Raw genomic sequence first — 66,407 nt, 5'->3', positions numbered from 1 at the left:
GTGAGTTCCAGGACAGCCAGAATTGTTATACAGAGAAATCCTGTCTCAAATCAACCCAGTTCCTTTGTTATTTCTGGACTGAGTCAGGACTGAGGTCTACAAAGCAACCTCTCTGTGTTCCTGGCAAACACTCTTCTGCCTGCTGAACGGTTCAGCATTCAGCCCTTTTTAAATCGGTGACTCTGGTGACTGTGCACCCGCCCCAGCAGTTCTGCTGCCCCACAGTGGCTTCCCGGGAGTGCAGTTTCTTGGTAAAGAGTGCACATGTGGGGCAGTAGGGTGGCTCAGTACATAAAGGTGCTTGCTGCTAAGTCTGCTGACCTAAGTCCAGTCCATGGGCCAACTCCTACAAGTTTCCTCTGACCCACACATGCATCCCTTGGCACACACACCTTGTGTGCACCCAAATGCATGCCCACACACCACCAAAGTAAATATATTTAAGAACATGTGCTGCTTTTTATGTATTTCTTTTCTTTTTTCTAAATAATTTGTTTATTTTCACTTCATGTGCATTGGTGTTTTGCCACAGGTGTCGGGTCCCTTGGAACTGGAACTACGGACAGTTATGAGCTGCCATGTAGTTACTGGGAATTGAACTCAGGACCTTTGGAAGAACAGCCAGTGCTCTTAACCGCTGAGCCATCTCTGCAGCCCTTGTATTTCTTTTCTTTGTTGTTGTTTTATTGTTGAGACTAGGTGTTACCATCTATCCCTGGATGGTGTGAAACTCCTAGTGATCCTCCTGCTTCAACCTCCTGAGTGTGGGATCATGGTTGTGAACCACCCTGTCCAATGTGGTTTTGGGCCAAGAGGGTCAGAAAGCTTCCCAGATAGGTCTCTATCAGTCTCCACCCCTGCTGTCTCCCCAACCTGCCGATGCCAGTTATGTCCCTGGCCAAGTGCACACGGGCTCCTCTCTGTGCCAAGCATGACCCCAGACTGCCTGCGGGCACAGAAAGGAACAGCCCAAGAAGGGATCTAAGCTAGACTATGGGGCTGATCCCCAAAGGGGTCCACCTCCTGCCTAGTTCAGCACATATCCCCGAGCCCTGGCGAGGGTCTGTGTTCTGCAAGATCAGCTTTTTTGGGACACCAGTGTCCTTCAGTATGTTAATAGGCTCCATTGAAAAAAATCCAGGTCAAATAAATTTAGAGAGCTACATGTTAAGCCTTCTTGGAGACTCAGCACTCTTGGGTATATTAAAGGCCCAGTGGGCCTTTTACAAAAGGAAAAAAAACCAAAAACTTTTCCTATCACTTCAACAAACAGGATGGCTTTCACTTTCCATTTCTCAGGTATGCCAGATTTCAAACTGCTCGACCATGGGGAGGTGGAGGGGGGCTCCCCCCTTTTCTGGGAGCCCCTCCAAACTACTGAGTTAGTTGAGGGATGAGACTACTCCCTCTCCAAAGCAAGAATAATAAAGCTATGAAGCCCAGTCACCAGAGGCTGAAGAAAGAAAAAGAAGCTTCAGGCAGAGGGCACAGTGTGGGCCAGTCAGATGGCCTTGGGCCGTATCCCATCTGTTGAGAAAGATCTGAGAGGGACTAGAATCCTGTTAAGACATGGCCTTTGAAGGTCAGAGAGACGGCTTGGTGATTAAGGCAATTCTTGCTCTGGCAAAGCACCTGGGTTCAGTTCTTAAGACCCACACGTATGGTGGCTTATAACCATGTATAACTCCAGTTTCAGGGGATTCTAAACCCTCTTCTGGCCTCTGTGGGCACCAGGCACATCCATAGTACATGAGCATACATACATACAAAACATTCATGCATATAAAAAATAAAAATAGGGGTTGGAGTCAGGCATAGTGGCACAGGCCTTTCAACATTCGGCAAGCAGAGCCAGGTGGATTTCTGAAAGTTTCAGGCCAGCTAGGGCCACAGAGTGAGATCCTGTTTCAAAAAATGGGGTAGTAGCATGGAGAGATGGCTCACTGGTTTAGGACGCTCTTTCAGAGGACTAGAGTTTGATTCCCAGCACAACCACCTATATATAACTCCAGTTCCAGGAGACCCAATGCCCTGACCTAACCACTGAGGGCATGATATGTAAGTGGTACACAGACAAAACACCCATACAAATAAATGCATATGTGCATCACCACCACCCAGCTAAAAATAAATATTTTTAAAGGAAGGAAAATACAATTGCTTAAAAATAAATAAGTTGGGGCCGGGTGGTGGTGGCGGTGCACGCCTGTAATCCCAGCACTCGGGAGGCAGAGGCAGGTGGATCTCTGTGAGTTCGAGGCCAGCCTGGTCTACAGAGCTAGTCCAGGACAGGCTCCAAAGCTACGGAGAAACCCTGTCTCAAAAAAACAAAAACAAACATAAATAAATAAATCAGTTGGGTCTGGAGAGATGGCTCAGTGGTTTAGCTGGCTGCTCTTCCAGAGAGCAGGGTTGGATTCCCACCACTCACACTTCAGCCCACAACCATCTGTAACTCGTTCTGGGGGGATCTGCTGCCCTCTTTTGGCCTCTGTGGGTACCACACACACATAGTGCATATACGTACAGGTAGGCAAAGCACCCATATATGTCAAAATAAAATATTTTAATTAAAAAGAAATAGAATGGCTGGGCAATGGTGGCTCATACCTTTAATCCCAGAACTCACTTGAGAGGTAGAGGCAGGTGGATCTCTGTGAGATCAAGGCCAGCCTGTTCTACAGAGCTAGTTCCATGACATCCAGGGCTACACAGAGAAACCTTGTCTTGAAAAAATAATAAATAAAATAAATAAATAAATAAATAAATAAATAAATAAATAGAATGTAATTTTTGTTGTTGTTTTGAGACAAGGTTTCTCTGTGTAGCTCTGGCTGTCCTGGAACTCACTTTGTACACCAGGCTGGCTTTGAACTCAAGAATTCCATCTGCTTCTGCTTCCCGAGTTCTGGGATTAAAGGTGTGCTCCACCACTGCCAAGCAATAATGTAAAAAAAAAAAAAAAATTTAACCAGGCAGTGGTGACCCACACCTTTAATCCCAGCACTCAGGAGGCAGAGGCAGGTGGATCTCTGTGAGTTCGAGGCCAGTCTGGTCTACAGAGCGAGATCCAGGACAGGAACCAAAACTACATGGAGAAACACGGTCTTGAGAAAAAAAAAGAAATTGAGGGCTCCCTCTGATTGGGTATCTTATGTCATGTGCCAACTCTGAACCACTCAGTGCAACCAGGACCAAGCCTAATGAGTTATATGAGGAACATTCTCCAGGAGGAAAAAGAAACACTCTATTTCAAGCAGTTATCACCAAAAGGATGGAGGATACAAGTGTCTCAAGTGACCAGCTGGCACTCACTGTTGCTATGGGAGCAGCTTTGATGGGGAGCCTCTGGGCATGCATGCTCCAAGCTGGGTCCCTTGCTTATGCTAAGAACATCATGGAATCCACAACAGACATCAGCTGGCAGCATTTTCTCCAAGAAATGCACTTATAGACTCTCCACCCAGCACGCGAGCACAGTGGGCCAGATGGCCTTAAACCCTTTCAGCTGTTTCCCGTTAGGCAGCCGTAACTCCTACGAGTTCAAAGCTAAGGTATCCAAGCGGAAGGTCTCAGGTGACAGCCTTCCACCCTTCCCTGGGTGGCCCTATCCTTATGAACAAGCTGGCCATGGTGCAGAATTAGAGTACACTGTATCGGGGCTTGGCTGCTGGCTGCATTTGTTGCAGACAGGCCTGTGAGACCAGACCACACTAAGAGAAGGTCCTAAAGAAAACTGGGCACAGGCCTTCTCTCTCCAAAAACCACTTTCCACCAGGAGGGGACCACAGAGAGGCCAGAAGCCTGAGGCAGGCAGGGATGGCCCTTTTCTAGACACGGACTTTAACGACCCAGAGCTAGGCTGGCCCCAGGAGGCACTGTGCACACAGACCATCTGCAGTGAGCTGACGACAGGGCATGTGACTGCAGTGCTGGTCCCTGAGGGCAGCCCAGGATCTGTAACTCAGGGGAGGTCTAGCACCAGAGGAGCCTTTGGGGCCTCGGCTCTGTCTCCGGAGAGGCCTAGGGTCCTGGGAATGAGACATTAGCCACCCTGGGGGGGGGGGGGGGGGAGAAGGGGGCGGGTAGCATGGGATGTGACACTGACTCCACATTGACTCCACATTGACTAAGGTTCCAGCAAGAGAGAGGGAGGCAAGTGTAACAGAAGGGAAGGTACCTCCCCGGTCCATTGAAGGGGCTCTTGCCTAGACCTTGACAAATCTTGCGACCCTGCAACCCTGTGCCCACCAGAGGGCGCCCGTGGTTCAGCAATCTTCCAGCCCTGTCCTAGGCATTGGCGGCAGCAGATCTTGGTGACCCTGAACCTTTTGGAAAGGTCCCCAAGCAATGGTTGTGTGCTAGGCTCGGGACCAGGGAAAAGTATACTAAGGGTGGCAGTTCCCAGGACTAATCTCCAGAGAAATGAGTGCTTACCTGCTGGAATAGGATGCAGACTCAATGCACATCTGGATGTCTCCGAGAACTGGGAAGTCGGCAAGGAGCGGGCCTTGGTTCAAGCCTCACACTATTGTCCCTGTTTTCCAGAAGACAAGATTGACGCCGCAGCAAGACTCACTCACTGGCTCCCTAGTAACATGGCTGTCAGAGCAGTATTTTCTACATGTTGGCTGCAGCCTCAGGGGCCAAGTTCAGCTGCTCCAGCTTCGTGCACAGCTGTTCCATGTGGAGCACACAGCCCTTCGCCTGCTTTAGAGACCTTCCGCCGGTCTCTGATCTGGGATGTTATCTGAATGCTGAATGGTGCGGGGCATAAGCCTTGTGTGCTCTGAGGTGGAAGACTGCAGTCGTACCTACTACAGGGGCAGGTGCTGGGTGTGTCCTGCTGTCCCACCTCCCCTTCCCTTCATCAGCTCAACCCTAACCATTCCATCTCCCGGCCCTTTCCCCTCCCACTTCCGAATTCCTGGGATGCCCTCCCTCACTCAGTCCTGTCCTTATACTTGGGGTCCAGGATCACTATTTTGGCTTTTTTGAGACAGGGTTTCTGAGACTTGTGACTCTGGAACTTGTGGACCAGGCTGGCCTCCGGAGTCTCGATGTTAGTTGTGAGCGAGCACACCCAGCCATGAGTTTCAAGTTTATGTCCTGGCTGGCTCCTCTGAACCTCTCCAGATCACAGGAGGGCGGGGAGCAACTGCAGGCGAGGGCACTGCACACAATGCTTCCTCCCTTTGGATCCCGGGAGTTGAGGTTAATCTTTGGGCAGTCAGAAGACTCAGGGCTCAGTCTTTCCTCACCTTTTTTGTTTTTGAGCTGAGGACTGAACCCAGGGCCTTGCACTTGCTAGGCAGTCACTCTACCACTGAGTTAAATCCCCAGCCCCTTTCCTCACCTTGAAGAGCTGAGGTGCTCCATATGGCAGAGTTGACCGACTCAACCTGGCAATAGCACCCCCTACAGGCGGCCTTTTCTCACCTGTCTGAAACAGATCCCAACCACCTCTACACTGGGCTCTAAGGGAAAGTTGCCAACTGCTGGCCAGGTGACGCCAGTCCCTGCATGAAACGCTTTGGGACCTAAAGGCTTAGCTGGCAAGTACCGTGAGCCACCACTAGGGGGAAACCACTAGACCGTATGTACTACCAGGACAACAGCCCAGGAAGCACTTGGCACTCCACATCCAGCAGTTTCTCCAGCTCACATCTGGCACCCAGTCACTAAGTCCAATCCCCAGACAGATGTTAGTACCATCAGTAGGAAAGGACAGACCCAATAGAACCTCGATGTCCTGTGGTCAGACACTTTAACTGCACCTCTATCCAGACCTCCCACCAGAAGTAAAAAAATACAAGGTTACATTTAACCTTTTCTATACCAGTCCCTTCATCCTAATACTACCCCATTACCTCTCCAGAAAATAGGTGGTAAACAGCGCAGGGGTATACAATCACTCAGGAGGTTCAGGAGTCCAGAGATACAGGAGACATTCTCGAAGAACTAGACACACACACATGTACGCACACACACACAGAAAAATGAGGCTTGAGACACCAGTTAGAACAACTCAGCAAAATAAAATTCCGGTTTATTGTTGGACATTGTTTCACACATACATCAAACAGGCCAAAAAAATAATAAACAGCAACTTCATAGACAAAAAAAAAGGAAGGAAAAAAAAGAAACCCTTTTATCTTTGGCCTTTTTAACCATCTCATACAAACCAACTACTTATAGTACAGCTAGGTACATACACAAAAAAAGTTACTGGAATGCTCGGAATAAGATTGTTTTTTTGTTGTTGTTTTTGTTTTTTTTACAAGGTTTTTTTTTTCTCCTTTGAGATTATAATGAACATGGTCACACCACAAGTAAGGTCTGAAGTAGGACAGAGAACGCTCTGAAGGCTGGTTTGGTCACCCGTTATCATTAAAAATGGCTGACCCCCTAACAATATGTACAAAAATATAAAATGTAAATAAAAAATACAAACAAATTTTCCTTTTAAAGTATTTTTAAGAAAAAAAGCAGGGCCTTGGAAGTTTTGGTTTTTTTCCTCCCCTGTTGCAAATTCATGTGGTTTGGTGGGGTGGTGGAGAGCGCCATGTCGTGTGTGGGTGGCATTGCCCGCTGCGGGCGGGCGGGGCCTGCTCCTCTACTCGAAGGTGACCACGTTTAAATTCTGAGACGGGAAGTGGAGGGTGGACAGGTCACGGCGGCCTTGAGTCTAGCTCGTGCTTTTGCTGTCTTAGTCGTCCTCCTCAGTCTTCTGCTTCTTGGTGTCAACATCGTCATCCTGCACAGAAGAGTCGTCAGCCCTGCCACTGCAACACCAGCCCCGGGAAGAAAACTACCTCACACCACCCCAACAAGGCCTACCTCGTCATCTTCAGCTACCCGCTTGCCCGTAGGGGCCTCAGCTTCCTCATCTTCGTCTCCATCCTCTTCCTCACCTGGAGAGAGAACCAAGGGCCACATAAACCACCGCCCTCCGGGTTACAGCCGTGTGCAACACGCCCAAGTGGGCAGAAAGCGCCCAGGCCTCCTTCCCGGGGGCGTCCCGCAGCAGAGGCTCCTGACTCCTGCAGCCAAGGACAAGACTACTCACCGTCGCCTTCTTCCTCCTCCTCATCTTCCTCCCCACCTTCCTCCTCTTCTTCATCTACCTCATTGTCAGCCTCCTGCTCCCCGTTCTCCTCATTCTGCACAGAAAGCACACCCGACGTCAGCCAGCTAAACTTTGGGCGCGGACCACCACCCGCCGGCCCCCCCTAGGAAAGGAAGCCGAAGCCCCGGCTGGCACTCACAGCATTCCCATTGGCGGGCGCGTCTCTTCCGTTCTCTGCCTCCTCCACAACTTCCTTCTTCTCCTTCAAGTCCTTGACAAGAGGAGACCCGTTAGACCAGCAGTCCGCACAGCCAGGCGCTCAGAGCTAGGTAAAGCTGGGCCGGCCCCGCCGGGAGTCAAGTCGGGGCCGGGCAGCAGGCCTGCGGTCATCTCAACGGCCCCTCTGGACCCCGAGCTGCACCATAGGGCACCTCAGCCAAACCCGCCGGGCCGGGCCGACGGGCCTGGGGACGGTGGCCCTCACCTCACGCCCTTCGCCGCGGGTCCCAGCTAGAGGGAGCTCCTCCCCCAGAGAAGCGCTTCTTGAAGGCGGGGGCCGGGGGCCGCGCCATAAATAAACACGGCGGAGGGAGGGGCCTGCGCGCGGCGGCGGGCGCCGGCTAGCTGGTGGGGAGGATGGGACGGGCCTGCAGGGGAGGTCCACCTGCGGGCTGCACGGCCCCGGAGACTCGGCTTCGGGGCACACCGCCGAGTCCATCTTCCCGCCCGCCCGCCCACCCCGGCCACCTGTCGGCCCCGGCGGGTTCGCGCCCAGCGCCCGCCTGCCGAGGCCCCGCAGCGCCCACTCCCGCCCCCTGGCGGCCGAGGCCCGGGGAGTGGGGGCGGGGTGGCGGCGGCGCGCAGGCGCACAACTCACCCAGCCAACTACGCGCGCGAGCCTCGGCGGCACGCACCGCGCAGAGCACGTGGCCCTGGGCGCCCAGTGCGCCCGGCTCCGACCCGCGGTCCGCGCTGCTCCGGGCCGGGAGCCTCGACGGCGTGGCCCTGCGGCCGCCAGGCTCTGCCGCCCCGGAGTCGGCGCGCGGTCCCGCGGGAGGCGGCCGGGGCGCACTGCCCGAGGGGCCCTCACACACGGCCGCCGGGCTCGGCTGCGGGCAGCGCTGCGGAGTGCGCCCCGGCCGCGCGGCACGGGGACGGCCCAGAGCCAAGGTGACCGGCGCCGAGGTGCAGGGCCGGCGGCTGGGGCGCGCACGGCGAGCGGCTGGCCCCGAGGGCGGGGACGCTCCGCGCCCGGCGGCCGCCTCGGGTCTCGGAGCCCAGGCTCGCCGCGTCTGCGCGGGCTGCTGGCCGCCGCGTCCCGGGCGCCGCAGGCTGTCCGCGGGGGGCGCCCCGGGCCGCTCCGCCGTGCGGCCGCCGCACTTTCCGTTTCCTGCCCCTCGGGCGCGTGGGCTCGCCGCCCGGCCCGGCCTCCCTCCGCCGCCGCACGGCCCGCCTCCACGGCCCGCCCGCGCCCGCCCGGGGCCGGCAGCCCCTCTGCGCCCCCGCCGACACTCCCGCGGCGCGCCGCCCCACCCGCGCCCTCCCGGGTCGGCCCGGAGAGCCCGCGGCCCGGCGGCGAACAAAGAGCGAGCGCGGCCCCCGGAGCCCGCCGGCGCCGCACACGCGCCCCCCGCACTTCCGACCGCCCGAGTTTCAAAGTTATTTCCGTGCTCCGCGGCCCCGCGACCCCCCGCCCGGCCCCGCGACTCCCGGCGGCCGCGCAGACGCGCCGCCGCCAAGTTTGGGGGGGTTCCGCCGCCCGGGCCTCCGCGCTCCGCCGCCCCCGAGCCCCGCGTCCACCCCGGGCCAGCCGGGGCCCGCCGCCGACGGCCGCGCCAATGCCCGCGCCGCGCCCCCTCCCCCGCACACAAAGAGTGGGTGTCCGGGGCCACCGCGCCGCGGGAGGCGGGCGAGCTCCCCCCGGGAAGCCGCCACGCGCCTGCCCGAGCCCGCGCGGGGCGACGGCGCGGACCCCGAGGGGGCGGGCGGCGTCCAGCCTCACCTTGGTGGTGATCTCGGAGCTGGTGTCCACGGCCGCGTCTGACATGGTGGGGCACGCCGGTGATGCGCTGCAGCGAGGGAGAGAGAGGGACCGAGTTCGAGGACTCTGGCGAGAAGGCTGCCGGAGTCCGCCGCGGAGGAGGAGGCGGCGGCGGCGGCGGAGGAGGAGGAGGCGGGCGGCGAAGGCGGCTGCAGCGGGCGCGGAGCAGGACCCGGGAACAATGCAAAGATGGCTTTTCGGAGCAGCCAGTGGGGGACTCACGCGGCGCCAGGACCTTTAATATAGACTAGTGGGCGGTGCTAAGCGCCCCTGGAGCGGAGGCTATTGGCTGAGTCCGGGGAGCGGGCGTTCGCTCATTGGCCCGATTCCGAACAATGGGCAAGTGAGCTTAAAGCGGCAGTGCCTCGGCCCGGGCGCGCGGCGCAGCCCCCCCCGCCCCCTCGCCGCCCCCTCCGCCGCACTGTGTCATTCAGCCTGGGATGTGTCGGCGGGGCCGGGGGAGGGGGAAGGTGGCGCGTGCGCGCGCGCTCCCGTCCCGCGCGCCCCCGCGGCTGTTTTGCTCAAAGCTCCTGACGCAGAGAAGCAAAGCGCGGCAAAGCTGCCCGCGCAGCTCCCGCCCCCTCCCCCCCTCCCCCTCCCCGGGACTGCTCGGAAGGAGGGGGAGGGGAGCGGAGCGCCAGGCCTGGGCGGGGCGGCGCTTCCGCCCCGGGCGGCGCCCCGCGTGTTTCCCGCGCCTTCCACCGAGGCTCGTCTCAGCGCGGGCGGGCCGTGGGGTCCACGGCGGGCCCCCCCCCCCCCGGACTCGCGTGCCTCCCGCCACCCCGACGGCACGGGCCGCCGCCGCCGCCCGCCCGTCCCCCAGTCGCGCCGTCCAGGGCCGCGCTGACGAGCGGGCCTCGAGCCCAGCACACACTCGGGGGCCAGTGTGAGGAGGGGTTCGACGCCCCGCGCCGGTGTCTGCCCTCGAGCGGCGCCGCCCGCGGGCCTCAGGGCTCGGGGCCGCGCCTGCTGGAAGGTCGCGGCCGTCGCGACGGCCTCTGGCCGGCCTCCAGCGCCCCGCCCGGCCATCGAGTTTTCCACCCCCGGCCCTGACACCTCAGGGCCTCGCCTAGGCCGTTAGGGGCTAGTCCTTGCGGGGCTCCTTCAAGCTTGAGCCACTGAAGGGGCCACGCGGGGCTGTGAGAAAGGAAACCCCTAGCGGCGCCACACTCAAGATGGCGGCGGGCCCGGCCGGCGTGGCGTGACGTGGCGGCCCAGCTCGCACGGACCGCGTCCAAACGCCAGGCTGCTCCCTATTCACCGCCATCGCGGTGGGCTGTCGAGCTGAGAAGCCCGTTCTGTGGGCAGGCAGGCTGGAGTGGCCCTACACGCACTCCCGAGGCGCGACCTCGGCCACACTCAAGATGGCGGCAGATGGCGTCCGGCCGCGGGTAGCCAGCAGGGGGCGCCCGACACGGAAGGCGGGACTTGGGGAGAGCCCGCGCGCACTGGCTGAGAGTGGCGGGCGAACACAAAGTTGACGCTTTGCGCCCTGCCATTGGCCGGCCCTGCCGTCCGTCTCCTGGGAGGGGGGGGTGGCCGTGTTCCCGGGCGCGGGGAAAACCCGGAGTTGGGAGCGGGGAGGACGGGTGGACGCCAAGTTCCCTGGGGCTTGGAGGTCGAGGCGAGGGACCGCGCCGCCCTCACCGGGTGCTTCGGCCCACCCCCACCGGGAGGCCCCTTTCCTGAGCTCGAGCGGAGCGGAGGAACTGCTGCAGCCCGACCCGGCATCCCCCCGCGGGCCGCACGTGGCCGGCCCGTCTCCCGCGCGCACGTGCCGGTGGCGCTAACCTCGTGGGCCTCGGCGAGCGGCTTCGCCTTTAAGGAGAAGGCCTTGCCGCCGCCCTGGCCCGCGCCCGCTGCCCGAGCGAGCCACCGATGGCTGCAGACGGGCATGTCCCCAGGCTGGTTGCCTGCGCGCCCTGGGTTCGACTCCGAGTCGGAACCTTACTGCAGGGGAGCTGGGGCCACTTTGGTAAACCGAGGAACGCCTTTGCCGCAGCCGCCCAGGACCTCTTCTGTAGGACATAGGGAGGGTTGCGCTGCGTGGCGGACAGAAAGCAGAGTGGCCCTCTACCTGGGGCGTATCCATTAGGCTCCTGCTGCTCTGCTCTCCGGGGTTTGGTTCCACCTACAAAACCCAGATGCACAAAGAGCTTGGCCTAGCCTATCTTAGGAGTTACAGCTGGAGAGTACACCAGGTTCCCGATCGGGGAGCAGAGGGAGGTGGGGTGGCCAGCAGGGAGCAGCTGGATGAGTATGAATTTCCCTCGAAGAACTGCTTTGTCCGGTCTTTGTGCCCCTGCCTTTACTAGTAAGGGAGAGAGGGGGACTCAAGCATCCGGTTCCAGAAGCCACCTAAATTCAAGCGCGTACCAGCCGCCCACTGTATTCATGGCAGTGAGTGTCTGACTCATGCAATCCAAAACAAACCCAGAGGTTCTAGAAAGAGACTTAGAGTTCCCAAGTGAACCGTGGTCAGAGCTCTGGCTGGCTGTGGTTGAGAAGACCCAGAACCTCGGGACCAGAGCTGCTGCAGTTGTTGGGGCTGCGAAGGGTCCGTGACAGGTTGGTCTACATCTTCAGCTTTCCTTCCTTCCGCCTCTTCACCTCCAAACATCCATGCATCCCGGGCCTTTGGCTGCTCCAGAGGCAATAAGGCATTTCCATAGTGTTGCCCAAATGTCTCAAACAAGCTAGGGAGCTCTAGAAAGCCACGGATCCTCCTCTAGGTCAGTTCAAACAGACCTGGGGTGTTTTGGACCTGCCCTAAGGCTGTTCTGTGTGGCCCAGATTGCCTCAGGGAATTTTCCTGAGCACACCTCTCCTTCATGTACACGTCCCCTGTAAGCCTGACTCATTTATTTCCACCAACCTGGCCCTGTGGGTGCCTATCCTGCAGCCTCGGCTTTCTCCTGAGCCATCTCCAGCATATGTATTCCTTATGGATTGTCTCACAGTTCTGCCTGAAACCCAGAACATGACAAAGTGCACACTTGGGAGCTAGCTCAGATTTGGGGGCAGCCAAAATGGTGCCCAGGATAAAGGTGCTACCAAGCCTGAGGATTTGAGTGCAATCTCGAGGGGCCACATGATAGAGGAGAGAACCAACTCCCACAAGATGTCCACTGACCTCCATGTGTGCCTCCTCCTCACAGATAGATGATATGCCATTTTCTTGTTTGGTTGGTTTGATTTTTTTTTTTTTTTTTTTTTTTAGTTTTTCGAGACAGGGTTTCTCTGTGAAGCTTTGTGCCTTTCCTGGAACTCACTTGGTAGCCCAGGCTGGACTCGAGCTCACAGAGATCCGCCTGGCTCTGCCTCCCAAGTGCTGAGTGCTGGGACTAAAGGCGTGCGCCACCACCGCCTGGCTTGGTTTGGTTCTTTAAGACAAGGTTTCTCTTTGTAGTCCTGTCCCTGTAGACTAGGCTGGCCTTGAATTCAGAGATCCACATGCTTCTGCCTCATCCTATTGAGATTAAAGGGGTGTCCCACCATGCCAGGCCATATACATGTAAATTTTTAAGTTAAAATATATATTTGGATTAAAGCTGCCTGGATTTACCCCCAGCCTTGCTGTTTGCTGGTTGTGAAAAATCAGGTGAGCCATTTCCTCACCTCTAAAACCTAGACATGGCATAACAGTTCCCATTGGGAACTGAATAACTAGATAATCAAACAGAGCTGAGAACAGAGTCCGGCACATCCAGGGAAATATGCTCTCGGGATGCCGCCTTCCGTCTGCCATCTGTAGGTAAGCATGTTGCTTTAAGGGTATCCACAGGACTCTGGCAAAAGGAACAACGTCTTCAGCAGATTTTTCTCATGTTCAGTGGCAAACGAGGACCGTGTCTTCACTGGGTTTCTAAAGCCTGTGGTTCAGTGCCCAGCATGGTTGGCAGTGCCTTCCGCCTCCAAGGAATGACGAGTCTGGGAGGACTCCCAGAGTGGAACAGGCCTCAAAAACTCCCGCCTTCCCGCCCTTCAGAACCCCTGCAGTTTCAGGCTGTGGTTTCCTTGCTCAGGCGTCAGGGCCTGGGGAGCTGCCAGCTGCCTTTCAAGCCTCCCGCCTTGCCAGCGGCAGGATTGTGTAAGAGCAGTCCCGTCCCGGTGTGCCCCCCCACTCCCGCCATGGCTGCAGTCTCTAGCAGGCCTGGACTTGCCCGCCCTCACTGTCCTCCCTGGGGAGCTGGGCTAGAGGCCCCATTCCTGGTACTCACACAGGTCTGGCCACCCTGGGAGGCTCCTACCAGCAGGGAGAGAGGGTGGGGAATGTCTCTTGACACTTGAGGCCAAAGCCTGCAGAGCCTGGATGCTGGCGGGCGCCAAGTGAGGTAAGGACGCTGGAAGAGGTGAGTGTGCAGAGGCAGTAGCCATAACCCCTAGCTAGGTTCAGGAGTGCTGTCCAGCCAGACTTCCTGTACACGTGCCCCCTGCAGAGACTCCAGGAATCTTGTCTGCTGTGCCTTTTCCTGGCCACCTTCCCTGAATCCCAGCGCCTGGTGTACCTATTTGCATAGCCAAGCTTGTGGGTGTTTTTTGCTTAAGCTCTGGTTACACTGGTGTGTGAGTGGGCCCAGCCTCACCTCAGGATGGCACAGGAAGATTCTGTTTGCAGGAGCCCATGAGCTGGCACACACCTAGGTAACCACCTTCGAAAGCCTATGAGCTGCTGCATCTGACAAAGAAGCAGGTCCCTACGAGACCTTAAATTCAGCAGAGACTCTCCACACTTCTGCAGCAGGAGCCCCAAGCCGGGGCTATTGAGGTCACACAGAAGAGCTAGAGCCACGGAGATGAGATGCTTCCACACCAGCAAGGTCCTCTGAGCAGGCCCCCGGCATGGAGATATCCCTCAGGCTGTTCTGCAGAGCAGTCAGACCTTCCAGGCATGGTCTGTGATTTTCACAGGGAGAAAGAGTCAGGTAAATGTCTCTATAGGAAACTCTCAAAACCAGACAGGGCCTCACTCGAGCTTAAACCCGGCCAGGGAGGGCAAGGCCTGGTAGGTGCCTTTTTATAGAAGTGGGTACACCATACATGAGAAGTTCAAGATAAGAGCTGTCCTCACACCTGAACAGGGTTGCCTTTAACCCCAGCACTCAGGAGGCAGAGGCAAGCGGATCTCTGTGAGTTCGAGGCCAGCCTGGTCTACAGAGTGAGTTCCAGGACAGCCAGGGCTGTTACACAAAGAAATTCTGTCTCGAAAAACCAGGGGAAAAAAAGGGGGGGGGGGGGGGGGGAGGGAAAAATGTTAAAAGAAAATGGGGCTGAGGAAATATATCTGGGTAAAATACCTGCTATGCAGACAAGGACAGGTAGATCCCTTGGGGTCACTGGCCAGCCAGCCTGGCCTAATCAGTGAATTCCACATTCAGTGAAAGATCCTATCTCATAAATGAAATGGGGAGCTATCAGAGAAGATGCCGGGGTCAACTTCTGGCCTCCAAGCACACACATTCACATGTCTATAAATACACACAGAACATCAGAGAGAGATGGCTGGGGGTTCATCTCAGAACCCTAGTTTAGGTTACTGAGTGCTTTCAGCTCTTTGGAAAACTCACCTGGCAAAAGTCCTCAGGGCTCCCCCAGCGCAGCCTCAGCCTCCTCCGTGTGCCTCCATTCTGGGCCAGCAGGGGGACTGGAGGACTCATTTCCAGGCCTGACTGACCAAAATTCCAAGCAGCTCTCTGCCACCTGGTTCCCCACTGAATGAAAGGGGATTCCTGGCACCAACGGCCACTTAAGCAGCCCGTAGGCACAGTGCGCCGGGCATAGACACAAGATGGGTCTGTTTGTGTTTCCACCTGGTGTGATACTGTGTCCCATACTCCAGGTAAGTTTCATCAAGAAACAGTCATGGGGGGGGGGGGAGTTGGAGGGCGCTGTAAATGTTGGTTGGGGGTGGCTGCCTGCCTAAAGGCCTAGCTCTACAGAGGTAGAGATGGGATAGCCACCCAAACCAAACTCCTAGCTAGAGACCCTGCCTCATAAAGTGGAGAGTGATTGATGAAGATACCTGATATCAACCTCTGGCCTCCACACATGTGCACACGTGTGCACTTACACACCTGTGGACACATCCAAAAAAAAGGAAATGATTATTCAGACTGAACATGTAACTCAGTGGTAAGAACATCTCTCTAGCATGCATAAAACCCTGAGGTCAATACCTAGGACCGTCCTCAGCACAAAAAGGTCTAGCCTAGTAACATAGCTCATGCCTATATTTCTAGGACTAGGCTAAGGCAGGGGGGGGGGGTGAAGAGGGAGGATTACCAAAGTTTCTATGTCAGCACCAGCTACAAAGTGAATTCCAGAATTCCAGGACAGCCTGGGCTATAGGATGGGACTGTCTCAAAAAAATATGGAGGCGGGGGAGTTAGGGAAGAAAAAATAAACTTTCCATGTGCTCTGAACAAAAGGGAATTAGGTGGGCTTGATGTTCCACCAAGACCCCCTTCCCAGCATGCTGAGACCTCTGTTATGGAGCAGTGTAAAAAAAGAGAAAACCATAAAGAGGGAAGAAATGTGGCCTTTGAGACAGCTTAGCAGGTAAGGCCCATGTCACCAAACCAGACAGGTAAGTCTGGTCCCTGGAACCATGCAGTAGAAGGAGAGAACCAATGTACTCCAAGTGTCCTCTGATGGCACATGCACTGTTTGAATGAGATAAAAGGGGATTCTACAGTCAGGGCGCCGCGTGGGAAAGAGTTTCTGGGTAGAGAATGGGGCCTAATAAGTGTGGTGGCACACCATCTGTAATCAGCACTGTGGAGACAGAAGAAGGAGGGTCATCACAGGTTCAAAGCCAGCCTGAGCTACAGAGCAAGAAGGGGAGGGGAGGAGAGAGGAAGAGCTGGGGGATGGAAGGACAAGCCTGGTGCCCTGATTGCGGCTCACCATGTCCCTCACACTGCTTCTAAATGCCTGGGACTGTGGCTGACACCAGCGCTGAAATCACAGGAGACCAGAGCAGACCTGAGTGCCAGGAGTACTCCCTGGCACACACACACAAAGCTTAACCAGACCTGAAGGAAGGGCAGTGTGAGGGGAGAGAGCAAGAAGGGCCAGCAGCCCCGGAGACGTCCAGGTGTCTTTCCACGGTGCCACAGGGACTAGCTCTGTCCTATGGAAGACATGGAAAGCAGGTCAACAGTAGAGAGGATGGCACTTGCCCCTGATCCTTGGTAGCCATACCTGGGGCAAGTATCCAGCTGAACTCTGGACACATCTCAAACTCTTTGTTTCTTTTTAAATTAAAGGTCCAGGGGGTTGGGGATTTAGCTCAGTGGTAGAGCGCTTGCCTAGCAAGCGCAAGGCCCTAGGTTCAGTCCTCAGCTCTGAATAAATAAATAAATAAATAAATAAATAAATAAATAAATAAATAAATAAATAAAAATTAAAGGTCCAGTCCCCTCTCCAGGGAGCAGGTTCTGAAATCAAGAGGTTACTGGGAGTAGGTGATAGGTTACTCCCAGCTCTCCATTGAGTTATTTGTGAGTGTGAGTGTGTGTATGAGAGAGAGAGAGAGAATAAAAATAGAAGTCAGAGAACATTTTCAGTTCTCCTCCTAATGTGTGGGTCCCAGGTAGCAAACTCAGATGCCCTTATCCACCTGCTGATCCATCTCTTCAGACATAGACACATTTATTCTTTTCAATTTGTGCCTTAGGAGAGAGAAACTAAGGCACAGGTATTGCTCAAAGCCTTCTTTCTAGTCAGTAAATGGCAGAGCTGAGATTTGAATCCTTGGTAGCCTGGCTCCAGAGCTCTAAGTTACCTGGAGATGCAGACACAGCCCTCCACCCTCCTCTGTCATAAGCAATCCTGCCAACATCGAGGAAGTGCGCTCACTCCTGCTCTGTCTGCCCCCTAAAGATGGGATCTCCTGGTTTTGTCCATTCGTAAGAAGTTTTGTTCTCACAAACCGAAGCCTTGCTCCCAGCAGATACTCCTCAGGAGATGAGGGATAGGCTGGCTTCCCAGATAGGTGCTTTCTACCTGAGACAGAAGATTCTTGTAGAGCCGAGTGGCATACAAAGCAAGGGCACTTTGTTGTTGTCACCAAAATTGTACCAGAAAGAGTCTACTATCCAGGAATTCTGGCATTTGCATACAATCTCATCACTCAGGAGATGCAGGTCATAGGATCACAAGTTCAAAGCTAGCCTAGGCTATATAGCCAGTGGTAGGCCAGCCTGGGCTATCACATCCTGTCTCAAAAAGGAAAGAGATGAAAAAAGGAAGCTTACTAAGAAAGAAATGTGCATGGGATGGTCCATGTTGGGATGTTCCATGGCATCAGGAAACAGTGGGTAACATCTACCACAAGTTCTCCAAGCTAGCTAAAGTTGTTCACTGAGCAACACTGGCTCTGTTCAAGGCCAGTCTGATCTATGCAGTGAGCTCCAGGACAGCCAGGGGTATGGAGAGAAGCCATCTCAAAACAAAGAAACCAGCAAAAGCTTGAGCTACACTGAAAGCCCAGCCCCTTCTCTTTTTTCTTCACAGACCCTCTGGGTCTTATGACCAGTTCATTGCATTCAGTGTCCTGTGCCAGAAACAAACCCAGCCTTGAAGCCTTGAGCTAAAGCTCAAGGCCCTGGAACATTCCAAGACTGGTCTTACACACACACACACACACACACACACACACACGTCCTACATGGTCTTCAAAAAAAAAACACCTCTCTGGGGTTTTTTTCTCCATTGTCTTTTAAGCCTTTTTTTTTTTTTTTTTTTAAATAAATTTTAGAGTCTAACCTAAGTTAATGAAAGTGGTCATTAACCAAACTTTATACCTAAGCCGTTTCTCACAGGTTATAACATTCTGGCTTTGCACCAGTCTGGAGAGGTGTCCCCATTTCAGGGAAGAGGAAATGTGACTGTCAGAGGCACTGATGAGGTGAAGACGGGTCACCCCATGCCCTTCAGCCACCCAGCACCCAAAACTGGCTGTCCCATTCTCAGTGCCCTTCCCAACATCCCCCTGCCTGAATGCAGATGGGACTTGAAACCCTTTTTCCTTCTGTCCAGTTCCCTTCCCCCCCACCATCACACACACTTTGGTATGTGTGTGTGCATGTGTGTCCTAAGGCCAGGATTGTTGCCTGCTAAGTAAGCACTCTGCCACTAAGCTGTGTCCTTAGCCCCCACTTCCTGGTTACAGTTCTCTTGCCCTCTGGGGTACTTTCCAAGACACTGTACAGTTCATTATTTAAGAGTGAATGAAAAATCAGGAGCTGGGCATGTTGTTGGCTCACGCCTATAATCCCAGCACTTGGGAGACTAAAAGGCTTGCCTAAATTTTGAGGCCAGACTAGACTACATGGTGTGTTCCAGGTCAATCCAGAGTGAGAACATATCCAAAAAACAACCCACTCCCCAATGGCCCCTTCCCTTTCTCCCACACATGCATTTACACAGACAACGATGTTTGGTTCTTCATCAGACAAAGCAATGCCCCTGGATCCAGCTGTGGTGGCTCAGAAGGCGCAGGCAGAGGAAGGATTTCTGAGAGTTTGAGGCCAGCTAGTCTACCCACATAATGAGCCCTGGACCAGTGAAGGATCCCTGTCTTTAAAAAAAAAATTAAAAAAAAAATAAAATAAAAAATCCTTGAACTGCCACCAAGCCACAGAGCTCTGAAGCACTGGGGCATCCAAGCGTCTCCCAAGCCATTTCCTGGGGCTAGCAATCTGAATATTCCACAGCCAGACCCTTCAGAGGACAACCCTTCAGAGAGGATAAGAAGTTCAAGGCCATCTTCAGCTACATCTCAAGTTCAGTTTCACAGCCAACCTGGGATATATAAAACCTTACTGAGAGAGAGACAGAGACAGAGACAGAGAGAGAGAAGCTGGCCAAATGGCCCAGTGAGTAAAAGGTAAAAGTGCAAACATGATGACCTGGGTTAGATTCCCGGAACCCATGACAGAAGAAGAAAACACACTCCTGAAGGCTGCTTCTGACCTGCACATGCACACCTTGCCATGGTATACTAGAGGCCTCACTCACAGAACTAACAAATGAGGAACCTATTACTTAGCCTAGACCTTGGGCTATAGATGGCTCAGTGCTTAAGAGCACTGACTGGTGTTCCAGAGGACCTAGGTTCAATTCCCAGGCCTGCTGGTGTCTGATCATGCCAGAGTAAAAAAAAAAAAAAAAAAGGAAACTTAGCCTAGTACCCTTTGCTTCTAGCACAGGCTCAGGCTCCCTGGAGTAGGATGTAGACCCTGGTTAGGCTCACACATTCACACATTCCCAGTACAATTCAGAAAAGACACACACACACACACACTCACTCACTCACTCACTCACACACTCACACTTTGAAGCCCAGCTGCCCTTGAAACCTACAGCCTTTCTGTGCAGCTGAGCCCCTGAAACTGGGCACACCAACCTGACCCAGGTGAGCATGAGCACGGACAAGGTGGGAGGGAGCAAAATGCCCTACAGAACCTCCTGGAGAACATCTGACCTCTCTGGGAACTCTGTCACAACTGGGTAACTAAGAACCACAATGAATAGCTCAATGGTAATGACCCCCCCCCCTTGACATTCAAATCTCAGGACCCTTGCTTTTTTCGTTTGTTTGTTTCTGTTTTGTTTGGGGTGTTTGTTTGTCTGCTTTTTGTTTTGTTGAGATAGGGTCTCATGCTGTTAGCCGGGCAGACCTTGAACTCATGGCAATCCTGCCTCTGCCTTCCAAGTACTGGGGTTCCAGGCATGCCCCATAACACCCAGCCTATGACTATGGCTTTTCAAGAAACTGTGGCCCTCTGAATGGTGCTGGTAACTCTTGAGGTCATTTTGCTCGGCCTGGTGCTTCTGGCCTCAGGTCCCCTGCCAGGGCCTTTGGTCATCCCTGGGCCCTGAGCCAGGCTTCATCAGGTGCTGGATATGCTGGCCTCCTGAGCTTTCTCCCCAAATTCCCATCCAAAAGGTACTCTCTAGGAATGCTTCGTGTGTGCACACACAGGTGTTAGCCCCTCTTCTGTTCTCAAGTTGACATCTTCCTGTGTACACAGACGGCTCTGCTGAATGCCCCCCCACCCCAGGAGGGGGGGCAAGGTCTGCTTGCTGGAGATGAACTGTGACAGCAAAGTAGCTGGCCCAAAGGATGGGAGAAGAGCCAAGAGTCACACCCATAACCCTAGGAAACAGAGTTGGGGACCCCAGCCCTGACTGCTCACCTGTGGGCTCCACGTAGCTGAAGCAACTTGCCCAGACAGAAGCCAAGAGCAAGGGTGTCAGCCAGAGAGGAGGGCAGGCCCCAGAAAGCTCACACAGGGTGGGCGCACATCTCATCCCTTCTCTGGAGTAGGCTGCCTTCTGGTTCCCACCATAGTCTGAGCTGTAGATGTACATTGTTAGTACATGCGTATAATCCAGAGCACACACTCTAAATCACACTCCTAGTCCTAACTTTTTTTTTTTTGAGACATATTCTTTTCTGTAGACCAGGCTGGTATCCGGGAACTCACAGAGATTCCCTTGCCTCTGCCTCCTGAGTGCTGGTATTAAAGGTATGCACCAACAAATTTAGCTTTTTTTTGTCTGTTTGTTTTGTTTTGGTTGGTTTTGATTTTTCTATTTTTATTATTCATTTATTTTATATACATAGATGTTTTGCCTGCGTGTGGGGGAATCAGAGCTCCTTGAAGAGGAGTTACAGACAGCTGTGAGCTGCCATGTGGTTGCTGGGAATTGAACTCAGGTCCTCTGGAAGAACAGCCAGTGCTCTTACCTGCTGAGCCATCTCTCCAGCCCTGGTTTTGATTTTTCTTTTCTTTTCTTTCTTTTTTTTTTTTTTTTGTTTGTTTGTTTTGTTTTGTTTTTCAAGACAGGGTTTCTCTGTATCGCCCTGGCTGTTCTGGAGCTCACTCCGTAGACCAGGCTGGGCTCCATCTCAGAGATCCTCCAGCCTCTGCCTCCTGTGCTGGGATTAAAGGCGTGCACCACCATCGCTGTACTTCCTTTTTACTCTTTCTTTTGAGAGCCTTAAAGTTACCCACAATCGGCAACGGGAAGGTGCATGAACTTGTGCAGTTGGTGGGGTGAAGAGAGAGGTGAGCTAAAGAGGTAGTGAGGGACACTAGGAACGGGGAAGCTGCAGAGTTGGGGCAGGACAGGGAGGCCCAGGGCCTGTGGTGCCTAAACATCTGGATCTTCAGAAAAGGCACACAGAGGGATCTTTAAGATCAATTTACCAGAAACCCTGTACCCTTGAGCCCCCAAAGTGAATGGTGCTGCTCAGAGCAGTGCCTCATCTCTGAGATCACTTTCTGAAGGATGATACTTCCTCTTGGAAGCACCCCAATGGCTTAGTCACAACTCAGTCCCTGTGTGACCCTCTGTGGTCCTTCTGCCTAGCTCTCTCACTCTCCTTGAGTCAGTATATATACATTCATGGTTATTTTGAAAAGTTTTAAAAAAATTAGAAGACTCAGGCACAATGGTATATGCCTATAGCCCCTACCAGGAGGTAGGAGGACCACTTGAACACAGGAATTTAAAATAAATAAACAAACAAACAAAAACAAATAAATAAATGTGGGCCTCCTGGTACTGGTTTGTAATCTCAGAATCCAGGTGCTTGGGAGGTAGAGTCAGGAAGATTGGAGGTTGAAGGTCTGCTCCAGTTACACAGTAAGTTCAAGGCTGCAAAGCCTGGGTAACCGAAGAGACTTACAGACTCTCAAAATGAAAAGAAGAGGGAGGGCTGAGGGTGCCCCTTAACAGCAGGATGCTGACTTCTTTTTTATTTATTTGATTTGTGTGTGTGTGTGTGTGTGTTATACGTGTGGGGCAGTACATGAGTGTGCACACATGCACAGGCCAAAAGAGGACACACCCGCTCTTCTCACCCTCCATCTCGCTCCCCTGAGACAGGTCTCTCACTAAGGCTGGAGGCGAGCTGGAGTTACAGGCTTGTGGGAGACCATACCCAGCTTTTTATGTGCATGCCGGGATTCAAGCTCAGGTCCCTCACAACGGTACAGAAAACACTCTTACCCACTGAGCCACCTCCCTGGCCCTCTCCTTCTCTTTCTGTAAAGGTGGACCAAAACAGGAAGGAAGCACTTTGTAAACTAAACAGAGCTGCAGATGCTGTGTATTAGGATAGAGCCATTTGAGACCAATTACAGAACAACACATCAAGGATTATAACAATGCAGGGGAAATTGAACACAGGCGTAGGACCCTCCCCGCCAAAGAACCCTGCTTCCACTGGGGTGGTGTCTCTGTGCCCTCTTCCCTACATCAGAAAGGTACCCCGGAACCAGCTGGGGAAGGGGATTAAGTCCAACAGCTTTTGGACAAAGACCCCTGTTTAGAATTCAGGTCTGCAGACTGAGTTAGTGGATGCTTTCCCCTCCGTGGATGCAGGGGCCAGCTTTCTAGCTGAAGATGCTGAGATGTAAATTGTATGAGCTGATGAAGAGATGCCAACTGCTGTGGTGGGAAGGGCATGTGCTCGCTCATTCATTCATTCATTCTCTTTCATCAGCCCCTGCTACTGAGCACATACATGCCTTCTGCCAAGTAAATAAAAATGAGGGGCTCGCTTCGGCAGCACATACACTAAAACTGGAACCATACAGAGAATATTAGCATGGCCCCTGCGTAAGGATGACACGCAAATTCATGAAGTGTTCCATTCAAAAAAAAAAAATGAGGGCCGGGCAATGACGGCGCATGCCTTTAATCCCAGCAGTCAGGAGGCAGAGGCAGGCAGATCTCTGTGAGTTCAAGGCCAGCCTGGTCTACAGAGTGAGTCCCAGGACAGCCAGAGTTACACAGAGAAACCCTGTCTCAAAAAAACAAAAGAAAAGAAAAAAGGAAGCAAGGAATGGAGTTTGCTGTAGGGAGTATGATGAACCGCTAAGTATTGAGCGTCGGGAATCAAGAGGCTACCTTGCTAGAGGGTGGCAGGGCAGAGGCCAGATCCCAGCAGAAGCCCCAGCAACTCTGCTTTTCATCAAGGTCAGTAAATGGGTCCCAGGGCAGGAAGATCCAGAAGGAAGGAAGGAGCATCAATGGTCTGCCTTGGCCCCTCTAGATGCCAAAAGACTGAAGGAGCCAAGGGATGGAAGCTGGCAGGTAGGGCCAGGCAGAGGTGAGTGTGATGGGCATGTGGGAGGGACTGGCAGATGGCGGCAAGGAGCCTGATTAACAGACTGCTGGGGGGCAGGTGGATGGGCAGCCAGGGCAGTCCTGGGCACCAGTGACCTCCTGCCCAGTGCCAGCCAGGCCAATGGGCTAGGGGTGGGGATGTGGCTGGCCTCTGGCTGAGGCTGTGGTGCCAGGATACTGCAGGCCTTCATCCCACGCTCCCTAAGGACCAGCTAATTCACTTGGAGAGGGGCTGGCGGGCAGCTAATGAAGGCAGCAGCTGGCAGCTGCCCCACCCTGCTGAATCCCACACACAGCTGACCAGTGGGTGAGGGGCTTGGTAGGAAGCAAGCACCTCCCTCCAACAGACTTGGCCATCTTACTGTCCACTCATGGAGAAAAAGAAGGGCCTTGAGAGAGAGAGAGAGAGAGAGAGAGTTCCCTGTGACTGACAGAGCTGGGGGAGAAGAGGAAGAGACATGTCATCCTGGGATGCAAAGGACTTGATTGGGAGAAGATAGTTGGGAGGGGATGTGGGGTGCCCTGGTGGGAGGGACATGGGGTGCCCTGTTGGGAGGGACGTGGGGTGCCCTGGTGAGAGTAATGTGGGGTGCCCTGGTGGGAGGAGGAAGAGGAACTTTGAACACAGGGTGTTTGGAGGACTGGGCCCTACCAAGCCTAGTGAAGCCCCAAAGAAACAAGTCAGCTGGAAAACAACACCAGTGTCTATGCAGGCCCTCTGTCGCTGGCTGTCTGCTGATGTCACAGGTTCTACTTCTAGAACCAGTCTTCACTGGCTGGGGTTTAGTGGCCACATGTTGTGTGAGTTTCTGCTGGGCTCCACACCTGCCCCAAATCCTCCCCCAGAGAGGGCTCAACTCAGGAAGGGCTCTAGAGACAATCCCCAACTTCTACCTACTAGGGACCCAGGCCGGGGTGCTGCATGGCCCTCAAGGTACCTGAAAGACAAGAACAGTTTGCACAACATTTAACAGTCCCTCCCAGGGGAGAGCCGCCCCCAGCCTTCTGGGGCTGGGTGGTCCTGCTGAGAATAAACAGCGGGTGATAGGTAGCTCTTCATTACGTGGTGGCTGCTATCCTGCTTCTGGGTACCTTCCACACAGTCCCCCAGGTTCGTTTCCTGAGCTAAGCTGAGCTCAGTATGACTGAGCAGAGCCTGGAAGACTCTGGCTGGGCGGTCCCCAGGCATGGTTGCCTCCTCCTGGGACCTGGGGAACAAAGGGGAACTGGCTTGGGAGGGCAGGTGGCAACCACGTGCTCTCCCAGCTGTGGCTGGGCCAGGCAGGAAGGTGACTTGAGCGCCCTCTGCCGATCTGGGTGCTCCTGGAGAGAGGAAGTGGCAGTTTAGGGCTAAAGCGGCCATACCTTTTCAGCAAGGAAGGGCTGGCTGGGTGCTCCTCAGTGAGTCCTTGTGTGAGTCTGGGAAGGTGTGCCTGCCAGTGGCTGGGTCTTTGTCCGCAGATAGATGTGGGGATGCCTCTGTGGTGTGTATGATGATAGGCATGTGTGTGCATGAGCGTGCCTGCACCTGTATATGTGTGTATTTGACCAGGTGTACATGCAGTGTGTGCAATGTACTTACTGTTTACATGTGTCTACACCTGTTCTTGTCTGAGTGTGGATGTTATTATATGCATGGCCCATCTGTGTGAGTATATATCTCTTTGAGTACAGATGTCCATACCCACATCTGTTCACTTGGGTTAGCCCTGGGCTGGACATGACTAGAACCACCAGGGCTTCCTGGGGAGGTTGCAGGACAGGCAGCGGAGGGAGACTGTCCATGCCATTCTTAAGTTCATCCAGGGCCTTGTGGGAAAGGGGAAGATGCTGGCTGTGGTGGCACATGCCCTTTAATCCCAGGGCATGGGAGGCAGGGGCAGGCAGATTTCGGTGAGTTTGAGGATAGCCTGGTCTACACAGTGAGTTCCAGGACAGTCAGAGCTACATAGTGAGACCTTGTTTCAAAAAAGGAAAAAAAAAAAAAAAAGCTGGAGAGACATCTCAGTGGTTAAGAGTACTTACTAGGTGCTCTTCCAGAGGACCTGGGTTCAATCCCCAGCACACACATGGCAGCTCACTCCTGTTCCAGGGGATCTGACACCCTCATACAGTCATACATGCGGGCAAAACACCACTGCATATAAAATAAAAATGAAGTCATTTTTAAAAGAAAAAGAAAGAGGGAGAAATCTACTGGCCTGTCACCCATCCCTCGCTCCAGAGCCCCTGCATCACTGTGCATAGCCATCATGCAGCTTCACAAAGGAGGCCATGGGGCTCTAAGGCCACCTGCAAAAACCCACAGTGTCTCCTCAGGGGAAGCCATCCAAGATGAGACTTGAGGGACAGGGAAAGCCTGGAGCAGCAGGCAGTGGAGCAAGGGAGTGGGGACCTCTGGGGTCAGCGCATAGAGAGCAGAAAGTTGGAGAGGAAAGCGGATGACTGTGATCTTGGGGGTCAGGTCCAGTGGTGAGTAGCAAGGCCAGAGGTGGCCAGTATGGGATTTCCATTTTGGGGGTGTAGACAGGGCTCTAGGAAAAAGAGTTTCATTCTCCCTATTATTTGAACTTTGCATTAAGAGACACAGCTACTCTCTAAGAAGCCCAGGTTGACTTCAAACTCTCAATCCTCCTGCCTCGCTCCTGTGCAAGAATGACAGGCATGGGGGGCTGGAGAGAGGACTCAGTGGTTAAGAGCACTGGCTGCTCTTCCAGAGAACTCAGGTTCGATTCCTAGCACCCATATGGCAGGCCACAAATGTCTGTAGCTCTAGGTCCAGGTGATCCGACACCCTCACACAGGCATTCATGTGTGCCTGTGCATATAAAATGTAATTGCACAAAAAATATGAATAAATAATAAATAACAGATAGGCATAAGCCACTAAGACCCATTTTCCTATAGGGTACCCTGCCTGTCCCTGCTATAGACAAATCCCTAAATCCTAAAATGTCAGGAGGTTAGTGCTGACCCCAAACAAATACACCTGAGACCTGGAACCTTCCCGCTGATGGCCTGGGGGTTCATCCAGCACCCAGTGCTGATCATGCCATGCCAGCTGCAACAGCCTCTGGCTGCCTCTTATACCATCAATGCCTCCTCTGTGGACTCGGGAGGTTGGCCTGAGAAAGGCCTTGGGCCTGGGCCAGCCTGGTCCTCTCACCGGGTGGCACCAGACTGGCCTCTTCTTTGGCTCAAGCCTCGAGCTCTTCATGGTAATCTCCAACCTACAGCCCAGTGCCCTTGAAGAACCCTGCTCAAGGAACTGAGCCCAGGGAGGGGGTCTCTGCATACACGTCCATTCTAGCTCAGCAATATGGGCCATGTGTGCGCACACCTGCATAGGGGGAAGGTAGTGTGTTTTTTCTGAGCTAGTAGAACATCAGCTCCTGGCCCCACCCAACTGGGAAGTTCTTAAGGCCTGCTCCGGCTGGGCCCCCTTTGTTCTCGCACCCCCCCCCACTTGCTCAGGCCCTCACCCCACCACCTGGAGGGGGTTGTAAGCAAAGGTAACCACACCAAGGACAGTGTCCTGTTACCCTGTCCGAACCTCCCAACACACTGGGGGAACATGGCTGACTCCTGTCTCTGCACTGTGGCTACCTACCCATCAGCTCTCTATGGTTGGCTCCGCATCTTCAACTGACTCCGGGGTACACTGCCCACTCATGGAGTTGTTCAAGGCCCCTCAGTTGCCTAACCTCATGTTTCCTCCTCTAGGAACCCCTCTTTTTATTTATGTATTTATTTGAGTTTCATGTAGCCCAAGCTGGCCTCAAAACTTACTATGTGGCTTGAATTTCTAACCCTCCTCTTTGCCTCTTGAAGCTGGGGTTACAGGCATGTACCACCAAGGACAGTGTTGTGCTGGAGCCTAGCTCAGGGCTTTATGCATGCTAGGCAAGCATTCTACCAATGAGTTACATCCCCTGCCCTCCAGTTCTCCGGCCTTAATTCCTCCTCCTAATTCCCCACCCCAATCATTGCCCCCAAGCCTTTGCCCAGCTTACCCCTACCCCAGGCTGCCTTCTGCCCTTGTCTATTGGTGAAATTATTAAGGCCACTACAAGAGCAGTGGGCTCTGCTCTGCCAGGATTCCTGTTCCTCCCAGTGACGACGCGTCCTCTCTGCTGCTCCCCACAAAGCTCAGCTCTGAGCCGGGCTGTGGTGGTGCACGCCTGTAATCCCAGCACTCAGGAGACAGAGGCAGGCGGATCTCTGTGAGTTCGAGGCCAGCCTGGGCTACAGAGTGAGTTCCAGGAAAGGCGCAAAGCTACACAGAGAAACCCTGTCTCGAAAAACCAAAAAAAAAAAAAAAAAGAAAAGAAAGAAAGAAAGAAAGAAAAGCTCAGCCTGAAGCCCCTGGAGTCCTGCATGCTGCTGCCTCTCTCCTGGAGCAGGTGCTGGCTCAGAGCTTCAGCAGTCAAGGGAACAGGCAGTGGTGGGGGCTCACAGGGAGCTGCCAGCCCCTCCTGATATCAGCAGCTCCTAGCTCCAAGGGGCTTTGCCAAGCCAGCACATGTGACAGCAGGAATGCACACGCTGTGTCCATGCATTGCCTGCAGGAGCACATGCTCACGGTACACTCAGCCTGTCTGCTGTGTCCTGCAGCCCACATGGCAGTAGTGGCTGTGGGCATGACAGACCTTTACCCACGAGATATGCCATCCAGACAGGCAGACACAGAGCTGGTGAACACTAGCACAGGGTTCAAGACAGTCCCCTCCAGGACTATCCCTGTGCAGGTAGCCGATGGCAGTATGGGTCCTAGCCCTCACTTCCCAGACGCCGCTGGCCTTCCTTCACCCATTTCTCTATGCCCTCACCAACGGTCACCCTGGGGTCTCCTGCCATTACCGTCAGCTTCCCTGTTAGCCGGAGTCTCCTGACCTCCCCAGCTCTGGTTGTCCCTTTGCTCCTAGTCAAGGCCCTCACAGAAGACTTTTCTGGACCTGTCATCTGGGACCCTCTCTCTTCCTCCCTCTGTCCAAGGATGGTCCATTTTTCTCTTGAAAGCTCCTTAAGGACCCTGTGCTCCAGCAGGCAGAGGCCCTTCCTTACTCCTTGCCACTGCTCTCAGGACTCAGCACTTGGGGCAATCACCCAGCCCCAGGCTTCTAGCACTCTGTTCTGGGCAGATTTATGCACAGGGAAGAGTAGAGGCCAGAGCAGGAGGCCAGCCGAGGGGCAGTCATGCTCTGGTCCCTTCCCCCACCGCTCCACTCATTATCAACTTAAGCTTGTGTACAAACAGCAGCTGGCCTCTTTTGTCAACCCCCCCACCCTCCCTGCCCCTCCCTGAAATGCTTCCCAACTGGCTCCTCCAATGCCCCCACCCAAGGTGACTTAGCAGCTAGATCCCTGGGGACTCCTTGGGAGGGAGGAGGGCAGCCCTTGGTGTTCTTGGTTTTAAATTCTCCTCCAATTTGGTGATGTTAATCTACCTGGAACACCATAAGAACCAGAGAGGGCTAGGAACCAAAGCCATGCCTAAGGTGGGCATAGGCAAGAAGCAGGCCTCACCAGCACCAGCAGCAGCACCACCACCCCCTCCCCCAGGCCTGCATGTTTACAGTCTGCTGCCCTGCCTCAGTTGTCCTGACTGTCCCCACTGCCCAACACTGTTGTAAGGGGACAGGCGGAGATCACCTGGCTATCCCCTAGACGCCTGGCAAAGGCTTCAACAAAAGCGATTCTGCCTGCCTGGGGTTAGGGCAGGAAGGCAGGCAGGGCTAGATGCCTGGGACCCAGTTGTCAACACCCAGGTGCTGGAGCTGGTTGAACAGGAGCTGTTCAGCAGAGGACAGGATTCCGAGAGTCAGAAGTAGATAGAGAGGTGCACACCTTTTATCCCAGCACTCGGGAGGCAGAGCCAGGCAGATCTCTAAGTCAGAGGCCAGCTTGGTCTACAGAGTCAGTTCCAGGACAGCCAGGGCTATCCACAGAGAAACCCTGTCTCAAAAAAAAAAAAAAGTGACAACACTATAATTGATCCCATTTTGCAGATGTGAAAACTGTGGCTCCAATTCAGCCAGTGAGAGCACCTCTGCTCAGTGTCAGGATGAACCAAGAAAAGCCTGCTCTGTTGGAGAGGGAGCTGGGGGTTGTTTGGCAACCTAGGAGCCGCCACTGTGGGTGGGCCGTGACTGGGATTCCTAGGTCAGGGCTCACTGGGGGGATATCCCAGACTCCGGGACAAAAGGGGACCATGCACCTCCGACTTCCAGGGTCGTCACGGGATACCCCCCAAAGTCGGCCAGGAGTTCGCTGGCGGGTGGATACGAAAGCTATTGTACCAGGGGAACCCCCGCAGCACGGGCAGCGGCTGAGAGGCCGAGGAAGGAAAGGTGGAGCCAGAGCTGGCCTCTGCCCAGGTCCCGTGCTCCTCCGTGCCCACCACCTCAAGCCAAGGCCCGCCTCCCAAAGCGCTTTGTCCCGGCCCTGCAGAGCCACCCGGGGCAGACGGGGCTGAGTGTGCAAGGCCACGAGCGAGCCGTCTTGGCGGCGAGGCCAGGAGGCCCCCTAGCGGGCCCTGCACACGCGTGCACGTACACGGCCTGGTCGGCGCGGGCGGAAGTCACAGGGCCGGAGACCCGCCGCGGCCCCGGGGCCAGCGGGAACAAAGGACGCGGCGGGCGAGACGGGCTGGCCGAGCGGTGATTGGCGGCTGGTAGGCAGCCCGGGCCGAGGCACGATTGGTTGCGGCCTCGGCCCCGGCCCCGCCCCTCGATGCCAAACTCGGAGCCCCCGGCAACCCACCGCCGCCCCCGCCGGCCCCTGTGCGGACCTGCCGGGCAGGCGGCCATCGGCACCCGCGAGGCCGCCTGCAGCCTGCCGCCGGCCTCGGGCGTTGGCGCTGCCTCCCCGCCAGAGCTGGAGAGCAATGGCCGGACTCCCTCGCCCTCCGCCCGGGGGCACGAGGTGGGCGTCGGGGCTGGCTGGTGCAGCAGGTCCCGGACGCGGCCTCCTGGGGAGGCCCCACGGCCACTCTAGGGCCCGGGTGCACGCGTGGACAGGGGCCGGACCCCAGGGAGCTGTCCGGAGGGCGGTAGCTGCCCTGGGAGAAGGGCCGGACAACAGGGATCTCGAGGGCCAGGAGAGGACGAGGGAGTGAGGGGAGCCGCGGTCTGCAAGCCAAGTCTGGGGAATTGCACCGCAGCGCCTAGGATAGAGATGGGGTTCTGAAGCCCAGCCAGGGTGGAGGCGTAAGGGGGCGCGACCCGGGCTGAGGATTAGCCGTGCCACGGCGTGGTGGTTACAAACGAGCCGAGGGACCTTTCTCAACAGAGTTCCCCTTTCCCAGATGCTGAAGAGGTGAGAGGGTGGGGCTCGGGGCCCGGCTACCAATCACAGCCTCCGCTCCGCTTTGAATCTGGGTTGGCGGGCGCGGGCTGCGGGCCGCCAGGTGTGCTGGGGCCCTCTTTGTCCCCACTTGGCGCTGGCACGACCCACTCCACCCCCACCCTTCAAGCCCAGTCCCGCTGGTTCCCCTGTCTCCCGACACTCCTTCCCGCCCCACCCCACCCCCGGTAGGAAGCTAAAGCCGGATTCGGGTCGGGGTTCCTTGCAGGGCTGGGGACTGAACCAGTCTTCTAAATTCCAGCTTTGCATAGGGGTCATAATCCATTAGAGACAGGTAGTTCCTCCGCCGCTGGCCACCAAGGCTGGTGCAAGGGTGGAGGTCGGTGTGGGAGGTACTTGGTACCAAAAAATCCTTGAAGAAGGCCTTGAGATTTCCAAACTTGTGAGTTAGATTCCCCAGGACTCACTTGTAGTGAGATTAGACAACTGACTCTCAGAAACTGTCCTCTGAAGTCCACACGGTCTCTGTGGGTGTGGGTGTGTAAATACTTGTAAAAAAGAAAAATTTAAACTCCAAGAGAGGGCTACCCTATGCACAAGATATGTGTGTGTGCCTATGTGACCCCACACAAGCCTCTTGAGGATGCGTGGTTCCTCAGCTGAGAGACAGATAAAATGGGCTTGTGTTCCCGGCTGCTGAGAAGATTAAGTGGGATCCTGAAGAGGAAGCTTTATTAAAGGAAAGCCTTCATGTATTCAAGTATGAAGTATGTTATCAGAGCTGGAGCCCAGCAGCCACCCAGTGTGGGCCTCAGAGCCTGACCCATCCTAGAGAGAGAGGGTGCCAGGCCTTATCAGAGTGGCCAGTATCGGCCTGAAGTCCCATGAAGCCCTGAATCCCTCAACCCTAACAGAAGAAAGCCAGGGTTTGAGTTCTCACACCATTTCCAAGCTGTCTGGGTTAGGTAGGGCGGAGGAAATAGAGGTTACTTTAGCTCTGGGAGTGTTTGGCTCCTCTCCCAGGTAATCTGAAGACAGGCCTGGAGGCTACATGCTTCATGCCCCTACCCCACACCAGCCCTCTTCATCCTCCCTGCTCCAAGCTCTGGCAGAAACACGACTTTCGATTTACCTCCCTATGCTTCTCAAATCCTTCTTCCCCCAGGTACCGCTGTGGCTGCTGTTGGACCATGTCAGGAGCTGTCCAGTCCTCCACCACTGCCTGGCCCACCAGGGTCAAGTGAAAACTAGATCTTGTCCCTTGTCTGATAAAATGCTCTTGAGCTGTGTCCTGGTGTGCACTCCTGTGATCCCAGAACTTGGGAGCTAGAAACAGGAGAACCAGAAAGGAGTTCAGGGCTATCCTCGAAGCCAGCATGGACTACAGAAGACTATAGACTAGTTAAAAAAACAAAAATTAAGGCCACAAATCTGCCAATCCCTCCAATCTGTAGGTGTATGCGTCCCTCAGTCTCCTAGCCATCTTGTCCCCTCTTCCACCTTCCTTCTGCGTCCCAGTGCCTGTCACAAAATTGGGATCAGTGCATATTTAGAAATGAAAAATTGGTGGACCAGGAGGCTGGGACGATCGGCTTTTCCAGTGCTCACCCGCCCCCTGGTGGTCATCACGAGCACTCCAGGCCTTAGCAATGAGATAATACAAGATAGCTTCGGGGCTAGGGAAGGAAGGAGGCTACCCACTGCCATCGAACAGGCTGTAACTCAGGAGGACCCCAGAGCTGTGGCCCTACAGGAGCTTGGGACAGCGGGACTTTTCCGTTCCTTCTCACAGAGATCCCTTTACAGTGTGTGTGCGTGCCTGTGCACACACTCATGCCCATATGTACTTGTTAGTGTGAGCTGTGCCCAGAGCTCAGGAGGCCAAGTGTTCAACCGTGTCTGCACTGAACAGATGGCGGCAGCAGATTCTGCCTTCGGAAGATGTTCATGTGGGTGGAGCTGCGTGTGATCAAGCCAGCCCGCCGCATTCATGTGTCTGTCCCCAGCCTGTGAGACTGTTACCAGGAACCTGGGTCTGAGATGAGGCTCAGTCTGCCAGTGCAGGCTGCAAGCCTGTCACTGGAAGAGATCCAACTGTCATTGGTTCCAGGTGTCTGGGGTCTAGAAGGACCGACACCTAAGTCCTAAATCTTGCTGCAGACATCCTGCTGGTGCTGGAGGGTGGCTGGCTTTCTCCTTCCCTCACAGTGCATAGTTACTGTGTTGGTGTGACGGCCTCTCGCTGTTTACACTCTGCTCTCCCTGAGCACCTGCTGGGCATGCTCCCAGGGTAAGGAGTTCAAGTCACATGTCCTCAGTTGCGGGTTTAGACATCTGCCCAGTCTTCTGGTTCTCTCATCTGTTGTCTCCTGGAGTGACTGACCCGAGGCTGCCATGAAAGGAAGGATCAATGAGCCAGGTTCTGGGAGTGGTGTGATGTAGACAAGGTGCTGAACTGCTTTTAGTCTGCTGCCTCACTTGCTGGACAGGGGAAATCCGAGCACATACCTGGTGGTTGAGCCAGGTCTGGAGGCCCATGCTGTAATCCCAGCACTTGGGAGGCTGGGCAAGGAGGATCTTGAGTCCAAAGCCAGCCTGGGCTACAAAGTGAATTCCAGGCCAGGTCAGCCTAGGCTACAGCATGAGACCCTATTTTTAAAACAGAAAAGAGCCCAGCCTAGAGGTACGCACCAGTAATCCTAGCTACTTGGGGGTCTGAAGCAGGAGTATCACAAGTTCAAGGCCTGCCTGGACAACAGACAGAGTCTCAAAGAGAAGGGGCGGTGGTGGCGTATGCCTTTAATCCCAGCACGCAGGAGACAGAGGCAGGCAGATCTCTGTGGGTTCAAGGCCAGCCTGGGCTACAGAGTGAGTTCCAGGACAGCCAGGACTACACAGAGGAACCCTGTCTCAAAAGAAAAAGAAAGAAAACAGGTCTAGAGACAGTGCAGTGGTAGTGAGTAGTAGTGTGCTTGCCTATGTGTGAGACTCTGGATCTGATATATATATATGTATATGACATACATATATGAGAAACGGGAAATTAAAATGAAGGATGGAAACTTTGAATTGAGTGTGGCCGTTCTGGGGTACTTTTAACTTCTCACCAGCTTCTGCCCTGTTCTTCACGTCCCCATGTCTCTTGTCCTGTGACGGTGGCCACAGAGAAGACCAATCCCTGCATCTTTAGGGACTGGCAGCAGCCTCCCTAGTCTAAGAATAATGTACAACTCCTGAGCTGCTGCCTCGTCCGCTTCATGCAGACACCGAAGACACAGACGTGATTTCCTGCTCCCCAAGCTGCAACACCTACTGAGTAAGCTTGTGTACCCAGGGGAGTGAAGGCCAGAAGTTTGAAGCAAGTTCTTTCCAGCTTCCAGCCTGGGCATGTTTGGCCACCTGGGGGAGCCCTCTGTCCCCTTCAGTCAGAGGAGTGGGAGGGGTGTGTGGAGACAGAAATCCATCTGTGTCAGCCCCCACCCTTAAGACACATGATTATGAACAAAAATGCCTAAGGATGGACTAGGGCTGGGGAGGGTGACTTGCTTAGGAGCCAGGGCATCAGAGAGAACATACATCAAGCACCTCAAAATGTGTCCACCTGTTGCTCAGGAAGAATAATTCATTGAGAAGCCTGCTTCTTTGGCCTTGTACTGACACCAAGATGGGTGGGGCCACTAGATCCTGTCTCAAGAAAAGGTAGAGACCTGGGGTACAGCTCAACTGGCAAAGTGTTCACAGAAAGGTCTGGGTTTGATTCTCCAGACCACATCAATCTGGGCATGGAGAACAGGCCTACAATCTCAGCATTCTGGGAGGTGGCAGCAGGAAAATCAAAAGTTCAAGGGCATCCTCAGCTACATAGTGAGTCTAAGGTCAGCTTGGGATACATGAGACCCTGTCTCAAAAAAACAAAACAAGGCCTGGAGAGATGGTTCAGTGGTTAAGAGCACTGGCTGCTCTTCCAGAGGACCTGGGTTCAATTCCCAGTACCCACAGGGCAGCTCACACCTGTCTAACTCCAGTTCCAGGGGACTTGACACCCTCACAGAGACATACATGCAGGCAAAGCACCAAAGCACACTTAAAAAAAAAAAAAGACTCAGGTGTCCCAAGAATGGAGAGCAAGAGGTAGAGATTGTGGCTGGACATCCCCTTCGAGGGGGTAGCTATGAGGGAAGGTGCTAAGACAAGTCGGTGACACCTCATGTTACTCAACAAAAGATGGACCTGGGTGGCTGCAGACAGCCTGGAGGTTAGAGTCGGTTGCCCTTGAGTGGGGACGGTAGAGGGTGAAGCCATGCTCAACAGCTCCAGCCCGCTGGGAGGGGTGTGTTACAAACTGCCTTCTCCACTGGGGCTTCTGAGAACTGTCTGCAGGCACAGACTCAGGAGTGGTAGACTGTGGAGGGGACCTCGTGGTGGTTCAGGGTTGGAGTGTCTTGGGTTCCTTCTAACAGGCAGAGGGAGCTGGGGTCCCCCTTCTTCCCATCTGCCTTGGAACCTGAGTCCCCTTTGCACAGGAGTTCCTAAGCCATCTCTTCCTCCATCAGCTTGGTAAGGAGCTACCTCTCTAAGCACAGAACAAAGTGGTGGTGTTGGCTGGCACTTGGGAGCCCCTCGCCTGGCCCAGTTTGCCCCTGAAGCCAGGGAAGCAGATGGCTTCTCTGGTTGCTCCACAGTAAACCCCAGGGGAGCCCCTTGCTCCACCCCCACCCCCACCCCCATCTTCCTACTAACCCTTTAGGAAGCAGTGAGCTGAAAGAGAAAACATCTGGGGCTCCCCAGGGCCTGCCTGCCCAGCTGCTTGCCAGCACCAGTGCTGGTGCCTTCTAGCATCTTTGACAGAGTCCTAAGCTTGGCTCCCTACTACTCCATGGTATTTGTGTGTGTGTGTGTTGGTGGTGGTGGGGGGTGCCTATGGACCTACCCTGCCTGAATCCATGATGTCCCTTTAGAGAGGGTGCCAGCCAGACTGCTAGCATTTCTCTCAGGGTCTGGGAGACTGCCAAGATGACAGTATAGGATGCCATAGGACCCATGTGAATTTCAGTGACCTGAATGAAAGTCAGCGCCACTGTTCCTCTCCAGGTGCCCAGGCCACTACTGTCTGAGGACACTATGGTATCAGGTCACTGGGCACTTGTTTGGGCATCTGGGTGTGGCTGAACAGTGTCAGAAAAGGAACCCACACTGATTTACATATGAGGCTACATTAGCAATTTCACAGCCAGTCTCTCAGCTTGACAGTCCCTCCCAGGCCAGCTCAGACAGCCTGCTCTTTCAGAATGGGAAAGTTACAGACTAAACTATCAAAGCTGGGACCCATCAGCACAGGTCACCCTTTCAGAATCCAGGCGGCCTCCCTCTTGGGAGTGTAGATGTTGGGGAGTCAGAAAGAATCCAGTAGTCCTCTGAGCTGCATGTGGTTCCCTGAGCAAGCAGAAGCTGGGTGAAGACAGCAGAGGGAACCTATCTCCAGAGCTAGGGACCAGGGGATGGAACAAGCAGAAGCCTATAACGTAGGTGTGGGCTCTGCTTTAGGTAACACGAATGTGGGGGTTGAGTTGGTGTCTTCCAGAACTAGAGTGAACCAGCACCGTCCCCCAGGGCAGACTTTGGCCCAAGGGGGCTCTGAAGGGAGCTTAGGAATCAGGAGAGCTGTCCTCCTGGGGCCTCTCTCCAAAGCCTTCTCCACTGCCCTGCACCGACATGTTTGTTTCTGCTGTCACAACTATCTTACTGTGACAATCAGTGAGCTTCTCCACACCCTGTGACACCCTCCCCCCAGGACCCCGCCTGAGGCTTCCACTTATACCAGACCTGGACTGAGGTTTACCGCTTTTCCAGGGAGGACAGCTTCTCTGGCCAGAGGTTGCAGGTCCCTCCCAGGAAAGCTTTCTCCACTTGTCCTTGGTCTGCAAATTTCAAGTCATCCTGTGGGTCTCTTGAGTCTGTTCAAGAAAGCTTTGGGGTCTGAACTACAAGCTATGAGCAAGAGAGAGACATATGAATTGAACCAACTCCAAACTGCAGAGGAAACAAGAATCCCAGGCCATGTGTGGTCTTTACAGATCACTGGTGGGGGCTGTTCCTCTCCTTCTAGCCTTCAGGAGTCAGTCAACAAACGGTAACCTGGAGCCATGTATTCACAGCTACACCAAACCTGTGCAACTAGGTGGGAGGGGTAACCACTGCTCTGAAAGGCCTGGGACCCTAAGGTGCCTCCAACAACCAATGCCAGGTACCCACTGATTATCCAATTATGGGTCTTAGCTTGGGAAGAGGGAAGAACCCTTAAGCTAGGTCTTGCTTGCTGAGGTTAAGCAAGAGCATTCCCTGGCTTTCTCTGCCCTCAACTAGAATCTTAGCTCCTTTAAAGGGTCTATCCAGAAAAGTCTGGGGCTGCCCACTCCTCATTCCAGGCCTCCTGAGATGGCCCAGACAGCATGAACCCTCCTAAGACACCCCTTGGTTGAGACTGAAAGTTCACAGGGTATGCTATTGAATACCTATAATTCCAGCACCAAAGAGATAGGGGCAGGAGGATCAGGGGTTCAAGGCCATCCTCCACTAGAGAGATAACAAGCAAGTTTGAGGTCAATCTGAGCTATATGAAAGCCTGTTTCATACAGACAAAAAAGGGTGGTGGTGATGTGTAGTGACACACAGCTTAAATCCCAGCAATCAGAAGGCAAGGCAAGCAGATTGCTGAGTTCAAAGCCAGCCTGGTCCACACCGGCCAGCCAGGGCCACATAAATAGACAGGGCTGGAGAGGAGGCTCAGAGGTCAAGAGCACTCACTGCTCTTGCAGAAGACCTAGGTTCAGTTCCTTGTTCCTGGTGACTCAAAACTACCTATAACTCCAGTTCCGGGGTTTCCTAAATCCTCTGACCTTTGAGGACACTTGCATACCTATACACAGGGTACACATAAACTCATAAAAATACACATACATGGGGCTGGAGAGATGAGTTGGCGGTTAAGACCATTGACCGCTCTTCTGGATGAGCCTGGTTCAATTCCCAGCACCCACATGGCAGCTCACAACTAACTACCTCAAGTTCCAGTGGATCTGACTCCCTCATATAGACATACACACAAACCAAACACCAATGCATGTGAAGTAAAAATAAAATTAAAAAATATATATACACATAAAAATACAAATCTTGAAAGAAAAAAAAATTAAATTAACAGGGCCTGTCAGTTAAAATTGCAGCTGTGCCTAGGGCCAAAACAGCCACAATGCAGTACTGAGAAGGAGGCCTCAGGGGCAGGCTGTGGGGAGCACAGCACAGGATTTCCCACTTCACTTCTGTGTCACTCAGGACACAACTGAGAGCCTTGCTTAGACCTACCACAGCCTCTCGTGATGAAGTGGCCCAGAAAAGAGCGGTGGCCAAGAGATTTAAGGACTGGTAGCAAAAAAAGGTCCAAATATATAAAGGCAGAGGAGCTGGGGGAGGGGCTAGCCCAATCTGGGCTGGAGAGTTCAGAGTGGGGGGTATGCCAGCCAGGATGACTCTGACAGGTTCTGAGAGATGCTGGGAGAACCTGGAAGCCAGGTCCACTTTTTTATGTAAAACGGGCACCTCAGTTTGAGATCTAACACAGTGCCCCACAAACGTGAGAATCTCAAACTGCTGGTCTTGCCAATTCTCACGGATTTGGATGCAATTAGCTGGACTCGGCCCAGAGAAAGCTCAGGCTGTAGGTGACTTTTCAGTGTCAAGGAGTAAGAACAGTGTCTAAGGGAAAGCAGAAGGGATGGGAGTCCCTGGGGTGTTGGTGGGGGGCCAGCCAGAGCCTGGCGGCTTGGGGGCCAGCCAGAGCCTGGCGGCTTAGGTACCAGCCTGGCAGGATGGAGGGTAAAAGCTTTCTGGACCCAGATCATGTTTCTGCTGCAGCTTCAAACAGTTCTCCCTGAGATCAGGCCAGGTGGGAATGCCTGGGGGCGAAGCTCCTCCTAAAGGCTTTAGAAGCATCTTAGGGGAGGACTGGGCATACAGTTTAGTGCTCATGGGTTCTGTGCCAAAACAGACTCCCTACCATGCCCTGCCCCTCCTCCACAAAGAAATAAAATACCAGGATGGAAATGTAGCCCAGCCGGTAGAGTGCTTGCTTACCTAGCATGCAACAGTCTATGGGTTTGAAGGCAACATCACATTAGGCATGGTGGCAAATACCTGTAACATCTGTCATCTCAGCACCTGAGAGGTAGACACAGGAAGATGAAAAGTTCAAACTCATCCTCAACTATACAGTGAATAAGAGGCCAGACTGGGCTGGGGTATATGGGATCCAGTCTCAAATAAATAAATGGTTGTTTGTTTATTTGTTTTTAAGACAAGGTTTCTCTGTGTAGCTCTAGCTGTCCTGGAACTCACTCTGTAGAACAGGCTGGCCTCAAACTCAGAGACTGTCCTGCCTCTGCCTCCCGAGTGCTGGGATTAAAGGTGTACCCCACCACCGCCAGATGATAAATAAAAAATTTAAAAGCCAGGTGTAGTTGAGCAAGACTTTAGTCTCAGGGCTGGGGGTAGGTGGGACAGGCGGATCTTTGTAAATTCAAGGTCAACCTGGTCTAAATAGGAATTCCAGACCAGGAAAAACAAAAACAAAAACAAACCCTCAGTAACTTGCGAAACTAAACATTGTGCTGAAATTGCTACATTGGCCAGTGAGACACTGACCTTGGGCAATTGGTGGGGAGGGCACAGTAAATACCAGGACTTGAGACGGAAGGAAGATCAGAGTAGCAGGGTCAGTAGTAGGCTCTGGGCTGCTTAGGGGCCCACTCTCCTATACTCAGGGCAGGCACAGGGAGCCTGCAGTGGGCAGTACCTTCCTGAGCGATGGCAGTCCTGCCAGCCTTGGACTTTGTATGAAGCAGTTGAGGGCTGGAGCTTCAGCAAACCTGGAAGAGAAACAACCACATTTCCATTCACGCAGCCCCCAACTTCCTGTCCCAGGGCTGCCTGCTCAAGAGTCACCTTGTATCCCCGCAGTGGCCAAAAATACCTTCCAAGGCTCTTGAAAAGAAGGGTTCTATACTGTGTCTAGTGCGCTGTAGGGCTGAGAGAGTAAGCAGCCCATTCCTGGTCTTTTCCCTCTGCAAGACCGGTGGTGTCTGGCTGACCTGCAGCCTCAGGAACACTCCCACCGACACAGGGAAAAGTTGGTGCCACAGGCAAGCATTGACCACTTCCTCCTGGGACCACCTGTGAGGGCTCTAAAACAAAAAGAAAGGCTAGCTCTTCCTCTGCAGATAGGGATGAGGGTGTGATGGGCAGCGGCACTGTTTCTGTGAGCAAAGGTCACTACAACCATCCAGGGGATGTGCTGTGCAGTCCTTCTCAGGCCCCTGGGTGCAGCCCTGGCTCTCCAAGGCACCACAAAAGGAAATGTTTGTGTCCCTGGCTAGCAGCCTCTGGACAGTGGGTTGACTACTCCCCCTCTTCCTCCCTCTAGGCCAAGGAGGCTGGACCTAGGAGGAGTCACCCGGATGCCTGGGTAGGAAGGTCAGCTCCGCCTCAGGAAGGCAGGAACAGAAAAGCCTGTGTGGTGGTACTCCAGTTGCTTCTTTTGTAGAGCCAGCCCTCAGAAAACCTCCCCCATGGTTCACATTCATGGCAATTGCTTGGGAATAAGCTTCCTGGTTGAAGGGCCAGGGACCCCCAAGCAGCCACCCCAGATCAGAACTCTGAAGGGTGACAGGAAGACTGTCCCCTAAGGCAACCCCCCATCCAGCCACACTGAGCCTCCAGAGCCCAGAGCAATGGTTTATTTCTCAGAGCTGTCAATGATGCATGCACCTTACCCCTAGCTACTACAGCTTAGGGGGGCTACTTCATGAGCTGCCTTCTGGTGGGCCTTCTGGGAGGTTTCCATTACAGTATTCTCTCTCTCTCTCTCTCTCTCTCAAGACCACAGACCCTCAGGAAGCAAGCAGGCACAAGGTAGCATTCATTTTTCTGTAACCAGTCTCACTGCGGGGACCTTTTTCCTTACATGTGGAAGTTAGAAGCAGGCACCGTGGCACCTTCTAGGTCTCTGTGGTTTACTTCTAGGGGCCAGAGAAACTCCTGCCAGGGGTTTCCTGGGCATGGACCCCAGCCCCAGGCAGTGGCTGTGGAAGCTGGAGAGGGCCATAGTGCTGGAGGGAGCCCACAGAGAGTAACAAAACCCAGGCTTCTAAGGAAAGCATGAAACCTAAATTTGGACTTGAGGCAGGGAGAGGGAAATGAGTCCTAACCTACTTCTCATTGGCCTTTAAAAAAAAATAAATAACTATGTAGTCTTTTATGCTTATTTACTTATTTATTTATTTTGGTTTTTCAAGACAGGGTTTCTCTGTGTAGCTTTGCACCTTTCCTGGATCTCACGCTGTAGCCCCAGGCTGTCCTGGAACTCACAGAGGTCCACCTGACTCTGCCTCCCGAGTGCTGGGATTAAAGGCGTGTGCCACCACTGCCCGGTTTATGTTTATTTACTTATGTGGCCTTTTAATTTTTTGAAATACTCTGTACTATTGGCTGTCCCGAAACTCACTATGTTTGGGGTCAGACCAGGCTGACCTGAAACTCGCAGAGATCCACCTGCCTCTGCCTCCCAAGGGATGAGATTAAAGGTGTGAGTCACCATAACCGACTTTCCCATTGGACTTTAAGTCAGGCTCCATGCTTGGCTTTCTGGGTTCCAGCCTGTGCCCCACTGGTAGGTTAAAATAGTGGCAAAACCTACTTGATGCCATGCCTGAGTGACATGGGGTCATGGGCAGCTGGCAGGATGCCAGACTGTAGGTACTCAGCTCCCAGAGCTGCCCAGATGTCCTGCCACTGACAGCTCACCCTGATGGCCAGCTGTGGTAACTTCCTTACACTATCACCTCCTGAGGGCTCCCAACTGGTGCCCTAGGAGTACAGTCAACTTCTCTACCCCACAATATAAGCTGTGGAGCGTGGCCAGATCTGGGGCAACTGTGAGAAACCAGGAGTTCAGGCTATGTCACACCAAGTCACTCCCTTCATGGGAAAGGGACAAGCCCAACATTCAAGCTCCACCACCTGTGTGTGTAGCCCTGGGTGTCCTAGAACTAGCTTTGTAGCCCAGGCTGGCCTCAAGAGATCTGCCTGCCTCTGCCTCCCAAGTGCAGGGATTAAAGGGTGCACCCAGCCCACCCCTCCATGTTTTAATTCAGGATTTACAGTACAGAAACAGAGACAGGCACTAGGAGCAAAGGTTTTGATGGATCACTTTAGCCTACGTGGGAAACAGTGAAATCCTGTCTCAGAACAGACCTTGGGGCAGGAGAATCAAGAGTTCAAGGCCAGTTACCTGTAAGTTCCAGAGCAGTCTAGGCTACAGGGTGAGTTGAAAAAGGACAAACACTAAACAAAGCACCTTGGTAACCTTCAATTAGGTGAAATGGAGAGGAAAAGAAAGAAAGAACCCCGAGAGACTGCTCGTAGGGTAACCTGCGTCCATGGCTGACAATCTAAATTCAGTCTGCACTACCAGACAAATGGAGAACCAACACCTGCAAGCTCTGGTGAATTCTAGATGGACACACAATAATAAATGTAATTAAACAAAAACCAGGCCAGGCGGTGGTGGCGCACGCCTTTAATCCTAGCACTCGGGAGGCAGAGGCAGGCGGATCTCTGAGTTCTAGGCCAGCCTGGGTTACAGAGTGAGTTCCAGGAAAGGTGCAGAGCTACACAGAGAAACCCTGTCTCGAAAAATAAAAAAAAAATTAAAAAAACAAAACAAAAACCAGCTTCATGGTGGTGGCGCACACCTTTGATCCCAGCAAGTGGGAGGCAGAGGCAGGGTTATCTTGGTGAATTCAAGGCCAACACATTGAGTTCCAGAACAGCCAAACCAAAACAGTTAAGTGAAAAAGAGATGCATATTTGAGGGCAAACTTTTTTTTGTTGTTGTTGTTTTTTCGAGACAGGGTTTCTCTGTAGCTCTGGAGCCTGTCCTGGATCTCACTCTGTAGCCCAGGCTGGCCTCAAACTCACAGAGATCCGTCTGGCTCTGCCTCCCAAGTGCTGGGATTACGGGTGTGCCACCACTGCCCGGCTCAATTTTTTTTTTTTGAAACAGGACCTTTTTACATTGCCTTGGCTGATCTGGAACTTTCAGAGATCTGCCTGCCTCTGCTTCCCAAGTGCTAGAATTAAAGGGATGTGCCTCCAGGACCAACCAGGAAACAAAATTCTTGTTATGTTGCTCCATCAAGTTTCAAAGGGTCGTCCATCAGCCTCCTGGGTACAGGCACCCACCATACCAGATTCAGGGGTTGGTATTTTTGAAATAGGTTTATTTTTTATTATTTATTATTTATTTAAAAGCAGGGTTTCACTGTGTAGCCCTGACCTGGAACTCATTTTGTAGACCAGACTGGACTTAAACTCACAGAGATCGCCAGGTGGTGGTGGTGCATACCTTTAATCTCGAGAGGCAGAGCCAGGCGGATCTCTGTGAGTTCTAGGCCAGCCTGGGCTACAGAGCGAGATCCAGGAAAGGTGCAAAGCTATACAGAGAAACCCTGTCTAGAAAAAAAGTCTCAAAAAAAAAAAAAAAAAAACAAAAAAAACAAAACCAAAAACAAAAACAAAAAACTCACAGAGCTCCTCCAGCCTCTGCCTCCCAAGTGCTAGGATTAAAGGCCTGAGCCACCACCACCCACCTCTTCAAGTTCTCTTCTCATGCTATCTGTTGTTAGGTATATTTTGGACTGTTTCCTGGGTGTGGTGCAATTCAGCACTTGGGAAACAGAGATAGGATGATCACAAATTCTGTGTCACTTGGTTCCTTAAAGACTAGGGCTGCCTGTGAGCTTATTTTTTAAGAGAACACAGCTCCTTAAATGCAGAATGGGGCTGGAATCCAGGAGAACAGAGTACGAAGAAAGCCAGAGGTATGTCGCATCTCAAGAGCCCAGAGCTACTGCTCCTCCAGAGGGATGCTTGTGTGGATGAACTCAATCTAAGTTGACCTCTCGAGGCTTCTCCTCTTGGGATGCCACAAACAGGTCTCCTTTCTCCACATTACTGTTCCCTCTGCTGGGACTCCCATTAGATTATTGCATCTAACTAAACATTGGGAGAGAAGCCCTCCCTCCTGCCTGGAGGCCAGGGTGAGGCCAGGAAACACTGATCTCAATTCCATCTTTCTCCAGGACTCTTTTTTTTTGAACTTACAAGGGAGCCCACCTCCTTCACAGGGACATTATGACACCTGTAATTGCCTGTTTACCCATGGGCCACTCTCCAAATCACTGTCAGCTCCTTGTGCAGAGGCTTTGCCCAAAAGGGAAACTTAAAAAGATGAAGAAAAAAGTAGAAAGGAGTGGCGGCACACACCCTTAATTCAGCACTTGTGTGACAGAGGTAGGTGGTCGCTATTGAGTTAAGAGGCCAGCCAGGGCTTTGTACGTAGAGACCCCGTCTCAGAAAAGTTGAATCGCAGGGGACCTGAGGCAGGTGGTTAGGTTTGCATATCAACTCGTTAGGAACGGTGGATTCTGTGCTACAAACGGAGTTGTCCCCCGACACAGCATACGGAGGCACGGCTCTTAAACAAAGGGTTCGAGTCCAGACCCGCACTCAGGTATCTACAAACAGTCAGGGGGTGCAGACACAAGTGTAGACACACAGAGGTCGAGGACATCCTCCAAACTAATGCACACGACTAAGTGGAAGCCCGTGAGTTCCAACACTCAAAAGAGGGCAAAATCGACTCCGGGTGTCCGGAGGTGCAGGCTACTGAGCTTGGACGCACACGGCAAGGGCGCGCGCTAGGGTTCCGCACGCACCGGCTGGCACGCACCGGCGGAGGCACAGGCGGCCACGTCCCCGGTGCCTGGGCGCGGCGGGACGCGGCCCGCGCAGCCCCAACACTCCGGCCTTTGTTGTACCGGCTTCCGGGCGTCCATCACACGGAGGCCGCGCACATGGGCCCCGGCAAGGCGCCGGAGCGCGAAATGGCGGGCAGGGGCGGAGCAGAGAGGGGCCCGCTCTCAACTACGGGCGAGGCGCGCCTGTCTCTGCGCAGGCGTGCGGGCGGCACGCCCCCTCCCTTGGCGCAGGCGCCCGTTTGGGGCGTGCCCTCCTTGGCGCAGGCGCCCACCTCGGCGCGCGTTCCCGCGTTCCCAGAGGCGCGCTGGGACACAAAGGGCTAAAGGGAAAGCACGGAGCGCGGGCGCGGCCTGTGGAGCGGATTCAGGTTGTGAGCGACCTGGAGCGGATTCGCGGCGCGGGAGCCGGGCTCGCCGGAACCGCGAGCTTGGCCCCTCCCTACGCTCCCTCCCCTTCCTCTCCTCTCCCCGGTCGCGGGACGCGGCGGGCGCCAGGGGCGCAGGCGCCGAGCGCGCTGGCAGGGCTGGGCGCCTCCGCCTTCTGTCGGCCGTGATGGCTCGGCCGGGACCGTTCCCCAGCCTTGGGGACGCGTTCTCCCGGGGAGCAGCCCGTGGCTCTCCCTGTCCGGGTTCTCTACCCCTCGCTGTTCCCTTGATTTCCAGGATGGTAGTTTAAACCCCAAAGTGCCTGCACCGAGCTGTGAGAGTCGCGGTTACCAAAGTGGCCCTGTGCAAGGTGCTATTTCAGATTGGGAACGCCCTTTGGAAAAATAATACGTGTTCTATTAAGAGACGTTGCATGGGAGGGGGTGACAGGCCGTTTTAAAGGGTTTTAACCATAAAACCTGCAAGTGTTCTTTCTGGCAGTGCGCGAGAGGGTCCGGAGTTCAGGGTCAAGCAACCCTCGCTTACAGAATTGCTCTGAAGGGAAAGGACAGCGATCTGAAGAAAGATGGCTCCGTGGCTAAGAGCTCTTGTTGCTATGCAGAGGACCCGAGTTCAGTTCCCAGCACCTACAGGGTGGCTCACCGCCGTCTGTCACTAGTTTGAGAGGACCCAAGGCTCCCTTCCGTTCAGTCTTAGTGGGCACCAGACAAGGAAGTGGTGCATAGATACAAGCGCAGAAAAACAGCCCCCATGCACATGAAAAGCAACAAGTCTTTAAAAGATAAAATTAGCTGGTATGGTGATTTCTCCCATTAATCCAAACACTCGGGAGACAGTCCCAGGCCAGCCAGGCCTATGTGGTGACAGCTTGGCTCAAAATAAATAAAAGTTACTGTAGTGATAGTGAGGCACTCCAGTAGCCCAGCACTGGAGGCAGAAGCAGGCAGATGATGAGTTCAAAGCCAGTGTGGTCTATACAGCATGTTATACCCCCCCCCACACACACACACACACACATTACAGGCCCAGGGAGAGGGGCACACTTGCCACCAAGCTTGATAACCTGAGTTCCATCCTGCAGATCCACATGGTGAAAGGAGAGGTTTACTCCCACAAATTGTCCTCTTGAGTTCCACCGCTGTGCTGTGGCAACATACACACATATAAGTGAACGTAACAAAAAATAAAAACAGAAGTACACATCCCTAGTTCAGAATGTTAGAAGGTCATGATAGCTGATATTCACTGACATACGCCAGGTCCCATTTTAACTGCTTCGTTTATAACTTGGTAAAGGTGGAAACAATGAGCCCAGATCCCTTAAGTACACATAAGTACTTGAAAGTCAACTGACGGTGTTGCCCACACATTTAATCCCGGTACTTAGTAGGCAGAGGCAAGCAGATCTCTGTGAGAGTTTAAGGCCAGCTTGGTCTACAGAACAAGTTCTAAGACAGCTAAGGCTACACAATGAAACCCTGTCTCAAAAAACTGGAAAGAAAACAGTAAATGGAAAAATCAATAATCCCTTTCCTCCTCCTCCTCCTCCTCCTCCTCCTCCTCCTCCTCCTCCTCCTCCTCCTCCTCCTTCTGAGACAGTGTAGCTTTGCACCTTTCCTGGAACTCACTCTGTAGTCCAGGCTGGCCTCGAACTCACAGAGATCCGCCTGCCTTTGCCTCCCGAGTGCTGGGATTAAAGGCTTGTGCCACCACCACCAGGCTAAACCCACTTTCAAGCAACTGCTATTTAGTAAGCAGACATGGCTACCTTAGGAAATCTTGTCTTGTTTTGCATGCAGACTGCAGCGTATTTTGATTCACTAGGAAAGCTGTGACTGGTCATATGGATGCTAGCCAATTCTGTTAGGGTCAGGGATGAGAAGCTGGCAGACTGGAAGAATCCACTATCTGGAAGCAGTTAGTTTAATCTGGGCAGTTAGGAAAATGTCCTAGAAGTCATTGTGTCCCCCTTAATAGAATATCAGCATTTTAGCTGGGCACATGCCTTTAATCCCAGCACTTGGGAGGCAGGGACAGGCAGATCTCTGTGAGTTTGAGGCCAGCCTGGTCTATAGAGTGAGTTCCAGGACAGGCACCAAAACTACACAGAAAAACCCTGTCTGGAAAAACAAAACAAAACAAAACAAAAAAAGAAGGCCTCCCCAGCCCACCCAACCCCACTGGAACTCAGTAATCTGTAGTCTATATCATGTTTGCAGGTCATAATAAGTTTAAATTGCTTAAATCTACACACACACACACACACACACACACAGGATCTCACTAAATTTAGCTCTGTTTGACTTGGAACTTGCTACATGGACCAGGCTGGCAGAGATCTGCCCATCTTTGCCTCCCAAATGCTAGGATTGAAGATGGCGACATTCTCCGACTCATAATAAATTGACCAAATGCATTAGAAGCATCTAGAGCTGGTTAGTTTGAGGAAGAAAGAGCAGGGTAGGCATGATGATTACTAACATAGCTCATAACTAAGGTTGTGGATTTTGCTTGAGTTCATTAACTGCCAAGATCCTAATCCTGGAGGCCAGGGGATACCTTTCAGGGTCCCAACAAATTAGATCCAGGCAATTACCCCAAAACCAAATGGAAACAGGTAACAGTAAAAACAGGAGAGCTTTAATAGCATGGCTGATGTCCCCATGAGTTTTATGTCAGCTTTGCACAGGCTACAGTAACTGGAGAGGAGGGAGCCTTAATTAAGAAAATGCCACCAGCCAGGTGGTCGTGGCACACTCTTTTAATCCCAGCACTCAGGAGGCAGAGGCAGATGAATCTCTGTGAGTTCGAGGCCAGCCTGGTCTACAGAGTGAGTTCCAGGACAGCCTCCCTAGCTACAGAGAAACCCTGTCTCGGAAAAAAAAAAAGAAAAAAGAAAAAAGATTGGCTGTAGGTAAGCCTGGAGAGCATTTTCTTAATTAGTGATTGATGGAGGAGGACCCAGCCCATTGTGGGCTTTGTTTTTTGTTTTTGTTTTTGAAGACAGGACTGTGTCTGTGTAGCCTTGACTGTCCTGAAACTCTCACTTTGTAGACCAGGCTGGCCTCATAGTTACAGAAATCCCCCTGCCTCTGCCTCCAGAGTGCTGAGATTAAAGGAGTGTGCCACTGATGCCCAGCTACTTTTATTTGTTTTTCCTCTCTCTCTCTCTTTTTTTTTTTTTTTTTTTTTTTAACCCAGGGCCTTACACTTGCTAGGCAAGCGCTCTACCACTGAGCTAAGTCCCTAACCCCCTTGTTTTTTAAAAGTAGCCCTAGCTGTCCTGGAACTTTTTCTGTAGACCAGGCCGCCCTTGAACTCTGAAATCTGCCTCCCTCTGTTTCCAGAGTGCTAGAATCAAAGTTGTGTGCCACCACATCCAACTGAGACAGAGAGTCCTATAGCCCACACTGGCCTTGGACTCACTGTGTATTGGAGGCTGATTTTAAAATTCTGATCCTCCTGCCTCTAAGTGCTGGGGTCACAGGCCTTAACCACCAGGCCTGATTTATCTGGTGCTAGGGATCAAGCTTGGGGACTGCTAATATCCAGCCCTGATTTAATGATAGCTTTGTTTATCAACTTTTATCTTTATACCATATCTAATGTTAAGTTTGTCTTCCTTATTCTGTACAGAAGAAAAGGTTCCCTTAACATAGAGTTGTTTTTTTTTTTGTTTTTTTTTTTTGTTTTTTTTTAAAGAAAGGCTGTCTGTAGCTCAACTGGATGGGGGAGGCATTCCCAGTGAACAGAAACTCCTGCAAGGACCTGGGAAACTGGTTTTATGGGCAGGTTGGGAAATCCAGGCTTGTCTAGGCAGCTGTGGCACTTCTTTAGAGCAGAGGGGAGGGAGGGAGAGCTGGCAGGCCGGCTACTCCACCGGGACCCTCTGTGGTTCCAGGCTTGGATGAAAAGGCTCACTCTGAGGGTGGGGTTAGAGGAGGTTTACATCAGCAGCCAGGGAGCCTGTCACCAACCCCTGTCCCTCTTAGCGGTGGGGACAAGAGGCGTTGAAAGGATTTGGTGGTCCAGTTTCCTTGGGCAGTTGTTGTTTAACTGGTTTTTTTTTTTTTTTTTCCAAGACAAGGTTTCTTTGTATAACCCTGGCTGTCCTGGAACTTGCACTTGCTCTGTAGACCACATTGGCTCAGAGATCCACTTGCCTCTGCCTCCCAGAAGGCTAGGATTAAAGGCTTGTGGCACTACTGACCCACTGACAGGCTGAAACTGTGTGTGTGTGTGTGTGTGTGTGTGTGTGTGTGTGTGTGTGTGTGTGTAGGCCAGGGGTCAGTATCAGGTTTCTGTCACCTTTTTTTTTTTTTTTGGTTTTTCGAGACAGGGTTTCTCTGTGTAGCTTTGGAGCCTTTCCTAGAACTCACTCTGTAGCCCAGGCTGGCCTTGAACTCACAAAGATCTGCCTGCCTCTGCCTCCCGAGTGCTGGGATTACAGGCATGCGCCACCACTGCCCTTTAAAAAAAAAAAAAAAAAAAAGATTTATTTATTATATATACATTATTCTGCCTGAATGTGTCCCTGCAGGCCAGAAGAAGGCACCAGATCTCATTACAGGTGGTTGTGAGCCACCATGTGATGCTGGGACTTGAACTCAGGACCTTTAGAAGAGCAGTCGGTGCTCTTAACCACTGACCCATCTCTCCAGCCCTGTCACCTTACTTTTGATATAGGCTCTTTCCTATCCTATCTCAAAAAGGTGATGCCAAGGTTTACTGTTTTCAGCCAGACTGGCTGGCCGAAACTCTCCTGGATTTCCCTGTCTGCCTCCCCAGCAGTTGAACTACAGGCATGTGCTTTTTCCATGGGTGCCAGAGATTCAAACTCAGGCCCTCATTCATGCTGGCCCTCCCTCCTTCCCCCTAGACCTTCTTTTCTAAACACTTTTGACACGGGGTTTTACCATATAGCCCAGGTCTGGCTGGCCTGTAATTTCAAATGCTTCTGCATCCTCCTCTTCCGTCCTAGGCAACCTTAGTCATATTTTGATAGTACCAGCTGCCTAGTGAGGCCTATGGGCCCCACATTTTCCACCAACAGCTAGTTAGAACTGTCTTCTCCTTGGGTCAGGGGAGATGGATCAGTGAGTACAGACAGACACCTCTAGCCAAGCCTGGATTCAGACCCCTGTAACCATGTAAAAGCTAGACAGGTCTGTAACCCTAGTACTCTACAGCAAGATGGGAAGCAGAGACAAGGGAATTCCCAGGAGCTGGAGGATCACCAAGCCTGGAGTACACAGAACAGGTAACTGTTTTACTATTTTCTTTTATGTATGGGAGTCTTTTGTGGGCATGTAGATATGTGCATCACATACTGACTGGTGTCCAAACAGACCAGGAGATGGCATCACAGTCCTTGGAACTGGAATTGCAGACGTTTGAGCTGTCATGTGAGTGCTGGGAATCAAACCCAGGTCCTCTGGAAGAGTAGGCAATGCTCTTAACCACAGAGCTATCTCTCCAGCCAGCCAAGGCACTCTGCTTTACACAAGGTGTAAGGCAAGGGGCAATATCTGAGGTTACCACTCACCTCCTGCATGTGTGTTCTCCTGTACACACACACACACACACACACACACACACACGACAAATATTCACAAATATTCTTTTTTTTTTTTTTTTTTTTTTTTTTTGGTTTTTCGAGATTTGCCTGCCTCTGTGTCTGGAGTGCTGGGATTAAAGACATGTGCTACCACCACCTGGTGACAAATATTCTTTTTTTTTTTTTGTTTTTGAGACAGGGTTTCTCTGTGTAGCTTTGCACCTTTCCTGGAACTTGCTTTAGAGACCAGGCTGGCCTCGAACTCAGAGATCCACCTACATCTGCCTCCCAAGTGCTGGGATTAAAGGCATGCGCCACCACCACCCGGCCAAATATTCTTTAAAAAAAAAAAAAAAAAAAAAAAAGCAATGTAGTCTCCACCCCCTTTCCAATCCACTGAATCACAGTTTGCATTTGAACAAGGGCCTTGACATTCTTTACCCAGTTAACTTGGGGTGAAATGCACTGTGAGTGGCCCAGAGGAGGGCAGACTTGCAGACTTCAGCCCTACCCCCAGCTCTTGTGCATGATGCAGGATTCCCTTACGTGGACCGAGCAAGGCCTGAGGACTGGCCCAGCTGTCCTGCATACTTTGCCCTTGCTGGAAGGACGCCTGTCTGAGTGTGCATGGATGGGTGCTCCAGCCTATGCCTCTAGGCCCTCAGGTGACAAAAAGCTTTCAAGGATGGCGGGCTGGGCTCTTCTCCCGGGTGTCCAGGCACTGACCTTAACACTGCAAGGAAAAACAGCACAGGGCCTCTGGCCTTTCAGACTGCTTCCCTTGATACTGGTCAGGAGCACTGAAGAGGCCCAAGGTCCCAGCACTTGAGAGGCAAAGGCAGGTGGATCTCAGTGAGTTCAAAGCCAGCTTGGTCTACAAAGCAAGTTCCAGGACAGCTAGAGCTGTTACACAGATCAACCCTGTCTCGGAAAACAAACAAACAAACAAAAGCAAAAACAAAACCCACGAACACCTGGCGTCCAAACTCCGGCTTCTCCATTTAAGTGTGCACTCACGTGCACACAAACACACTACCCACACACATACGAAAACAAACAACAAAAATTAGAAGAAATAAAGTGGGAGCAGGATATATGGCTTGCTCCTGTAATCCCAGCATTTGTGGGGCTGAGGCCAAAGGATGGCTGAGAGTTCAAGGCCAGCCTGGACCACAGAGTTGAGCTCTTGCCCAAAAGGGGGGAAAAAAAGAAAGAAAGGAAGGAAGGAAGGAAGGAAGAAAGAAAAGAGATTTTAAAAAGTGAAAAAATAGGGTTGGGGATTTAGCTCAGTGGTAGAGCGCTTGCCTAACAAGCGCAAGGCCATGGGTTCGGTCCTCAGCTCCAGAAAAAAAAAAAAGGAAAAAAAGTGGGAAAATAATGACTTCCTCACTCAGATTTTACAACTTTTAACTTTGGCCACTCTGGGCTCTCAGTTTTCTTTGTCCCTTTCCAGAATAATCATTAGCAATGATCTTCTATCCTCCCAGGTGAACAACTTAATGTAAAATTTGACCCAAGACTGGATTTTGCACTTAGTAGCAATTACAAAAAGTAGGAATTCGGGGGGTTGGAGATTTAGCTCAGTGGTAGAGTGTTTGCCTAGCAAGCGCAAGGCCCTGGGTTTGATCCTCAGCTCAAAAAAAAAAAAAAAAAAAAGTAGGAATGCTCTTAAGTGTGAGGCTAAAGTTATGTTTTAAGTTTATATGACTGTGCTTAAAGTCTATAAAACAAAACTGTCTCTAAGCCCCACTTGCCCAAGGACAGATTGTTGCCCCCCCCCACACACACACACACGGCCATGCCAACAGAGGAGAGCGCTGGATGTTGTGGTAGCAGAAGAATCATGAGCTATGGTTACCTTTCTAGAGCTTTTGGGAGAGAGAGAGACAGAGAGACAGAGACAGAGAGAGAGACAGAGAGAGAGACAGAAAGAGACAGAGAGACAGAGGACAGAGAGAGAGAGACAGGGAGAAACAGAGACAGAGAGAGACACAGAGAGAGAGACAGAGAGAAAGAGAGAGAGAGAGAGAGCACCACGGAAGGAGAGAATGCTTGGCAGGGGGAGGGGGGGGCACAGAGAGGGCACACCCACTTTTTAGGCTGGGACACTGTTGCAGGCTATTGACGTAATTAAGGACATAATTCTTACACAGATAACTTCCTGGAATGCTGGGGCTATTGCTCATGTACGGCAACAAGCCACGATTTTTCTTTTTCTTTCTTTTTTTCCTTCCTTCTTTCTTCCTTCCTTCCTTCCTTCCTTCCTCCCTCCCTCCCTCCCTCCCTCCCTCCCTTCCTTCCTTCCTTTTTTCTTTCTGTTTGTTTTTTTGAGACAGGGTTTCTCAGTGCAGCCTTACTAGCTCTGTAGACCAGGTTGGCCTTGAACTCACAAAGATCCACTGGCCTCTGCCAAGCCATGGTGTTTCACTCCTGTACACAAGGTTGGTTGTCCCAACTTCACAAGATGTGCTTGATCTCACCTAGGTGAGAGATGGCTAGGCAGGAAGTATGTCAGGATGTATACTTGCCCCAGATTGGACTAAGGCAGGAAGTAAGTAACCTTGTGGGGGTTTGTCTTTATAAGCACTGGACCAATTTAATGTGTGGCCATTTCTGGGAATCTGGAGTGTGGACCTGGCCAGTGTCCATTGTCATAGTCAGTATTTAATAATGTTTGTTTGGAACTTAGCTAAAAAGTTGTGGTAGTGGTCATATTCTCGACCGGTAGGATTAAAGTTAGGATGTCTTTGGCCCAATAGCCAGAGCTGCAAAGGAACAGAGCTGCAAAGGAACAGAGCAGGTGTAAGTCTCCTCTGAAACTCCAGTGTGCTGGAGTAGATTTTAAAATTATTAGGTCTGGTGGTGGAAGCATGGTGGTTAAGAGTTAGGACTCAGTGTGCATGAGCTTTGGGTTGGATCTTCAGATAATAACAAAATAGAAGGTGGGAGTGTAGTTAAGTTGGTAGAGTACCTGTTCAGCATGAATGGGGTGGGGATGGGGGGCAGAAATGACTCAGCAATTAAGAGCTTGAAGCACAATCATGAGTAACAGCATTTAGTTCCCAGAACTAACAAAACAGCCTGGCCTCTTGCAACCATTCTTGGTTTTTGGTTTGTTTGTTTTTGGTTTTTGGTTTGTTTTTGGTTTTTGGTTTTTGGAGACAGGGTTTCTCTGTGTAGCTTTGAAGCCTTTCCTGGAACTGGCTTTGTAGCCCAGGCTGGCCTCAAACTCACAGAGATCCGCCTGGCTCTGCCTCGCCAGTGCTGGGATTAAAGGCGTGGTGCCACCACCGCTGGGCACAAGCATTCTTGTGAGAGATCCCATGCCCTCTTCTGGCCTCCAAGCACTGCACTGGTGTGTGTGTGTGTGTGTGTGTTTTCATGCAGACACACACAATCTAGAATAAAGGATAAAGGTGTAGTGGCACGGGTTATAATCCTTATATAAGTAGGAAAATTAGAGTTCCAGGCCATCTCAAGGACATAATAAATCCAAAGTCAAATTCAAGGTCAGCCTGGGCTATCTGGTCAGGGTGCTGGCACAAGTTTATAATTCTGCTCTCTAGTGGGTGACAAGGGTTTGACGCTAGCACAGGCTAATATCTAGAGTCTAGAAAATTCTGAGGTCTAAGAAAAACGCTTGGCTGAAATTTAATATAGTCCTTAATAATCACACACACACACACACACACACACACACACACCCCTTCCCTAATCCTGACCTATGCTAACAGTGTCCATTTATGTTTATTCTTCCACTTAGCAAAAACCAAGGAGGTTAAGTTCTCTTTTGTGCCATTCCAGATAGCTTCAAAGACCTCCACTCAGACCACCCAGTTAGAAAGAGGTGGGGCTGAGTACAGGGTGGGGGTGTCCGTGGGGGGGATGGCAGGCAGAGCTGTCCGGAAGGCGCCTTACCAGAAACCATCTGGAGACCTAGAGCGGTGAAGTCAACAAGCCCACTCTGCAAAAGAAGCCAGTCCAAAATGTAGGAGTTTCCATGAGTGCAGGGAAGTGGATGTTACATGGGCATAACATGGACTTCAGGACAGGGTTCAAGCTTAACTGTGACCTGCCTGGGCTTAGGAAAACTTTATTTTTTTGGCTTTTAAAATTTTTCATAAACTGTGCATAGTGGTGTAAGCCTTTAATTAACCCCAGCACTTAGGAGACAGAAGCAGGTGGATCTTTATGAGTGAGACCAGCCTGGTCTACAAAGTGAGTTCCAGGCCAGCCAGAGCTCAGAGTGAGGCCCTGGCTCAAAAACAAAACAAAAGGTAAATAAGTAAATAAAATACTTTATTTAATTTCCAGGTAGGTCTCACTTTGTAGCCCTGGCTGACCTGGAACTCACTTGGTAGACCAGACTGGCCTCAGACTCAGGAAGAACTCACAAAAATTTGTCAGTCTCTGCCTCCCGAGTACAGTGATTAAAGGCAAGTGTGCCCCACACCCAGCAGGAAAACGTTACAGGTTCTCAAACTCCTGCCTTTGCCTCCCCAGTGATTATGCTCCATTTAGGCAAACCAATTAACTTCCTTTTTTTCTTAGTTTCCTCTTCCATAATATAGGGTGGCCTGAGGGTTAATGAATCACACCGAGTTGAGGCTGCCTACAGTGCACCCCTCTCCTTGTTACCCTAAGGCCTCTCCTAGGAGCAGATAATTACTTGTGACATTAACCAGCAGAGGTTAGGTAACAACACTTGTGAAAGGGAGCTTGGAGAAAAGCTTCCCGGGAAGCCAGCAGAGGGTGTGTGGTCTTTTTTTTTTTTTTTAAGATTTAATTATTATGTATACAGTATTCTGCTTGCATGTATGCGTGCGGGCAAGAAGAGGGCACCAGATCTCATTACAGATGGTTGTGAGCCACCATGTGGTTGCTGGGAATTGAACTCAGGACCTCTGGAATAGCAGCCTGTGCTCTTAACCTCTGAGCCATCTCTCCAGCCAGTGTGTGATCTTTTTAAATGCAAGAAGAACATTTGCAAGGACCCATTCTTTCCTACTAAAGCAAGTCACATCAGGTGGTCGCAGTGGCCCATGGGGGAGTTGAGCACAGCATGGGTGCAAATCATTGCCCAGGTGAGCGCACACACACACAGACACACTGTGGAATATAGAGATGTATTACCACTGTGAAGGGGTCCCAAAATAGCTTGACCACAAAGCAGCCATGACAGGCTTCTGTGACAGGCTTACTGGCAGGCAACACCTAGATCCAGTAAAAAGCCTTAAGCTGACACCACCAGGGATCCACCCAGGGGTGAGGAAGTACCTGACATCCCAAACATTCCAACCATTAGATAAGGTGGTCAGATGCTCTTGAGTTTATCACACACCTATTTTTGTTTTACAGATACCCCTAGACAATTGTCAGCCAATCAGGGTCTCGGACCCTGGAAATCCCCTCACCCCAACCTCTGCTATGATAAAAACCCTGCCCCGTCTGAGCTCGGGGCTCTCTGCTCTCATCGCTGCATTGGACAGACAGAGGGACCAAGCCCCAGAGCTTGAAATAAAGGCTCTTTGCTTTTACATGCAGGATTTGGTCTCCATGGTGGTCTTTTGGGAGTCCCCGTGATCTGGGCATAACAGTTACATTTGTTTATGTTGTGAAACATTTGTTTAATAATGCGAAAATATGTTGCATTCTTTCATGTTGCATTTGTTTAACTCTAAAGCTGTGTTGCTTTGCCTGTCTAAAACATCATCAGTCTAATGAGCTGAACAGCCAATAGCTAGACAGGAGAAAGGATAGGTGGGGCTGGCAGGCAGAGAGAATAAGTAGATGGAGAAAAAAGAGAAGAAGTTGTAGAAAAGAGAGGACAGCAGGGGCCGTCCACCCAGCTGCACAGCCCGCCTCAGAGTAGGAAGTGAAGAAAGGTCTATAGAATGGAGAAAGAGAAAAGCCCAGAGGCAAAAAATAGATGGGTAATTTAAGAAAAGCTGACTAGAAACAAGCCAAGCTAAGGCTGAACATCCATAGGAAAGAATAAGCCTCGGGTTGGGGATTTAGCTCAGTGGTAGATCACTTGCCTAGCAAGCGCAAGGCCTTGGGTTTGGTCCTCAGCTCCAAACAAAACAAAACAACAACAAAAAAGAATTCATGAAGGGTTGGAGCTGTGGCTCAGGGGTAGAGCATTTGCCTAGCACCACAAATAAATTTAAAAAAAGAATAAGCCTCAGTGTGTTAATCTGGGAGCTGGGTGGCAGGCCCCCCCAAGAGCCAAAAGAGTAAAAAAAAAAAAAAAAAAAAAAGGTACACACACACACACACACACACACACACTTACTAAAAGTAAGAAAGTCTTTGTCAATATCTTGTATTTCTTGAGCATAGTGACACAGACATGTAACCCCAGCATTTGGGAAGCTAAGGCAGGAGGATTGCTGCATTTGGGTTTGTTTCCCTGTTTTTGATAACCAGTCTGCTGGGATTGGCTGTGTAAACCAGGCTGTGTTTGAACTCAGAGCCCTTCTTCCTGCCTCTGCTTCCTGAGTACTGCGATGATTGACAGGTGTGTGTCACTACATCTTGTAGGATTGCTGTATTTGGGATTTAGCGCAAAGACCAAGCCATCCAGGAACCATGGGATGGGAAACGCGTTCATAATTAGCATAGGAAAGGTTTTTCTTAAGCTTAGTCACTGAAACCTTTACAGCAGAGAGAGCCACAGCACTGGACCCTGGGGCAGTGCTCCCGGGATACCTGGGCTCTACCTGAGGAGCCACCTGCTGCAGGAGCAGGCAGAAGGCCTGAGTGTGTGGCGTGTGCTTCAGAAGAGGCCCTTTGCAGCCTTGGTGTCTGACACTGGGGACCTCCTCATAGGACCCTGAGCGTGGTGCCCCAAACCTATAACCCCAGCACAACAGAGAAGGAGGCTAGTGTTGGTTAGGGCCGCGGTGCCGGTGGCTGTCCCGCGCTCTGGCCCCTCCTGCAGCGGCCCATGCCAAGGAGGAGTCAGCTGGACAGGAGAGTCAGTGCAACAGTTACCTTTTAGAGCTTTATTGGGAGAGAAAGGGAGAGAGAGAGAGATCCAGGTGCACAGAGAGCCCGCCCACTTTTTAGGCTGGCCCACCATCCCAGGCTGATGAAGTAATTAAGGACAGACTCCTTATAGCTAGAGGATCAGAAGTTCAAGGGCTACACTGCAGTGTGAGTTTTAGGCCAGCCTGGAATACATGAGGTTCTGGGTGGGTGGGAGCAGGGGTGGGGGGTCGGATACTCCCTTCTAATCTGCGAGCACCAGGCAAGCATATAGGTTTGTGCAAGCACTCACCCATACTCATAAAAATAATCTTTTTTAAAAAGTCTTTTCTATCATGCACTATAAAACCTTGTGTTTGCCAGGCAGTGGTGCACTTGGGAGGCAGAGCCAGGCAGATCTTGGAGTTTGGTCTGCAGAGTGAGTTCCAGGACAGCCAGGGATACACAGAGAAACCCTGTCTTGAAAAACAACAAAACAAGCTGGGCCGCGGCGGCGCTGGCTCTGTGGATCTCACAGGTGGATCTCTGTGAGTTCGAGGCCAGCCTGGTCTACAGAGCGAGATCCAGGGCAGGCACCAAAACTACAGAGAAACCCTGTTGGGGGACGGAGGCAACAAAAACAACACAAAAACAAGCTCCCACCCACCCCCAAACAAAACAAAACAAAAACCAAACCAAACAAACAACTTGTGTGTAAGACAAGGAATTCAAAAGGTCTTTAAGTAAGGAAACTTCTTACCTGGGTGGGGATTAAAACATTTTTATAAAAGTCTTTTTATTTATTTATTTATCCATTTATTTATTTTTTATTCATTTTACATACCAACCACAGTTCACCCTCCCTCCCCCATTGAAAGTCTTATAAGGTGGGAGAGATAAAAAGATGTGAATTCCTTGTCAGGGCCCCTGGAACTGGAGTTGCAGATGGTTGTGAACTGCCACTTGGATGCTGGGCATCGAACCCAGGTCCTCTGGAAGAACAGCTAGTGCTTTTAACTGCTGAGCCCTCTCTCCAGCCCAATCATATTTAATGGTTGGTACTAAGTGGCACTGTTGACCATATGAGAGAAGCCAAGAGGGACAACAAAACCCATATTACTACAGTTTATGAAGGGAAGGGAGCAGAGGGCTGTGCAGAGGCCTATGGAATGACCATGAAGGAAGAGGGAGGAATAGGTAGAATCAACTTTTATAGGTACCCCTCCCCACCCTGCCCCCTCGCACATGCACCTCTATGGGCTTATGTAGCCACACCACGCCACGCATGCGCACAGATTGCACGACCGTGCCGCGTGCAGGTTCCGTGATCTCATAGCACACGGATCACACAGGACGCAAAGCCCTGGGATGACTAGGCATCTTCCCTGGGTACGGGACAGCGCATGTGCAGTGGTGTAGCTGGGGGCGTGGCCAGGAACTCTAACAATGGTTCTTACAATGAGCGTGACAAATGATCTTGAGCTACCTTTATCTCATTTACTTGTCATTCCTGCCCCGCTCTGTGTCCCACTCAACATCCTGAGACTTTTAGTGGAAATCCGCTAGCTTCCACCAACCCAAAGGCTAAACATGTTGTCGGATAGCATCCGAGGCCTATAGCAGAGATGTCTCCAATTTACTGTAACCTGCTTTATGAAGTGGGGTTTCAGCCGGGGGTGGTGGTGGGGGGTGGTGGTGGTGGTGGTGGCGCACTCCTGTAACACACTCACTCGGGAGGCAGAGGCAGGTGGATCTCTGTGAGTTCGAGGCCAGCCTGGGCTACAAAGCAAGTTCCAGGACAGGCTCCAAAGTTACAGAGAAACCCTGTCTCAAAAAACAAACAAACAAAAAGTGGGGTTTCCTGCCCACCAGATACATAAGGGAGGACATGATCGCTCCAAGGAATGGCTGAGGGGGAGGATTTTACTGTAGATGTGACAGAGAGTACAGTAAGACGACCATGTGGGGGCAGGGAGAGCTGGAGAAGAAGATAGAGAGAGGCCAGGAGAAAAAGGAGTCCAGAGGACTAAGAGAGTCAAGAAGAAATGGCGGGTAATGGAGGAGTAGGGAGCTGGGGGAAGAGAAGCCCCAAAGCCGGAGAAGCTAGGGGAGGGGCGGGGCGAGACGATCCAGGATGCCCACGTGGACTCTGTAACAGGTCCTAGTGATGTTGAGTGGGGCCAGCTAGAGCTCTGGAACGCTAATAGGCACCACAGTTAGCCTTTTTTCTCTTTTGGATCTGACACCTACTACCCACCTGATTGTTCCACCAATGTATTTTTTATTTAAAACCACTAGATTTATTTATTTTCATGTGTTTTGTCTGCATACATGTGCACCACATGCGTGCCTACGGAAGTTAGAGCACCAGATTCCCTGACACCGGCGTTACCAGTGGTTGTATGAAGGGACTCTAGCCAGCTGGAGACCACAAACGTGGCTCTGGCAGCCTTGCCCTTCTCTCCTATTCCCTCTACCTTAACTGAAAAACAAAAACAACAACAAAAAACAAAACACAATGTTAGATTATATTCCTAAGGCTAGCCCCCAAGGTCTATTCCCTTATTTGGCCACTTCCTCCTCCAGAGGCTGACCACCAAGCGTCAGCTACCAAAGTACTGAAGTCCAGCAATCAAAAGCCCCTTTGGCTACCCTAACTAACATGCCAATTAAAATTAAACACCTCATCCTAATGCAGTTTCTCTGTTTACCTTTATTTTATTTTAAGGTTTATTTATTTATTATGTATACAGAAGAGGGCACCAGATCTCATTACAGATGGTTGTGAGCCACCATGTGGTTGCTGGGAATTGAACTCAGAACCTTTGGAAGAGCAGTCGGTGCTCTTAACCTCTGAGCCGTCTCTCCAGCCTCCGTTTACCTTTATATACCACCATTTTCCTGTGGCCCAATCCGTCTCCTCTCTATGCAGATCTGTCCTTTGTGTCCCCTCTTCTCTTATCCCCTCCGCCTTCGTCCTCATTTATTTCTTATTTACTGCCCTTTGTCCTTCTGGGGCAAAGAAATCTCCTGTGTGCTAAGAACTGGGTCTTGGGGGTCCTGCGCCAGTACAGTTCCTTACGTTGTAAGCCTCCATTGAGTGCTGGGCATTGAGTGCGGGTCCTCAGCTCAAGAAACAAGCGCTCCTAATTACTGCGCCGTCTCTCCAGCCCTTCATCCAAAGTATTCTGAAAGTTCATCCATTTCTGACTGCCTTTTGTTCTGTTATAATAAATTCAAGAAAATGTTACAGCACTGACACATGGTGCTTGGGTGGGACCTGAATCCCTGCTCCTGGCTCCTGGCCACTCAGATTTAACACCAGACTAAACTATCTCTAATTCTTTTTGAGGCCAGAGCTATGCGTTTGCCCCGACACCTGCAACTCAGTCTCTGGTTGAGTCTTGTCTTTAACTCTTGGTCTTTGTGCCTCAGCCTCCCAGGTGTTGGGCTTAAAGGAATGCACGGATGCCTGATAGAATGCAGGCCCCTGAGTCTATGCAGGTGCTCTAGACTCAGTCTCTAGCAGCAACTCGTTTTCTTATTTATCAATATCGACTTTGCGAATTACTCTATCTACTCAGGAGTGGTTTCCTCCTTTTTGAAATGTATTTTCATTCTCTCTCTTTCTCTTCCTCCCTTCTTTTTGACACTCGCCAGCAAGTCTATTGAAAAGGAATTGTCCTGCTGGGTGGTGGTGGTGCACGCCTTTAATCCCAGCGCTCCAGAGGCGGAGGCAGGTTGATCCGGAGTTCAAGGCCAGACTGGTCTACAAACCCAGTTCCTGAACAGCCACGGCTACACAGAGAACCCCTGTCTTGAGAGAGAGAGAGAGAGAGAAAGAGAGAGAGAGAGAGAGAGAGAGAAAAGGAATTGTCCAAACTTAAGGCCTCTACAGCAGACAAGTGCTCTACCATTGAGCTTCATCCACAGTGCAACAGTTAAAAAGCTTTTTGGCCCTGGCGGTGGTGGCACACGCCTTTAATCCCAGCACTCTGGAGGCAGAGCCAGGTGGATCTCTGTGAGTTCCAGGCCAGCCTGGTCTACAGAGCGAGTTCCAGGAAAGGCACAAAGCTACACAGAAAAACCCTGTCTTGAAAAACCAAAAAAAAAAAAGCATTTTGGAAGCTCAGCTTTCAGATAAGGGGAACTCAGGCGAGAAATGACTCATTATAAAACATTCTGGATCTGGGTGATATAGCTTGCCTAGTTAGTTCACTCTAGACCCTAGATTGAATCCTCAGTGAGAGATGGGGAAAGGCGTAGGAGACTCTGAAGACGTTTGATAGAAACTGCCTAGGTGAGACCCGGTGAGGTGGGCGCCAAGTTCTGGGCTGGACCTGAAAGTTAGGCAGGTCCCAAGGTAATACTGAGTGTAGGAGGTAGTTGTGTGTGTGTGTGTGTGTGTCCACACTCACTTAGGTTTTCATTTTCTGAGACATCTCCCTCTGGAGGCCAGTCTGGCCTGGTCCTTGCCACAGTCCTTCCGACTCAGTCTCCCCAGTGCCGGCTTCCCCCCTCTGGATCTCCCCTGTACCCCGACTCCCACCCCCTTTCGTTAAAGTGACAATGTCCGCGGAACAGACACTTTGCGGTCAGCGCAGTGGGTAGCGCGTAAGCCCTGGGGTCGGGCCTGGAAGCCTGCGACGGTGATGAGCTTTTCCGTCTGTGATCTCCGCTGCTCCATCTTTCTGCTCCCACCGGTTGGCTCCAGGGCAGGGCAGGGCAGGGACCGGAATAGAAGAGCTAAATTTATCCTGGGAGCCCGGGCGTGGCGGCGGCCTGCAGGAGGCGGTGCCGGCCGCCGGAGCGGGTTTCCTCCCTAGGAAGTGAGGTCTCCCGAGCTGGAGGAGCCGACTGGAACTTCCCCACCGCGCCGCCCCGCTCCCCGGACCCGGAGGGCTCCACCCGAGCTCGACGCGCAGCCCGGGGCATGCCCGAAACCCAGAACCGGCCCCGCGCCCCGGACCCCCGTTTTCACACAGGCGTGCTAAAATGGAAGAGAATATATTTTGTACTTAAGGAGGACAGGCGAGTGCCACAGCGCGCTTTTCTCTCCTTCCACCAAGTCTGTTCCGAGGACTGGATTTATGTGGCCAGGCGTGGTGGGTGGTGAGCGCCTTTGTCCCTCTGCTGGCTGAACCATCTCTCTGGAGCCCATTTTTTGTTTGTTTGTTTTGTTATCGCTGAATATCGAACCCAGGACAGATTCACCCACACAGAACTGTATCCCCAGACTATTTATTTGAGATAGGATACCAGGTAGCCCATTCTGGCCCCAAACTGGCTATGTAGCCAAGGCTTACCTTAAAATAAAAAAGGGGGTCTAGAGAGATGGTTCAGTGGTTCGCTGCTCTTCCAGGGCAGCACGTTCGAATCTTAGCACCCACGGGACAGCTCACAATTATCTCTAACTCCAGTTCCAGGGGCTATGACGCCCTCTTCGGGGCTCCTTGGGCACTGCAGACAAACATACATATTAAATAAAGGTGTCCATAAATAAACAACAACAAATCGACAAAGAATAAAACTCCAAGGGAACCGTAAACTTTTCAGACGATTTCAGATGGTGCTTTCAATTGTCCAAAGTTTTAAAATTCCTAAAAACAGGACAAAAATCACCAGACATAGTGTCAAAGCAAAACAAAACCTCCTCAGGCAAATTCAAAAGAAGGGTTGGACTGTACTCTCCTACCCAGACATCCTTGTGAGGATAGTTTTTTTGTTTTTTTTGGTTTTGTTTTGTTTTGTTGTTTGTTTGTTTTTGTTTTTCGAGACAGGGTTTCTCTGCATAGCTTTGTGCCTTTCCTGGAACTCACTTGGTAGCCCAGGCTGGCCTTGAGCTCACAGAGATCTGCCTGACTCTGCCTCCCGAGTGCTGGGATTAAAGGCGTGTGACACCACCACCCGGCTTGTTTTGTTTTTTTGAGACAGGGTTTCTCTGTGTAGTTTTGTTGCCTTTCCTGGATCTCGCTCTGTAGACCAGGCTGGCCTGGAACTCACAAAGATCCGCCTGGGTCTGCCTCCCAAGTGCTGGGATTAAAGGCGTGCACCGCCACCCCGCAGGTTTTTTTCTCTAATGTCAATCCAGGCAGGGGCTGACTAGGGTCCTCTACAGTCTAACTCTCAGGTTCAGGAAGGACAGCCTCCCCGGTTAACAGTGTGATTAAACCCAAGACTAGGAGACAAGAGTTTTCACAGACTGGGGGTGTGGTTTGGCAGTGGTGTACTTGCCTAGCAAGCACAAGACCTTAGCAAAGGGGAGAACAGGAGGAGTGAACGAGAGTCTTGCTATCTCATGAGGACATCAACAGCTAGGGACACCTGCAAAGCAGGCAGTGCAGGGGGTACAAAACCCGAGAGAGCATTAGGGGACACGCCCAGACACACTCCGTTGCCCGGCAATACATCAGAGATGACACACTCTCACTGTTTGGGCACAGGCAGAGTCATGAGAGGCAGCTGCAGATGTAGTCCCTGACCGTGCACATGTCCACCGGGGAAAACCTCCCAGGCACAGGTCACAAGCAGCTGGGTTGGTAAAGAGCCCACTCACCACACCCAGACACAGACATTGTCCGAACAAAGCCCCCACCCACTGGTGCTCGGTCTCACACACACACTTCTGAGTAGCCAGTCTAGACTCCTAGCCTCCTCTTGTTTCCTTTTGGAAAACCTTCAGCTTTTCCATTTTAATCAGGCAGTGAGACAACAGTCTATTTCTGTCACTTCTGAGTGTTGGCCAAAGATTGTTCTTTTGAAATACCCACAGTAAGTAACAAATAATGCCTCTGACCTTTGCTCTAAAATTTTACTATGCTAACACGGAGCACACTGTGTGAATGCTTAGAGGGCAGTTTTGGTTTGTTTGTTTGTTGTTTGTTTTGAGTTAAGGCCTCACCTCGTCATTCTTGCTGTCTGGAATTCACTGATTATTTGTCTCGTGAGCACTGGGATCACAGGTGTACATCGCCTGGTCTGTTTTTATGTGGTGTTTGGCATCAAACCCAGGAATCCATGCATGCAAAACAAGAACTCTGCTAATTGAGGTACACTCCCAGTCCTCATTTTATTTTGATTTCTTTTTTGAGACAAGGTTTCATTCTGCAAGCTCTGGCTGGTTTGGAACTCGCTCTGTAGCCCAGGCTAGCCTAGAACTCACAGATCCACTTGCATCTGCCACCCCAGTGAGACTGCTGGATTAAAGGTGTGAGTCATCATGCCTGGCAATTTTAAGGTTTTTTTTTTTTTTTAAATTAATTTTTTTTTATTATTATGTGCATTGGTGTTTTGCCTGCATATATGTCTGTGTGAGGGTTTCAGGTCCCCTAGAACTGGAGTTACAGACAGTTGTGAGCTGCCATGTGGGTGCTGGAAATTGAACCCGGGTCCTCTGGAAGAGCAGTCAGTGCTCTTAAACACTGAGCCATCTCTCCAGCCCACCCCACCCTTTCTTTTTTATTTTGCTTTGATATTTTGTCTGCATGTATATCTGTGTGAGAGTTTCAGATCTTGGAGTTACAGACAGTTGTGAGCTACCATGTGGGTGCTGGGAATTGAACCTGGGACCTCTGGAAAAGCAGCCAGTGCTCTTAACTGCTGAGCCATCTCTCCAGCCTCCAATTTTAAGTATTAATAAAGGGTACTTGAGGTGTTTGGGTTTAAGAAACAGGCAAGCTCATCGATTTTACAATGATTATTAAAATTATCTGGGCTAGAGATGGCTAATTGGTTAGGAACACTTGCTGCTTTTCCAGGGAACCTGATTTTGATTCCCATCACACATGTACTGGCTTACAACTGCCTATAATACCAGTACCAGGGGATCTGACACCCTCTTCTGGGCTCTACAGACACCAGGCACATGTGCACAGACATATGTATAGGCAAAACACCTATACACAAAAATTTATAAATGATAATGAAATTCTCACTATTATGGCTTGCTTCCAAGGAGAAGAGAAGATGGGAGAGAAGGGAGAGGGTGTAGAGGGAGGCAGGTTTTCTTACTGATTACTTCAAGTAAATGGAAGAGGAACTTTATTTATCTGATTACTAAAATGAACATCCTTAATTTAATTTTATTCAGTGTGTGTGTGTGTGTGTGTGTGTGTGTGTGTGTGTGTATGAAGTGCAGGCATGTGCTCTGGTGCTCATGTGGACATCAGAGGACAATTTTTGAGAATCTTTCCAAGCAAGCACTTCGACTCAGTGAGCCATCTCTCCACCCTATTTATTTGATTTAGAGATGGGGATCTCATGTACTCCAGGATGGTCTGAATTACCAGGTAGCTAAGGATAACCTTGAACTTTGGGTCGTCTTGGCTCTACCTTTCAAGTGCTGAGGTGACAGCTGGGTGCCATCATACCCAGTTTATGCAGTGCTGAGGATCAAACCCAGGGCCTCCTTCTTTATACTAGGAAGGCACCACCTGAACCTGAAGGTGACCCTTTTTGGGGAAGCTTTCCATATCATCCAAGCTAACACTTGCCAATCACTAAACCCATTCCTTTTTTTTCAAGACAGGGTTTCTCTGTAGCTTTTGGAGCCTTTCCTGGAACTTGCTCTGTAGACCAGGCTGGCCTCGAACTCACATTGCCTCTGCCTCTTGAGTGCTGGGATTAAAGGCCCATGCCACTACCGCCCGGCTAAATCCATTCCTCTTAATGTCCACAAGTTTCCTAAGGTTGCCCAGGCCTGCCCAACTTCCTCCCGGCAAAGACTGCTTTGTCCTCAGGCAGCCACAAGAGCAGACCTAGACTAGCTGGCCCTGACTGAGGGTCCCAATTGCCCCTCTCTTTCCCTCCACAACAGCCTTCACTGTGCATGGCCTCTGTGACCAGTTCTGGACTGGAAGGCATAGGAGCTCTCCTGAAACCCACAGTGTAGGGTAGAGTCCGAGCTCGGCCAGGCAGTGGTGGCGCGTGCCTGTAATCCCAGCACTCGGGAGGCAGAGGCAGGCGGATCTCTGTGAGTTCGAGGCCAGCCTGGGCTACCAAGTGAGTTCCAGGAAAGGCGCAAAGCTACACAGAAAAACCCTGTCTCAAAAAACCAAAAAA

The 66,407-nt window shown here is 52.0% G+C and overlaps 1 protein-coding gene, 1 long non-coding RNA gene and 1 other non-coding gene across 3 annotated transcripts; 1 reads left to right on the top strand and 2 right to left on the bottom strand.

Annotated features, from left to right (window-relative positions):
• Nucleotides 1–6,018: 6,018 nt before the first annotated feature.
• Nucleotides 6,019–9,343, bottom strand: Ptma (prothymosin alpha). Its single transcript, XM_036173719.1, has 5 exons — nucleotides 9,072–9,343; nucleotides 7,269–7,340; nucleotides 7,070–7,163; nucleotides 6,841–6,914; nucleotides 6,019–6,757 (listed from the first exon to the last, which is right to left on the bottom strand). The coding sequence occupies exons 1-5, from the start codon at nucleotides 9,114–9,116 to the stop codon at nucleotides 6,710–6,712; spliced, it is 333 nt and encodes a 110-aa protein (XP_036029612.1). The 5' UTR covers nucleotides 9,117–9,343; the 3' UTR covers nucleotides 6,019–6,709.
• Nucleotides 9,344–22,682: 13,339 nt separating this feature from the next.
• On the top strand, nucleotides 22,683–22,789 carry LOC118573537. The gene has a single exon (XR_004943648.1). It is a non-coding gene; the product is annotated as a U6 spliceosomal RNA (small nuclear RNA).
• A 15,932-nt stretch (nucleotides 22,790–38,721) lies between these two features.
• Nucleotides 38,722–39,972, bottom strand: LOC118573229. Its single transcript, XR_004943600.1, has 3 exons — nucleotides 39,589–39,972; nucleotides 39,261–39,484; nucleotides 38,722–38,777 (listed from the first exon to the last, which is right to left on the bottom strand). It is a non-coding gene; the product is annotated as an uncharacterized LOC118573229 (long non-coding RNA).
• Nucleotides 39,973–66,407: the final 26,435 nt, after the last annotated feature.

Source organism: Onychomys torridus, chromosome 23 (genome assembly GCF_903995425.1).
Source record: "Onychomys torridus chromosome 23, mOncTor1.1, whole genome shotgun sequence".
Taxonomy (NCBI): Eukaryota; Metazoa; Chordata; class Mammalia; order Rodentia; family Cricetidae; genus Onychomys; species Onychomys torridus.
This window is presented reverse-complemented; position numbering and strand designations above follow the sequence as displayed.

Bases quoted from the DNA above. Each gene is read 5' to 3' on its own strand.
- Ptma (XM_036173719.1), bottom strand. From the start codon at position 9,116: ATGTCAGACGCGGCCGTGGACACCAGCTCCGAGATCACCACCAAG. The intron at 6,915-7,069 runs GTGAGTAGTCTT...TTCTCTCTCCAG, and splicing joins GGAGGAGGAAGAAGGCGACG to GTGAGGAAGAGGATGGAGAC. The intron at 6,758-6,840 runs GTAGGCCTTGTT...TCTTCTGTGCAG, and splicing joins GGGTAGCTGAAGATGACGAG to GATGACGATGTTGACACCAA.